This window comes from Myotis daubentonii (genome assembly GCF_963259705.1).
Source record: "Myotis daubentonii chromosome 1 unlocalized genomic scaffold, mMyoDau2.1 SUPER_1_unloc_1, whole genome shotgun sequence".
NCBI classification, from domain to species: domain Eukaryota; kingdom Metazoa; phylum Chordata; class Mammalia; order Chiroptera; family Vespertilionidae; genus Myotis; species Myotis daubentonii.
The window spans coordinates 599,488-669,865 of NW_026775446.1; the positions used below are offsets into that span (position 1 = coordinate 599,488).

Here is a 70,378-nt window from a genome sequence, read left to right on the forward strand (position 1 = left end):
TGCTGCCAACTGGGCCTGACAGCTGCCTGGAGGGAGAAGTGAGGTCTCTGGAAGTGCTTAGTCCTGCTCTGGCCCATGGCAACGTGAGGACCAAGAGGGGATGGCAGTGGCGAGTTGGTGGCGGCTGCCCAGCTGGTGGCAGGGCCTTGAGGAGGAGGTGGTTCATGAGGCAGCTCACTTTGTCATGGGACTGCAGGAGCCACAGAGAAAGTACTGCCAGGCTTGAGGGAGGAGAGTGTAGTTTTCTTTGTAGAAGTTATTGGGAGATTGAAACCACACAAGTCCCTGGAAACAGAATTCCTCCCACTCCCCCACCACCTCGCCAAAATAAACACCCTGCTCCCTCTCCTTTCCAGTCTCCATCCAAGCAGGTCTGACTTGCTGAGTGATCTTTCCAGTGCTTCTCAGGGGTCCAATCAGGAGCATAATAACCACCCCACGTCCCCTTGGTGTGTGTGTGTCATGAACATCTGTACCAGCTGCTGTGCCTCTGCTTCTGCATGGTGCCCACTCCTCTGGGTGCTGTGAGCATGAGGACAAGACCAGGACTGTCAACCTGTGGGTCCTTCTTCTACAGCTTTGGGTTAACACATATGTGGTGCCCACAGTCCAGCATTCAGGGGAGCTGCACTGTGGAGTCACTGGAGCCTCTTGTTAGATTCAGGTGACGTGGGTCAGAAGATTTGATGATAAAACTCATTATGGCCCAAGTGTGTATGAAAGAGACTCTGCCTTTTGTTCACAGGAGATAGTTGTCTCACTTTACAACAGACTTTCTCACTCAGAGACTCAGACGTCAGCGAAGAATCAGGATCTAGAGGTTCCCTGAGGGAAACTGTGACATGAAGAGGAAACCACACAGGAACCAGACCTCCAAATGCACTTGCTGCTGTGATGGGCCTTGTGTTCAGGGACCTTGAGAGCTCCCTGGTGGTCAGAGATCTTCCTGCAGGGAAGTTTGTGTCTGGGCTCACACTGACTTCCCCTCACTGTGTCTCTCACACAGTAATACATGGCCGTGTCCTCGGCTCTCAGGCTGCTCATTTGCAGATACAGCGAGTTCTTGGCGTTGTCTCTGGAGATGGTGAAGCGGCCCTTCAGAGACTCGGAGTAGTATATGGGATTACCATCACCATAACTAGTGTATGCGATCCACTCCAGCCCCTTCCCTGGAGCCTGGGGGACCCAGTTCATGTGATAGTCGCTGAAGGTGAATCCAGAGGCTGCACAAGAGAGTCTCAGAGACCCCCCCAGGCTGCACCAAGCCTCCCCCAGACTCCATCAGCTGCACCTCATACTGGACACCTGTAAACACAGAGACACAAGGTGAACTGAGAATCACTTGGAAGCACCAACAGGCACAGGCACAGGTCTCAGCACTCCCCTCTCCTGAGAATGACCTTGAGAAATGATCAGGAGGAAAACCCAGCTTGGCACCAAGTCCATGGTGGAGCCACTGGGGTCCTGTCTCAGGTGCTTGGGTTCTGGGTGTCTCCCCAACAGGCCAGTTAAGGGACCCCTTTATGAGCAGGAGGAGAGCACCATTTGCATGGAGTCTGCATATAAGGGTGCAGCTGGGACCCTGGGCTGCATGCCTGACCTTGTCATCCTAGGGGCAACCCCACATGGGAAAGGACTCAAGGATGCTGGCCACAAGGGGTCCTGTCCTGACCCCCCTCCCTCCCTCCTTTCCTGAGACCCGTCACCCTGACTCCATTCCTTTGGGGGCAGCTTCCAGGATTGGGAGTCCTCCTTCCTGGGGTTTTGATGAGGACCCAGGGGTGCTCCCCCAGAGGTTCGTGGATGGGGCTTCCTCTCACTCTCCTTCACCCGCTGTGGGCCATGCTGCCTTTCTGGGGTTTGGGAATAAGAATGTGCATTGGGTGATGCTTTTATTTTGAGACTAAAAGATTCTCTCTGTTATTTTCTACAATCAGATCCTCCACAAAACTTGAACCTCTACATGTGAGGAGGCAGGAGAGGCTGGGCTGGACGCTGTGGCCGCAGCCTCCGTCTCAAACCTGCTTCCACTCTCACAAGCACACAGCTGCCTCCCGAAAGCACACATTTCACTCAACCTCCCTGCTGTTCGTGTGCTAAAGTCCTGTTTCCCAGCCTCTCAAAACGAGAGAATTTCCATAATTTAAAAATGGATCCCATTTGGGTGGTGGGGCTGTCTGGCTGTCTGGGGTCAATGGGCGAAAAAGGAGAACATATGTGATACTTTCAACAATAAAAAATTATTAGATATAAATAAATAAATAAGTAAATAAAATGCAGTCCTAGCCCTGGCCGGTTTTGCTCAGTCGATAGAGCATACCCCTGGGAACCAAAGGGTCTAGGGTTCGATTCTGGTTAAGGGCATGTACCTGGGTTGTAGGCTCCTCCCTGACCCTCTCCGTGGTCAGTGCTTGTGCAGGAGGCACTCAATTGATGTGTTTCTCTCACATCAATGGTTCTCTCGTTCCCTCCCTCCCTTCCATTGTCTCCCTGAAAAGCAATGGAAAAATATCCTTGGGTGAGGATGAAAAAAGATATAAAAAGGAATACGTTGGCTCTTGGAAGCAAAATCCAGGGTAGAGAGTTAAGGCACCCAGTCATCCTCGGGTGCAGGTAAGCACCTCCCTTCTCAGAGGAGAGCGGCCACTTTTGTCCATCCTCCCACAGCCCCAGGTGAGGACAGACGGACACAGGAATCTGGGACTGTGGTCACTTGTTCCTCTGGGAAGGCGACTACCACCACTTGGAAAGTGCAATCACATTGGGGAGGGTGTGGGCATGTGCAGGTAAAATATCATAAAGCCTTACTTCTCTCTTCCTTTTTTATTTATTTTTATTTTTATTTTTTTAATATTTGATTGAATTTTTACAGAGAGGAAGGGAGAGGGATAGAGTTAGAAACATCGATCAGCTGCCTCCTGCACACTCCCTATTGGATATGTGCTTGCAACCAAGGTACATGCCCTTGACCAGAATCAAACCTGGGACCCTTGAGTCCACAGTCTGACGCTCTATCTACTGAGCCAAACCAGTTAGGGCTCTCTTCCTTTTTTAAAATGTGGTTTTTAAAATTGATTTTAGAGAGAGAGGAGGGGAGAGGGATAGAGAGGTAGAAACATCTAGAGAGACAAACGTGAATGGGCTGCCTCCTGCTCTTAGTCTAAAGTCATTCTGTTATGTCTGCCTGGTTGGTTTCTGTGGTTGGGCTGCTCAGACTGCCAGGTCAGCCCTGCCTACAATCCACCTGCCTTTGTGTCCCATGGACCCTGCCCGCAACCGAGACATGTGCCCTGAGCAGAAATCATCCTGTGACATTGTGGTTCCTGGGTGGATGCTGAACCTCTGAGTCACACCCCAGTTTCCTTCCCTCTCTGAGTAGCATGTACTTGAGTTAGGGTTTGCTCACTTGCTGCAGGTCTCTGACTGTGTTTGAGAGCCTGACTGATGCCAGTTCTGATAGTGTCGGTTTGTTTTTTGATGTTTTTGGGGGAGGAACAGGAGTTTAGAGCTGCCTACACCACCTTTTGCTTCTGCCCCTTCTGCTCAGTGACTGCTTTTGAACAAACAGAGAATGAGAAGGGAGAAGAGCAACCTCCCAGTAATCTACCAACAACAGAGAAAACAGAGGGGGCAGCGCCCATCCCAGGCCAGCAGAGGCGGGAGGAGGGGCCCAGGCTGAGCAGTGACTCTGGTGTTTGTAAGGAGAGCCTGTGTTTCAGGATGACGAGCTTCCTGTTCCTGAAAGACCCCAGACACACGTCCAGAAGGGGTGGCTTTGAGAGGACTTAGCTTGAAGGGCAGGCAGACAGGGTAGGGTCCATGGGAAACAAAGGCAGGTGGAGGGTAGGCAGGGCAGACTGGGCAGTCTGAGCAGCCTACCCACAGGGACCAACCAGGCAGACATAACAGAATGTTTCTGGACTCATAGCGGGAGGCCTGGGAAACGAGGAAGTGCCTGGGACAGTAAGGTGAATGCACACAAGGGAACAGGGACTTGCAGGTCCCTTGTTGTGCAAGAACAATGAGGGGCCAATCAGGTGGGCACACGGGTGGACACGGAGCAGGATGGTGCCACATAAACACCCCGAGACCACAGGCTTCAGGGACAGCCAATTAGTGGGCCCCTCCCCATGCAGGGAGCCTGAATCTGATTGTAATAAATGTTCCACGCTTTTGCTTAAATCTCTGGTCCCTGATTTCATTCTTAGACTTGGTGACCCTCAATCCCAGGAACAGAAAAAGGTGGGCTTGCTGTTCTGGTTATCAAGATTGGGTAAATCAACTCTGAAAAACATTGTCCACAGGCTTAGAGGTTCTCATGTCAACACTTCAAAGTGGTTCATTTATGCTGTGGATTTTATGCCAATTCAACCAGCAGGGGAACCTGCCAGAGTGTCACAAGGGGAGCCGGCACAGCTGGGGAAGCCTCCTTTCTTTCCTTCTCCTTTTTTATACACTTTCCTTGACTCCAGAGAGGAGGCAAGTAGAGTGATAGGATCATCAATGATGAGAATCATGGATTGGCTGCCTCCTGCCCTGGCTTCTCTGGGGATGGAGACTGCAACCCGGGCATGTGCCCTGACCAAGGAATCGAACTGTGACCTCCTGGTTCATAGGTCGATGCTCAAACTCCCAGTTATGCCTGCTGGGCTGGAAAAAGACGGGGCACTTACGTCCATGACAACCAACAGCAAACTTGTCTCATCTTCAACACCTGTGAACTCATTTGAACTCATCCCGTCCAGGTAGCAGGTTTTTAACGATTGTGTGCACTTCCCTCTCCACACGGAGAAGAAACGTGTAAGAACGTATGTTGCACATGAAGAAAAGATAACATGTTGATGTCAGAAATGTCCAAACATGTAAAGAAAGTTTTATGAGATTTTATTGGAGTCAAACATATGAGAAATGTTGGGGACCAAGACCTCAAATGATCTAGAGAATAACTGTTTGCAGCATCGTTTGTGCATTTGAAGTTAAGGAGGGAAGGTGAGGAGTGACATGGAGGTGGGAGAGAACAAGGCGGGGACTGGGTGCCAGGACAGTGAACTGGAGGTGCTCTCCTGACGGTGGTCATGCTGATGTGAAAAGTGTGTCAACCCAGATGCACAGGAACAATGGCCGGATTTGCTTATGGCAAAAATGAATGAGGCAACCTTTTAGAGCTAGGGTTCAGGATCTGAAGAAGGGGCTGACCCACAAATGAAAACACTGGACAAGAAATATGAATTTAGAAGGCATTGTGGGCTAGGGCTGTCTCTTTTGTGAAGAGCACACAGATACTCTGGCTGCTCCACTTTTTATTCAGCTTTAGATACATATCTTGTCCTCAGTAAAGTATGGGAAATAGGTAGCAGACAGACCGTCTCAAAGGTAAGTAAAGATCAGTAAGTTCCAGTAAACATTTACTTGAGGCTATCAGGTCAGGAAATTGCTTTGAGCCACCACTATCTCAGCACAGCTCCGCTAAGTCCAAGGTCCGTCGGCCTTTCATGTTCCTTGGTGCACTCTTATGACAGTATTGGGAAAGTGGTGGCTTCCTGCAACTCCCACATTTGCTTCTCTTAATAAATCTTGAAAAGTGTGTGTTATCTGTAGGACTTGAGTCCCTTTAAGACTCTTTATTCCATATCTACAGATTAGAAAAAACATATAAACATAAGAATGAGACAGACAATGGTGGTTATGCTAAGAGTCAAATGTAGGGAGATACAGTGAAAGGGCTGGAGTTCTTTCATATCCTTTTAAATTGCTGCCAGGCAGCTAAGGAACTAGTTGGAAGTAGGCTCCTTTCTGGTCCATCAGTTGTTTTTGGGTCCCCTTCCCAATCTCTGTCCCCTGTGACATGACAGCAAGGATATTGAGTTCTGGATAGTGGACTAATGATGGGCAATGACAATGCAGCTCCGACCTTCTCTGGGTTTGTCCAGGGCAGCCTGCACCATCGCACAACTGATGAATGCCAGCCTGGCAAGGCTTCTTCACCATCCCCCAGGTCATCTCTGGACTGTTTCTCCTCTGTCTCATTCTCCCCTCACTCCTTATCTTCAGCGTGTTGCTTGGGGCTACTGATATCTGTGTCTGGAGTAGACGATTGTCTGCAGCCACAGGTACAGGGTGAGGCTCTAGGTGCAAGGTCCTCATTAGTCTGGTAAGTTCCTCTCTCAGATCCATATTTCAGTATCATATTCCTTGCAGGAATTCACACCCGCTTGGAGGAGTTTTCTGGAAATACACCAGCATATCTTCAACCAAAGGTTAACAAGGGCTCGGGACCCTTTCTTAAACCAGACTCAGGATCCTTCCATTTAACCAGACCACTTTCCTTTGGCTTATTCTGACATCAGTGTAATTCCATGGGTGTCTTGCCATCAGCGTTACAAATGAAAAAATTTAAAGTAATTAAGGCCTGGTGTAGTTTACTTACAGAAGATTTCACACTATTCCCCCTTTTTCTTTTTCAAGTTGGGATTTTAGCTGCTGATGTTGGAATTCTATAATTGCCTGTCCTTGGGAATTGTATAGTATTCCTGTAATGTGCTGAAATTTCCACTTTTTACAAAATTGCTGGAAATGACATCTTGTGTATGCATGTCCTTTATCAGTTTTAATAATTTTTGGAATTGCCATTATGGCAAAAGCAGCTAGGCAATGATTAATACCTGTTTCACCATTTCCCCTGTAGATGCAGTAGTCCATAGGACCTTTGAAAAAGTGTCTACAGAGACATGCAATGCCCCCCAAGGTGTCCACAAGGAGTATAGTGTGTTATATCCATTTGCCAGATATGGTTCCTTATCAAGCATTGAAGGTTAATTCCTGTGTTAGGCCCTTGAGTCAGATGTAACATGCAAGTTGGACATTTCTTGATAATCTGTTTTTCCTGCTGTTGAGTGATTGAGAATTGTTTAGACAACATTTTGGCATGTTGATGTAAAAGCTGATGAGATTCTGTAGCCTGTTTTAAGAAAGCAACCAATTGATTAGCATATACATTTCCTTTTGTTAAAGGACAAGTTAATGTGCTGTGAGCCCTGATATCCTATCTAATGAAAGACAAAAAGGGTAATTGACCATACCTTCACTATGCTTCCCATTGGCTAATCAGGGTGATATGCAAATTAACCGCCAACCAAGATGGCGGCTGGCAGCCATGCAGCTGAAGCAAGCAGGAGGCTTGCTTGCTCCAGTGATGGAGGAAGCCAAGGTTCCTCGCCTGCTGCTGCCCGGCTCTGAGCTCCGAAAGCAATAGCTCCTAAAGCAACAAAGTTTCAATTATAGAAGGTAAATAAATCCCAGAATAAAAGAAAACAGATTAAAAGGAGAGGCTGGGAGCTTCAGTCGCTGGCCAGCCTGAAAACGGCCCTCAGCCTTTCACTCAGACTGGCCAGGAACCCCATTGGGGACCCCCATCCTGAAGGGGGTGTGACCAGCTGCAAAAAGCCATCAGCCCCTCACCCAGGCTGGCCAGGCACCCATGCGGACCCCCACCCTGATCCAGGACACTCTTCAGGGCAAACCAGCCAGCCCCTACCCATGCACCAGCCTCTATCCTATATAGTAAAAAGGTAATATGCAAACTGACCCTAACAGCAGAAAGACTGGGAATGACTGGTCACTATGACACACACTGACTACCAGGGGGCAGACGCTCAATCCAGGAGCTGGCCTCTGGTAGTCAGTGCACTCCCACATGGGGGAGTTCTGCTCAGCCACAAGCCAGGCTGCCTGCTGCCAGTACAGCGGTGGTGGTGGGAGCCTCTCCTGCCTCCTCAGCAGTGCTAAGGATGTCTGACTGCAGCTTAGGTCTGCTCCCCGCTGGCAAGTGGACATCCCCCGAGGGCTGCCGGGCTGCCAGAGGGATGTCTGATTGTCAGCTTAGGCCCAATCCCCCGGGCCGGTGGTCACCCCCACCCAGCAGGTGGTCATCCCCCAAGGGGTCCCAGACTGCGAGAGGGCACAGGCCAGGCTGAGGGACCCCCCCCCCAAGTGCACAAGTTTTTGTGCACTGGGCCTCTAGTGAGTAATATAAAATGGGTATTGTCTTTGCTGTACAATTTGCTGTACCTGTTTAAATAGTATAAATAGACTTTGGTAACTGAGCTATTTTAATAGAGCAGTTTCAATTCTATTTACCAGGCCAGCAGCATAGGCAGAATCAGAAGTCATATTAAGGAGAAACCAAGATGGCGGCATAGGTTAACGCCGGAGTTTGCTGCTTTGAACAACTACTTCAAAAGTGAAACTAAAACACGGAACGGACATCACCCAGAAACACAGGAACGCTGGCTGAGTGGAAGTCCTACAACTAGGAGGAAAGAGAAATGCATACGGACACTCAGAGGAGGCGCAGTGCTGAAGTCAAATTCTGAGGTGCGGAGTGCGTGGAGCGGGCTGGCGGCGGAGGGCGCGGTTGTTGTTTTCAATCGGGAGGGAGTCGCAGACTCTGAGCACCAGATCTGGGCGAGTCTTTAGGGACCCAGGCTCAAACGGGAGAAGTGGACTGTCTGGCTTCGGTCAGAGCGAGTGCAGCTTTCTCTCCCAGCTTTGCAGCGGGTGCTGGGACTCAGAGAGGCAGAGCCCCTGGGGACAGGACTGAGAGCCGCCATAACTGCTCTATCCGGCCCACCCTGTTGATCCTGTGCGACCCGCCCCGCCCAAGCCCTGCACAGAGGCATTTGCCGGATAGCCTCAGGCAAAGGCTAGATTAGCACCTCCCTAGAGGACAGAAGTTCTCTCACTGCTGACACAGCTGATTCTCATAGCCACTTGGCCTGGAGGTCAAACCCTCCCTGGAATTAGCTACAACAATCAAGATTTATCTATAAGACTCCAAACAAAGACCACTAGGGGGTGCACCAAGGAAGCATAACAAAATGCGGAGACAAAGAAACAGGACAAAATTGTCAATGGAAGAAATAGAGTTCAGAACCACACTTTTAAGGTCTCTCAAGAACTGTTTAGAAGCTGCCGATAAACTTAATGAGATCTACACGAAAACTAATAAGACCCTCGATCTTATATTGGGGAACCAACTAGAAATTAAGCACACACGGACTGAAATAAAGAATATTATACAGACGCCCGACAGCAGACCAGAGGAGCGCAAGAATCAAGTCAATGATTTGAAATGCGAGGAAGCAAAAAACATCCAACCGGAAAAGCAAAATGAAAAAAGAATCCAAAAATGCGAGGATAGTGTAAGGAGCCTCTGGGACAGCTTCAAGCGTACCAACATCAGAATTATAGGGGTGCCAGAAGATGAGAGAGAGCAAGATATTGAAAACCTATTTGAAGAAATAATGACAGAAAACTTCCCCCACCTGGTGAAAGAAATGGACTTACAGGTCCAAGAAGCGCGGAGAACCCCAAACAAAAGGAATCCAAAGAGGACCACACCAAGACACATCATCATTAAAATGCCAAGAGCAAAAGATAAAGAGAGAATCTTAAAAACAGCAAGAGAAAGAAACTCAGTTACCTACAAGGGAATACCCATACGACTGTCAGCTGATTTCTCAACAGAAACTTTGCAGGCCAGAAGGGAGTGGCAAGAAATATTCAAAGTGATGAATACCAAGAACCTACAACCAAGATTACTTTATCCAGCAAAGCTATCATTCAGAATTGAAGGTCAGATAAAGAGCTTCACAGATAAGGAAAAGCTAAAGGAGTTCATCACCACCAAACCAGGATTATATGAAATGCTGAAAGGTATCCTTTAAGAAGAGGAAGAGGAAGAAAAAGGTAAAGATACACATTATGAACAACAAATATGCATCTATCAACAAGTGAATCTAAGAATCAAGTGAATTAATAATCTGATGAACAGAATGAACTGTTGATTATAATAGAATCAGGGACATAGAAAGGGAATGGACTGACTATTCTTGGGGGGGAAAGGGGTGTGGGAGATGTGGGAAGAGACTGGACAAAAATCGTGCACCTATGGATGAGGACAGTGGGTGGGGAGTGAGGGCGGAGGGTGGGGCGGGAACTGGGAGGAGGGGAGTTATGGGGGGGAAAAAAAAGGAACAAATGTAATAATCTGAACAATAAAGATTTAATAAAATAAAAAATAAAAAAAAAGAAGTCATATTAAGAGGCTCTTGGAAATCCTGCAATGCAGCCTTGATAGCTTCTAATTAAATTCTTTGGACAGAAGTATGACCGGTCTGGATGACTTGTTTTGAATTCATTGTATGTTTTACCATTAGATGAACCAGCAGAAAAAAACAGTTAATGCTCCAGGAATAGCTTTATGCTTAGTATTTTTTGGTATAATAATAGGGGTGTAATATAAAAATTGTAGTAATTTGTTTTTTAGTAGGTGACAACTAAGTTCCCTTGAATATGCACTTAGTCTAATTTGCCAATTCAAATCAGTCTGAAATAACATTTCTAATTGCTTCCCAGTGAGGGGAAGGTAGATGAATTGGGGTTCTTCTCCTCTAAGCTGCCTGCAGCACTTTCTGAGTTGAGATATTTAATTGAGGAATGAGCATTCTATATGTAACCACAGTTTTACATGATTGATGCCATAGGTGGATCCACTCAATAATAGTAGGAGAGTTTTAATTTCGAAGATGACTCCAGTGGGACTATTTGCAGTAGGATTAATCTGTCCCAATAAAGGAAATTCAGGCTGTACTCCTACTACTTGGGCTGAGGAGATTCCCTGCTCAATTATTTGCAACTCTTTCCTAGCTTCATCTGTTAATGTTCGGGGTGAGGAAAGATTAGAGTCATCCCTAAGTATATTAAATAAATTTGTCATTTCTCCCATAGAGATTTTCAGATAAGGTCTTAAGCAGTTAATGTCCCCAAATAATTTTTGAAAGTCATTTAAGGTTTTAAGGCAATCTTTTCATATTTTCACATTTTGAGGCCTAATATATTGGTTTTCATTATGGTTCCGAGATATTTGAAAGGCGTTTCTTTCTATACCTTTTCTGGAGCAATCCTTAAGCCCCTTTTAGAGAGTTCCTTTTCCAATTGGGAAAATATTGCTAAAGTCTGCTCTTCCCGTGGACTAGCTAAGAGCAAATCATCCATGTAATGGATAATATAATATTGGGAATATTTGTCCCTTAAAGCTGAATAGCTTGAGCTACATATTTTTGAGATAAGGTGGGCTATTGGCCATTCCTTGAGGCAAAATTTTCCATTGATATCTTTTCATAGGCTCTATATTATTAATAGATTGCACTGAAAAGGCAAATCTCTGATTATCTTGAAGTGCCAAGGAAATGGTGAAAGAACAATCCTTAAGATCTACTACTAGAAGAGACCAATCTAGAGAAATTTGTGAGGGCGCTGGGAGTCCAGGCTGTAAAGCTCCCATGGTATGCATAGTAGCGTTAACCACTCCAAGATCATGCAACAATCGCCACTTTCCTGTCACCTTCTTAGTTATTGTAAATATGGGCCTATTCCAAGGACTATTGGGAGACGACTTGTTCCTGTAGTAATTCATGAACATGACCCAATTTCTCCTTGGTTAATGGCCACTGATCCACCCATATAAGTCTATCATCTTTCTATTGTGGAGGATCAGCATGGGGGCGAGGAGACTGAGCAGTGACCATCCCTAAAAAGGCTGATATCCTAATCCTCATCTTCCTGGGTTTCCTTTGGCTTGAATGGGTGCTTTAGTTCCCTGATTATTTTCTCCTAAGCCTTGACCAGCTTGATATCCCATCTGAGTTATTAACTGCTGTCCCTTGCTGGTAATAACACAGCTTGCAAACCTTCATCCCAGTCCCATAAGTTCATTGCAATTCCAGAGACTATGTAGGGCTGAAACCATCCTGTCTGTCCTTCTTCGTCTTGCCACTTTAACACTGCAGCACTACATTGCGTATTATCAGGAACTCCAACTCCCGTAATAGAGCCCATAGCTTCTACCATGGACCAAGTTGGAGGCAGAATTCTTTACTAATAACACTAACATCTGTTCCAGTGTCTACTAAACCCTTAAACAGTTTTCCCTCTCTTCTTAAATTGATCATAGGATGGGTTTTGCTAATTTCCTGTATCCAATAGATATCTGAGCTTCCAAATTCTTGTGTTCCTCTTTTTCTATTTATAGCTTCAACCTGCTGAATAGAAGGTAGAAGTAGGAGCTGAGCAATTCTTTGTCCTGGAGTAATTTGCATAATATGTTTGCATTCTAGTGTTACTTTGATTTCTCCCTCATAGTCTGAATCTATGACTCCAGGCAAAACAGTTTGTCCTTTCAGAGTGTTTCCACTTCTTCCTAAGACTAATCCTAATGTTCCCAGAGGCACAGGCCCCAAAATTCCTGTAGGGACAGCTTGCTGTGTCATAAGGGGAGTCAGAGTGATGGCTACTGTGCTGTTGAGATCTAGGCCTGCGCTCCCTGGAGTGGACAGAAAAAGCTCTGCTCCCTGTTCTGGTTATTAAGTTTGGCTCAAATAAACTCTTAAAAAATATTCTCCAGGGGGTGAGCTGCAGCGAGGGGGAAGGCAGCAGGAGATGAGGCTTACTTCCAGGGGACAGTCTGTTCAGGCTCACGGTCATCACCCTCTCCTTGGTTATTACATGTGGCCTCAGTTTATTCCTTATCAGAGCCTTGAGCCCCTGAACCCCGTCACTCAGTATTTGGTGGACCATCATCACACCCTTCTGTGCAATGGGTGTGGATCGTGGCTGATTCACGTGGAGAGTCCTTGTGTGCCATGGTAAGTGCAAGTCTAAAGGCATCACAGATGGTCGGGCTCAGCTACTCTGGTTTCTGCAGACGTTCCCCTTTGGGAGAGCCTCCGTCTCCATCTTGATTGCTCACAGACCAAACTGCCAAAAACCAACTTAAAGAAGGTACCCAACCTTTCCCTGCACTGACATCACCTCACTCTTATCGGGGGATGGTGTGCTTACTCCACCTTTCTGTTTCCTGGAAAGTCACGACCCTCTAGTCTAGTTATTCATTATTTCATATTCTCTGCTTGGGTTTGAGTAGCTAATAGGAAAAGGATGTATCTTTCCATTCTGCACACCAAGCTACTTGGCTGGCAGGGAACTTCTAGCTACCTTCATGAAGGCCTTGACTGTGCTGGTGCTCTCTCCCTGTCATCTGGGTTAAGCCACGTACCGAATGTTCTTGTTGGTCTGCCTGTGCACCCACCCTTTCACTGAAAGTCCTTACCTATACCACCTCCATCTTAGCTTTTAGGGTTTGCTTTTTGGTAAGGTACAATCTGTTATAGTTAATCGATGGAAATCCAACTCAGATTTTTTAGAGGTATGGTCCTCTCCAAGGGAAACAATGACAGTAGTATTAATGGTATCAGGAACAAGATGGTGCATTATGGAATGAAACGGATTAACGAATAAAATGCTCTGAATTGTCCCCCCCCCCCCAAAAAAAAAAATATCCTCCACAGGCTTAGAGGTTCTCATGTCAATGACTTCAAAGTGGCACATTTTATGTTGCGGATTTTTTTGCCGATTCAACCAGCAGGGGAATTCTTTACAGGTGGGATATCAAGCTGTTCAACCTGTTCTACGATGGACCAAGTTGGAGGCAGAATTCTTTACTAATAACACTAACATCTTGCCGTGACCGGTTTGGCTCAGGGGATAGCATGTCAGCCTGAGGACTGGGGGGTCCCGGGTTCGATTCCGGTCAAGGGCATGTACCTTGGTTGTGGGCACATCCCCAGAGGGGGGCGTGCAGGAGGCAGCTGATCGATGTTTCTCTCTCATCATCAATGTTTCTAACTCTCTATTCTTCTTCCTTCCTCTCTGTAAAAAAAAATCAATAAAATATATATTTTTTAAAAAGCACAAAAAAACACTAACATCTGCTCCAGTGTCTACTAAACAGTTTGGTTTCAGCCCTACATAGTCTCTGGAATTGCAATCAACTTATGGGACCTGGATGTTTTAGAAGGTTTATAAGCGTGTGTTATTACCAGCAAGGGAGAGCAGTTAATAACTCAGATGGGATATCAAGCTGTTCAACCTGTTCTACCATGGAGCAAGTTGGAGGCAGAATTCTTTACTAATGGAAATTCTTTATCCCTGCCAGAGTGTCACAGGGGGAAACAGCACAGCTGGGAAAGCCTTTTCTTTCCTTCTCCTTATTGATATACTTTCATTGATTCCAGAGGGGAGGCAAATGGAGTGATGAGAACATCAATGATGAGAATCATTGATCAGCTGCCTCTTGCCCCCCAACCCCTGGGGAAAAAGACTGCAACCTAGGCATGTGCCCTGACCAAGGAATCAAACTGTGGCCTCCTGGTTCATAGGTCAACCTCCCAGTCACACCTGCTTGGCAGGAAAAAGACGGGACACTTACGTCCATGACAACCAACAGCAAACTTGTCTCATCTCCAGCACCTGTGAACTCATTTGAACTCATCCTGTACAGGTAGCAGGTTTTTAATAATTGTGTGTACTTCCCTCTCCACATGGGGAAGAAACGTGTATGAACGTATGTGGTAGATGCAGAAAAGACAACATGTTGATGTAAGAAATGTGGAAACATGTAGACAATGATTTATAAGATTTTATTGGAGCCAAAGTGACGACAACTATTGGGGAGCAAGACCTCAAATGCTCTGGAGAATAACCTTTTGCAGCTGCGTTTGTGCATTTGCAGTTAAGGAGGGAAGGTGAGGAGTGACATGGAGGTGGGAGAGAGCAAGGCGGAGACTGGGTGCCAGGATAGTGAACAGGAGGTGCTCTCCTGAGGGTGGTCATGCTGATGTCAGGTGTGTTAACCCAGATGCACAGGAACAATGGACGGGGTGCTTAAGGCAAAGATGGGCCTTTTAGTAAAGAAGTCATAGGCCTGGAGCGTGCCCACCCCCCAGGACTGCCCAGGTAGGATACGTGATGAGAGCCTCCTCTGAGGTTCCTGTCAGTCACTGATTTTTGTCAGATTTAGGACAGAGCCCCCTTTTTGTTCACATATACAATCCCTAAAACTAGACCTAGGACAGGGCTTTCTGTGAGCTCTATGGCTTAGCCCCGGAGCAAAACTAATTTAAGACGGAGCAGGACATGGTATCTTTGCTCAACTCTCCACCTGCTCCTGGTGCCAGCCTGTTCCTGGTCCTGAACGCCCCCTGGTGTCCAGGACGCTCCCTGCAGTCCAGCCCTGTTGTCTCCTCAGGGAGGTTATTGTCTGAGCTCACACTGACTTTCCCTCACTGTGTGTCTCGCACAGTAATACACGGCCGTGTCCTCCGTGGTCACAGACCTCAGTTGCAGGGAGAACTGGTTCTTGGATGTGTCTTTGGAGATGGAGGTTCGGCTGTTGATGGAGGGGCTGTAGTAAGTGCTACCCTCATAGCATATGCACCCCATCCATTCCAACCCCTTCCCTGGGGGCTGGCGGATCCAGTTCCAGCAGTAACCACTGGTTGTGATGGTGAATCCAGAGACAGTGCAGGTGAGGGAGAGGGTCTGCGAGGGCTTCACCACTCCTGGGCCCGACTCCTGCAGCTGCACCTGGGACAGGACACCTGGGACAGAGAGAACACAGTGAGTCCTGGGCTCAGATGCAGGATCCCCATCTCCTCACCTCTAAGCCCCAAGTCACTCACATCTGGGAGCTGACAGCAGGAAGAGGAAGAGCCACATGGGAGTCATGTCTTGCAGGTGAGATCCTGGTCCCCCAGAAAGTATTCTCCAGAGTGAGGAGGCCCTGCATTTAAGTGGACGCCAACTGTCTGTGTGTCTGGTGGCCGTGTTGGCATTTGCATATGGGAGGTGTCTGCACATACAAAGGGCAAGAGGTGAGGGAGGTCCTGGTCTCTGGAGCTTCTCCTAGAAGGAGGTGCTGACTGTGCCCTCAGAGAACCAGACCCTCCTTAGGGTCCTGGTCACCGTGCCCAGGGACCTCTCCTTCCACACCAGGGGCTATGCTGCAGGAGGGGGTCAGGAAAAAGGATGTGGCACAATCAGTGACTCCTTAGGGATAAAATCCCAGCCTCTCCTCCCATGAATATAGATATACTAGAGACCGGATGCAGGAAATTTGTGAAAGGAGCTCGGCCCCATTACCTCTGTGGCTGCATCTGGAAGTACGTCCAGAAGGACATCCAGTCTAGTTAGTATATTTGCTTTTATTGTTTTAGATGATATAGTTATATATATAGATATAGGTATAGATATAGATATAGATATAGATATGGTGATATACATAGATAGATCTTCTTTTCTTTATCCTCACCTAAGACTATGTTCATTAATTTATAGATAAAGATGTAGATGTAGATGTATTTGTAATTGTATATAAAGGTATAGATATAAATATTGTTTTCTTTATCCTCACCCAAGGATATATTCATTCATTTTTAGAGGGAAAGCAAAGCAGAGAGATAGAAGGAGAGAAACATTGATGTGAGAGGGAAATACTGATCAGTTGCCTCCCATATATAACTCTACTGCAAATCAAATCTGCAACATTTTTATGTATTTATTTATTTATTTTTAAAAAATTTAATTGCTTTCACAGAAGAAGGGAGAGAGAGATAGAAACATCAATGATGAGAGAGAATTATTGGTTGGCTGCCTCCTGCATGCCCCACTCTGGGGATGTTTCCCGTATCCCCGACATGTGCCCTGACTGGGAATTGCACCTTGACCTCCTGGTTCATACATTGACAATCAATCTGTTAGCCATGCTGGCATGGCTGTTCCTGTACATTTAGGATTCACGGAGCTCCCTCTGTACCTGGGCTCTGGTAAGCAGGGCGTTGGCAATATCATAGGTGACCAGGCCCCAGGCCTTCACTGACTGCTCTATGACCCCAGTGGCTACAGGCTTGTCCACCATGATGCTCTGCAGCTTGCAGGCCCCTGGGAGGTTCCCTCGGCACAGGTGTGAGCTGTAGGAGGTGCTCTGAGCTCAGGGCTCAGCTGTGTCTCCACCTGAAACAGGAGGGGCCGCCACGGACTGACATCACACATGGGCACTGCATGTGGGCTCAGAGGACGGCAGAGGGAGGGCCTGGCACAGGAGATGGCCATGAGGGGATGACATGGGGCTGCATTTAAGGCAAAACATACAAGTGGGGGAAGGAGAGGGCAGACACATCCACTCAGGACACCCTATGCAGGCCCCATGGGGTGAGAGTGTGGGCGGCAGGGGACAGAGGGTGAGGATGGGGTGGTGTCTGCGGAGCTGCAGGCACAGCAGAGGTGGGTGGGACATGTCTCCCTTCAGCAGGTTCTCAGGATGCAGGTGGTTCCCCAGGGGAAGCCGGTCTGGTGTTGGGACACGTCCCCTGGGACCAGGTTCTGAGACCCACGGGGAGTAGCACCCAGCAGGGAGTCCAGCCCCCATCTGGGGCACAGGGAGAGGTAGGCACTTCCAGGATCTCAGAGGGGCAGTGCCACAGGGTCTGACCCTACACCTCCATGTGCAGCCATGTCAGTGAGAGGCAAGCAGCTAACTGCCCCCAAAGGGCTACTCCTGGGGCAGAGCGAGGGGCTGGTCACACTCAGGTGAGGTTTGGGGCCTGGACTCCGTGTTCCCCGCTCAGCACTGTTTTGAGCGTGGTGGACTTAGGTCTCAGTGAGGGGACCAGAATCCCTACAATGTTTGCCTTGTCAAACCAGAGAGCGACCATCAGGGACCTGGTGACAGGAAGGACCCAGATCAGAAGTCAAGGGGATCTGACACACAGCCACTTCCTGATTTTTTTCTGCAGAGAATCTAATTAAAGACACAAAGAAGGAAGAGGAACTGCCCCAGGGACACTAGGAGGGAAGAAAGCATTGACCCCAATAGGAAGCCTGCACAACCCTCCAGGGACAGCCTTTGGCTGGGACCCTGGGTTTGCTGGTCCTGAGCGCCCCCTTGTGTCCTGGGTGCTCCCTGCAGCCCAGCCCTGCTGTCTCCTCAGGGAGGTTAGTGTCTGGGCTCACACTCACTTCCCCTCACTGTGTCTCTTGCACAGTAATACACGGCCATGTCCTCGGCTCTCAGGCTGCTCATTTGCAGATACAGCGAGTTCTTGGCGTTGTCTCTGGAGATGGTGAAACGGCCCTTCACGGAGTTGGCGTAGTATGTGCTACCACCACTACTACTAATGCGCGAGACCCACTCCAGCCCCTTCCCTGGAGCCTGGCGGACCCAGCTCATCAGGTAGCTACTGAAGGTGAATCCAGAGGCTGCACAGGAGAGTCTCAGAGACTCCCCGGGCTGCACCAGGCCTCCCCCAGACTCCACCAGCTGCACCTCACACTGGACACCTGCAAACACAGAGACACAAGGTGGACTGAGAATCACATGGAAGCTCCAACAGGCACAGGCACAGGTCTCAGCGCTCCCCACTCCTGAGAATGACCTTGAGAAATGATCAGGAGGAAAACGCAGCTTGGCACCAAGTCCATGGTGGAGCCGCTGGGGTCCTGTCTCAGGCGCTTGGGTTCTGGGTGTCTCCCCAACATGCCGGGCAGGGGCCCCCTTTTATGAGCAGGGGGAGAGCCCCATTTGCATGGAGTCTGCATATAAGGTGCAGCTGTGACCCTGGGCTGCATGCCTAACCTTGTCATCCTAGTGGTGACCCCAGATGGGAAAGGACTCAAGGATGCTGGCCACAAGATGTCCCGTCCTGACCCCCCTCCCTCCCTCCTTTCCCGAGACCCGTCACCCCGACCCCATTCCTTTGGGGGCAGCTTCCAGGATTGAGAGTCCTCCTTCCTGGGGTTTTGATGAGGACCCAGAGGCACATGGATGGGACTTCCTCTCGCTCTCCTTTCCCCACCATGGGCCATGTCGACTTTCTGGGGTTTTGGAATAAGATTTTTCTTTGAATGATGCTTTTATTTTGAGACTGAAAAATTATCTTTTTTTTTTTTTTTTGACACAATCAGATCCTCCACAGAACTTGAAGAATGGTTTGGCTCAGGTGATAGAGTGTGTGCCTATAGACTGAATGGTCCCAGGTTGGGTTCTGGTCAAGGGCACTAGCCTTGCTTGCAGGCTCTTTCCCGGGTCGGGCCTGGTCCAGGAGGCAATCAATCCATGTATTTCTCTCATATCAATGTTCCTCTCTGTCTCTCCATCTCTCTCTCACTCTCCTTAAAAACCAATGAAAAAATATTCTCAGGTGAGGATTAATGAAAAAATTAATAATAAAAATTAAATAAATAATAACAATTAAATAATTACAAAAAATGATAAAAATGAAATATGATGGCTCTTGGAACAAAACCCTGGGTAGAGAGTTGAGGCACCGCGTCATCCTTGGGGGCAGGTGAGCACCTCCCTCTCAGAGGAGAGTGGCCCCTGTGTCCAACCTCCCACAGCCCTAGGCAGGTGAGCACAGATGGACACAGAAACCTGGGACTGTGATCACTTGTTCCTCTGGGCAAGAGGCCCCCACCCCTTGGAAAGTTCAGTCTGGGACCAGCACTGTCTCTGCCTGGTTTTCTCTAAAGCTGAGTCGGCAGCCAGCACCCGCTCTCTGAAGGGTGTGGGGTTGCTGTTCCTCACGTGGCATCTGTGAGCTGCCCTCAGTGAGGCTGCTTATCTGTGGCCTGTGACCCCATTGAAGGCCAGGAGGACTGCGTTTTGCCGCATTCTTTGAAAACCAAGCTGAGGTGAGGGGGGAACATGGAAAGCAATTCCTAAGTGCAGTCAGAGGCTTTTATAAGGAGGGAGAGGCCACACAGAGAAAAAAGGTCAGGGGGCGGGGCTTGAGAAGTGCTCTACGTGTTGACAGGCACAGTCCAATCTGATAAGGATCTTGCAAGTGGTCAGGTGACGCTCCAGTGTGCGTCATCCTAGACTTTGTCCTCCTGGTTCTAAGGTTGAAGGTCATCAAATCTGCCAGAACTGGGAACGTCAGAGTTCATACCTTGTAAAATTTGTTCCTAAAATTCTTATACAAACAGGTTGTTTACCTACAATCTTCATTCATTAGTCAGAGTCTGCATTTACAGGGACAATGTGGAAAGAATGGTGAGGTGAGTTGTAATTCCAACTGTGACATGAGTGCTGAGATGCTTCAAGGCCTTTCCACCCTTTAAAAAGGTCAAAATGGCCCTAACCAGTTTGGCTCAGTGGATAGAGTGTTGGCCTGCGAAATGAAGGTTCCCGGGTTTGATTCTGGGTCCAGGGCACATGCCCAGGTTGTGGGCTTGATCCCCAGTGAGGGACGTGCAGGAGGCAGCCGATCCATGATTCTCTCATCATGGATGTTACTAACTCTCTCCCTCTCCATTCCTCTCTGAAAAAATAAAATAAAAATAAAAAAAAACTCCCAGCTCAATGACCTGGATTGAGGCAAACACTTCCCCAATTAGGAAGGAAAGATGAATGGGGTCCTAAGGAAATGTCAGACATCTGCCTGTTGGCATTTAGGAGAAGCAAAAGAAAAAAGAAAAAAGAAAGAAGGGGTGAAAAAAAACATAATTCAAATGTCACCCTCATACTGCCCTTGGAGGAATCGAGCCCAAAGGGGACATGAGACAGAGTGTCTGCAGTGCGACACATGACAGATCTTGAGGCGTGGGCTCTTTTATTAAAAAAAAAAAAAAATATATATATATATATATATATATATATATATATATATATTATTTTAGAGAAGAAGGGAGAGAGAGAGAGAAACATCAGTGATGATAACAGAGAATCATGGACCTGCTGCCTCCTGCACGACTCCCACTGGGGATCGAGCCCACAACCCGGGCATGGGCCCTTGACCGGGAATTGAACTGGGGACTCTTCAGTTCGCAGACCGATGCTCTATCCACTGAGCAAAACCAGCACAGGCGCTAGGTCGTCTTTAAATGACTACCCACCTGGTATGTTAAAGCAAAAAAATAATAAACTATTTTAAAACAATGTGCATGCCATCTGAATGCAGCCATTGCTAATATTTTTTTTAAATGTTTTTATTGACTTAGAGAGGAAGGGAAATCGAGAGGGAGAGAAACATCCATGATGAGAGATAATCGTGGCTTTAGCGTCTAGCTCTGTGTGCATTTGGTTTTTTAATTGTGCTTAGCACTAAACAGCCCCAAACAAAGCCCAGCGATCATAAAATTCATATACCATTGCACCAGCAAGAGGAGACTGGAGGGGAGCCGGAGGGAGCCCCAGAAATCAATTTCAGGACATCCATGGTTGCATTAAAGGGAATCATGGATTGGCCGCCCCACACACGCCCCCTACTGGCGATCGAGCTATAAACCTGGGCTTTTAGTAAAAATATATTAAACAGAGAAAGTCAAAGAAAAAGACCTTAAGCCTGAAAATATTAACCCAGCCCCGGTAGACAAGGCTCGAAGACATCACTGGAAATACTTTTCATTTCAATGACCTGTTTTCTCATTGTTTGATCTCCTGAGGTTCATCAACCGATACCACCCTCTCCAAAAAAAGAATGAATGTTTGGGGAAATTCGTGCACCAGTCTGGTGCCTACCACCCTCTCCAAAAAAAAGAACGAATGTTTGGGGAAATTCATGCACCAGTCTGGTGCCTAGGCCGGCCTGCAGGGATTGACCAAAACTGGCTCTCTGACATCTCCTGAAGGGTTCCAGATTACGAGTGGACACAGGCCAGGCCAAGGCACCCTCTCGGTGACCTTTAGGTCTGGGAAGGGACACGGGAGGATGGCCAGCTGGGGAGGGACCATGGGAGAGCTCCAGGGTGTGTCCAGCCTGTCTCACTCAGTCCCGATCATCCAGACACCAGCACCAAGCAGACCTACAAGTCTGAATGTTGTCTCCTGCCGGGGTCCTGCCCCAGCGGGTCCAGGGGTCCCCAAAGTATGGACGGAGTCGGCGAAGAAGGAAGGACATGGAGACAGCGTTCAGTTGATCAGCAGCCTTGCCAGGATCTCTAGCCACAATCTCCAGCCAAGTTCTGTGTCCATGCTCTCCAGTCAGGTTCAGTGTCCAGGTTCCAGTCAGGTTCTCCTGCCAATCTCTGTAGTCAGGTTCAGTCCAGGATCCCTTGCCATGTTCTCCCGCTAGGCTCTGTCTCTAGGCTCCGAGGCCAGTCCCTCTCCAGGATCCTCCGGCATGCTCTCTCCAGCGAAGCTCTTTTGTCCCCAGAGAACGCTCTTTGTAGGTTCTGTGCCTAGGCTCTGTCTCTCTTGGTCCTGTCTTCCAAGCCCTGTGTTCTTAGTTCTGTGTTCTGAGTTCTGTCTCTTGCTGTCTCTAGATTCTGAGTTCTGAGTGTTTCTGTCTTGTTACAACTGTATTTATACCAGTTGATTCAATCCTATCAATCTCTATTACAAAGGTTAGGGCGTTTCTTATCTCCATTCCAGGGAGAAAAGATTATGTAGTTTAAGCATGATTGTTCGTAGTTAAAGGGATTAATTACCCGCCTGGCACTTAGTTGAGGGGTTTTATTCCCTCCCTAACTTCAGGGGAAAATCCCTACCTGGGGATTCAACCTTTCTCGGAGAGGTGACTTTGGTTAAAACACAGCGCCAAGAAGGTGAGCAAACATATTAAGAACCATATGCCATATATGCCAGGTCTCTTGAAACAGCAAGGATGGACCGGCTCCCGGCAGTCTCCCTGGTGGTCAATGCATGTCATATTGAGAAGTTGAGCAACCTTAGTATATCATTTGCATATTATACTTTGATTGTTTGAACAGATGACTGGTAGACTGGACACTTAGCACATTAGGCTTTTATTATATAGGATTGATTTCATACAGGAAAGGAGCGAGAAACATCAATGATGAGATAGAATCATACATCGAGTGCCTCCTGCACGCCCCCTACTGGGGATCGATCCCACAACCAGAGCATGTTCCCTTCACCAGAATCGAACCTGGAAACTTCCAAGTCCACAGTCCAACTCTCTATTCACTGAGCCAAACAAGCAAGGGCTCATTGGTTAATTCTTGTCTGTGCCCTGACCAAGAATTGTACCGTGACCTCAAGGTTCATACATCTTTCCTCAACCACTGAGAAACACCAGCTTGCCTCAAAATGCTTTTAATGATTTGAGAGAGAGGGAGAGAGACAGAGAGAGACAGAGAGACAAAGAGACAGAGTGAGAGAGAAGAGCGAGGATGAGAAGAAGAAAAATAGAAGAAGAAAAAGAAGAAGAAGAACAAGAAGAAGAAGAACAAGAAGAAAGAGAGAGAGAGAGAGAGAGAGAGAGAGAGAGAGAGAGAGAGACATCGATGTGCCCTCCCACCCAGGGGGTGGCAGAGAGAACAACAGAGCTTATTAAAATGGTGAAGACAACTATACATGTCCCACCAGCAGGCCAGCAGGACTGGGGCTCAAGTTAACAAGAGCCAGGGACCCCATCACGTGTCCTACGAGTCTTCCATCAACTCAAGGATAATTTCCTCCATGTCATCCTCCTTGATGTGGTGCACAATGCGCCAGAACCGGTACATGCAGTCCAGGTACTGGGTGCCAGGGTGGATCGTCCACATAAAAGGCATGGTGCTCGAGGTCAGCAGGCTGGTGGTGAGTGCGATATGCCCACTGGGGATGTCTTCCTGCCGCAACCGTACTTGCAGGACACCTCCTGTCTCCATGACTAGATGCAGCCACGTGCGCTGCTTCTCATCCTGGTACACCAAGTGCCCACGGATCCTCAGGTAGATGGGATGGGAGGTGAGGTGCACCTTCGATGGGAGCTCGGCCATGACCCCTCCGTGGTTCAAGGAGCAACAGCCACAGCTTCTCAGATCCTCTTGCTACTTTGGTCCTGGTATCGAAAAACAGGAGATGGGGTCTCCAAATGCATTTTACCTCGGCTTTTATCTTTATGGTTTTTATGGTTGTGTTTGTGGTTTCCTTTGGTTTATTTTGAAAATTTATATATCTCAACTTTTCTTTCTGTTTTAGCTTTAGATCTCTCTTGTAGAACAAACTGTACAAAACATACTTGAAGTATAATGTGACTCTGTGAAGGTAACATGGTCCTATAGAATTTTTAAAACATTTTTTAAATGGCAGTTGACATACAACCTTAGGTTCATTTCATGGGTACAACCCAATGATTAGACATTATATAATGGACTAAGAAATCATGCAATTAATCTCATACGTCTTTGACACCATACACAGTTATTATAATGATACTGTAGACTCAGTGCACAAAATTCATGTACTTGGGGAGGGGTCACTCTATCAGCCCTGGAGCTTCGCCCAGTCTGGGACCCCTTGAGGGATGTCCAACTGACAGCTTATGCCCGCTTTAGTGCTCCCGTGGAAGCTGCCACAAACCCCTGTGCTCTCCAGCTGTGAGCCTGGCTTTGGCTGAGCGGCACTCCCCCTGTGGGAGTTCCCTGACCACTGTTGGACAGCTCCTGACATGAGCATCTGCCCCTGGTGGTCAGTGTGTGTCATAGAACCATTTGTTCTGCCATTTGGTAGATTCGCATATTAGCCTTTTATTATATATTATATTGCATTGACTCAATACTCTACTTTACTGTGCCATAACTATTCTTTCATTTTTTTCATATAGTTTTACTGCTTTCAGAGAGGAAGAGAGAGGGAGAGAAAGAGAAAGATCAATGATGACAGAGAATCAAGGACTGGTTGCTTCCTGCATGCCCCCAAGTGGGGTCAAGACTGTATCCCGGCTTGTGGGATGTCTGGGAATCGAATTGACATCTCCTGGTTCCGAGGTTTAAGCTAAACAACTGAGCCATGCCAGCCGTGGTCTTTCATTTCTTTCTTTTCTTGGCTTTTCTTTTTTTCTTAATTCAAACTTTGTAGTTGGTTCAACTTTTCTTTTTGTCTTGACACCACCACCTTCTTTCTGATCATCTCTGAGGGAACTCACAAACCATAGAGCAACCCAACCCATGCAAATGATATGCAAATAATATGCTTTACCTTTAACAGCTGGCAGAGAAACAAAGCTAATGGCTGCGTCCAGGTGGGCTTTTTAACAGCGGTCTTGCATCTCAGGTTCTGGAGAGAGAGGCAAGACCAAAATATTCAGGGACAGACATACACGTGGGAGAGCTGACCAGGAAAACAGTATGCAAAGTGACAGGTGAAAGAGCACTTAGATTCCTGAGTTCTCATAACATCCCTTATAGAATGATCTCTCCCTTCCCCAAACCTCAGCCATGCTCTTGGCAAGAGCTTTATGGTTTTGCTGCTAAATTCACTTCAGTCCACAAAGTCCAAATTCCTTCCTCAGATCAGACTCCATCTCAATACTTCCTCCTCCTCCTCCCATCCATCTTTTTCTTGCCTGTTCTTCTTGCTCTGAAGGCAAAGCACTTTTCTTCACCCCTTTCTTCTGAAACCGGTCGCTGCTTCCCCCTGTCACCTGCAGAAGAAAGAACATGACCATGATACACCTGTTGCAAGGAGTCCATGTATCAAGAATGTGACCTGAAAAAAGAAGGTTCCCCTGACTCACACCCCAGAAACAAGTCCCGTGAGACAGAGGGTGGTGAGGAAGGAAAGAGGTTTATTCAGGTGCCGGCAACCTGAGAAGATGGGGGAAGTTTGTCCCAAAACCCATCTGCACATCTAATGCAGGCAGAGGCTTTCATAAGGAGGGAGAGGCCTAACAGAGGAAAGAGGTCAGGGGGCGGGGCTTGAGAAGTTCTCTATGTGCCTACAGGCACAGTCCAATCTTACAAGGATCTTGCAAGTGGTCAGGTGATGGTCAGTTGTGTGTCATCCTAGGTTTTGTCCTCCTGGTTCTAAGGTTGAAGGTCACCAAATCTCCCAGAACTGGGAAGGTCAGAGTTTATATCTTCTAAAATTAGTTCCTTGGATTCTTATACAAACAGCCTGTTCATCTACAAATTTCATTATTAGTCAGAGTCTGCATTTACAGGAACAATGTGGAAAAAATGGGGAGGTGAGATGTAATTCCCACTGTGACATGAATGCTGAGATGCTTCAAGCATTTCCACCCTTTGAAAATGTCAAATTGGCGCTGGCCTGTGTGGCTCAGTAGATAGAGTGTTCGCCTGTGAACTGAAGGGTCCCATGTTCGATTCCCAGTTAAGGGATCAGCCACCTCCCGCACTCCCCCTACTGGCGATTGAGCCCGCATACCCGGGCATGTGCCCTTGACCGGGAATCGAACCATGAACTCCTTGTTGATAGGTTGACGCTCAACCACTGAGCCATGCCGGCCAGGCCAGAAGTGCAATATTTTGAATATGAGAAACACACCTTAGAAACACATCCGTCATGCTCCCCAGTACTCAGACTTAAAGGTCTCAATGTGCATTTGCAAACACTTTCCTGCAAGAGGAGAATTTACTCAGCAGTCAGTGATCTCTTTAATGCAACCATGGATGCCCTGAAATTGATTTCTGGGGCTCCCTCCAGCTCCTACTCCAGCCGCTTCTGTCTGGTTCGATGGTAGATGAATTTTATGATCGCTTGGCTTTGTTTGGGGCTGTTCAGTGCTAAACACAATTAAAACCCATAGGCATCAAGAGCTAGATTCTAAAGCCATACACAGAGCCAGCTCGAGCCTTCAGGAGACGAGCCCTGGCATTCCTTGTAATTCCTCAAAGGAAAGAGATGATCAGCATAAAACACCCGTAATCCCCAAAACATTCCTTCTTTTTTTAGAGAAGGTAGTATTGGTTTATGAACTTCAGGATATCAAACAATGAGAACGCTGGTCATTGAAATGAAAACTATTTCCAGTGATGTCTTTGAGCCTTGCCTACTGGGGCTGAGCTAATATTTTCAGGCCTAAGGTCTTTTTCTTTTTCTTTCTCTGTTTAATATTTATGTACTAGAGGCCCAGTGCACGAATTCGTGAACCAGTGTGGTACCTCAGCCTGGCCTGCGGGGATAGGCGAAGGTGGCTGTCTGACATCACCCAAGGGGTCCCAGATTATGAGAGGCCACAGGCCAGGCCAAGGGACACCACTGGTCACCATTAGATCTGGGGAGAGACATGGGATGTTGGCCTGCTGGGGAGGGACCATGAAAGGGCTCCAGGGTGTTTTCAGCCCTTCTCACTCAGTCCTGATCAGCCAGGCCCCAGCAGCAAGCTAACCTACCAGTCTGAATGTCTTGTCCCTGGTGGTCAAAGCATGTCATAGTGAGCAGTCGAGCAACTTTAGTATATCATTTTCATATTATGCTTTGATCGGTTGAACAGATGACCAGTCGACTGGACAGTTAGTATATTAGGCTTTTATTATATAGGATTGATTTCATACAGGAAGGGAGAGAGAAACATCAATGATGAGAGAGAATCATACATCGGGTGCCTTATGCATGCCCCCTAATGTGGATCGAGCCCAAAACCAGAGCATGTGCCCTTGATCAGAATCGTACCGGGGACATTCCAGAGTCCACAGTCCAACCCTCTATCCACTGAGTCAAACAAGGTAGCGCTCATGGTTAAATCTTGTCTGTGCCAGGACCAGGAATTGAACCTTGATCTCCAGATTCATAGGTCATCCCTAAACCACTGAGAAACACCAGCCTGGCTCAAAATGCTTTTACTGATTTGAGAGAGAGGGAGAGAGACAGAGTGAGAGAGAAAAAATGAGACAGGGAGATATAGAAAGGAGAAGATGAAGAACAAGAACAAGAACAAGAAGTAGAACAAGAAGAAGAAGAAGATGAACAAGAACAAGAACAAGAACAATAGGAAGAATAAGAACAATAAGAGAGAGAGAGAGAGAGAGAGAGAGAGAGAGAGAGAGAGAGAGAGAGAGATCAATGTGCCCTCGCACCCAGGGGTTGGTAGATAGAACAACAGATCTTAGCAAAATGGTGAACAGAACTATACACGTCCCACCAGCAGGCCAGCAGGACTGAGGCTCAGGTTGACAAGAGCCAGGGACCCCATCACATGTCCTATGAGTCGTCCATCAGTTCAAGGATCATTTCCTCCACTCCATCCTCCTTGATGTGGTGCACAATGCGCCAGAACCGGCCCATGGAGTCCAGGTACTGGCTATCAAGGTGGAACGTCCACATCTCAGGCATGATGATCGAGGTCAGCGGGCTGGTGGTGAATGTGTTATGACCACTGGGGATGTTCATCTGGCAAAACCGTACTTGCAGGACACCTCCTGTGTCCATGACAAGATGCAGCCATGTGCGCTGGTTCTCGTCCTCATAAACCAAGGGACCACGAAAACTCAGGTAGCTGGGGTGTGAGGTGAGGTGCACGATGATTCTTGGGTTCTCGGCCATGACCCCTCCGTGGTCCAAGGAGCAACAGCCACAGCTTCTCAGAGCCTCTCGCTACTTCGGTCCTGGTATGGAATGACAGGGGATGGGGGTCTCCAAACGCATTTTACCTCAGCTTTTATCATTATGGTTTTTACGGTTGTGTTTGTGGTTGCCTTTGGTTTATTTTGCAAATTTATAAATCTCACCTTGTCTTTCTTTTCAGTTTTAGATCTCTCTTCTCAAACAAACTGTACAAAAAGTAGGTAAGGTAAAATATGACTCTATGAAGGTAACATGGTCCTATGGAATTTTAAAAACATTTTTAAGTGACAGTTAACATAGAACCTTAGGTTCATTTCAGGGGTACACCCCAATGATTATACATTATATAATGGACTAAGAAATCATGGAATTAATCCCATACCCATCTGACACCATACACAGTTATTATAATAATACTAGAGTCTCAGTGCACAAAATTTATGCACTCAGGGGGGTCGCTCAGCCAACCCTTCAGCCTTTCCCAGTCCAAGACCCCTTGAGGAATGTCCAACTGACAGTTTAGGCCCGCTTTAGTGCTGCCGTGGAGGCTCCCACCAACCCCTCTGTGCTCGGCAACTGTGAGCCTGGCTTTTGGATGAAAAGCGCTCCCCCTGTGCGAGTGCACTGACCACTGTTTGGACAGCTCTTCTCATGAGCATCTGCCCCCAGTGGTCAGTGTGTGTCATACCAACCAGTCATTCTGCTGTTTGGTCGATTTGCATATTAGCCTTTTATTATTTACAATTGCATTGACTCAATGCTCTCTACTTTACTTTGCCATGACTATTCTTTCGTATTTTATATATAGTTTTACTGATTTCAGAGAGAAAAGGAGAGGGAGAGAAAGAAAGATCAATGATGACAGAAAATCACAGATTGGTTTCCTCCTGCATGCCCCCTACTGGGGATCAAAACTGTAACCCGGGCATGTGCCATGACTAGGAGTCGAATCCACATCTCCAGGTCCTTGGTTTAAGCTAAACAACTGGGCCATGCCAGCCGGGCTCTTTTATTTTCATTTCTTTTCTTTCCTTTCCTTTTCTATTTTTCTTAATTAAAACTTTGTAGTTGGCTCAACTCTTCTTTTTGTCCTGAAACCACCACCTTCTTTCTCATTATCTCAGAGGGAACTCACAAACCATAGAACAACCCACCCCATGTAAATAATATGCTTTACCTCTTACAGCTGGCAGAGGAACAAAGCTAATGTCTGTGTCCAGGTGGGCTTTTTAACAGTGGCCTTGCTTCTCAAGTGCTGGTGAGAAAGGCAAGACCAAAATATTCAGGGACAGACAGACAGCTGGGATAGCTGATCAGGAAAACAGGAAGCAAAGTGACAGGTGAAACAGCAAGTAGGATTCCCGAGGTCTCATGACATCACTGATAGAATGATCTCTCCCTTCCCCAAACCTCAGCCATGCTCTTAGCAAGAGCTGTATAGTTTTGCTGCTAAACTCACTTCAGTCCACAAAGTCCAAATTCCTCCCTCAGATCAGACTCCATCCCCAATGCTTCCTCCTCCTCCTCCTATCCATCTTTTTCTTGCCTGTTCTTCTTCCTCTGTAGGCAAAGCACCGTTCTTCGTTCCTTTCCTCTGTGACCGGTCTCTGCTTCCCTCCGTCACCTGCAGAAGAAAGAAACTGGCCATGATACATCTGTTCCATGGAGTCCAAGTACTAGGAATGAGTCCAGAAAAACAAGGTTCCCCTGAATTACCCACCAGAAACCAGTCCCGTGATACAGGTGGTGGTCAGGAAGGAAAGAGGTTTATTCCCTTGCCGGCATCCTGAGAAGATGGAGGATGCTAGTCCCAAAACCCATCTGCACATCTCAGTGCAGGCAGAGACTTTTATAAGGAGGGAGAGGCCAAACAGAGCAAAGAGGTCAGGGGGCGGGGCTTGAGAAGTTCTCTACATGACGACAGGCACAGTCCAATCTGATAAGGATCTTGCAAGTGGTCAGGTGTTGGTCCAGTGTGCGTCATCCTAGACTTTGTCCTTCTGTTTCTAAGGTTGAAGGTCATCAAATCTTTCAGAACTGGGAATGTCAGAGTCAATACCTTGTAAAATTTGTTCCTAGGATTCTTATACAAACAGGTTGTTTACCTACAATCTTCATTATTAGTCAGAGTCTGCATTTACAGGAACAATGTGGAAAGAATGGTGAGGTGAGTTGGAAATCCCACTGTGACAGGAATGCTGTGATGCTTCGTTCTTCTTCAAGGCATTTCCACTGTTTGAAAAAGTCAAATAGTCCACGGCTGGTTTGGCTCAGTGGATAGAGTGTCAGCCTTCCTACTGAAGGCCGACGCTTTATTCACTGAGCCAAACCAGCTTAGGTGCTAGGTCCACTTTAAATGAATACCTACCTAAGTATGTTAAACCAAATAAATAATAAACCATTGTAAAATAATGTGCTTTTAATGTTAATGCAACACTTGCTTAATATTTTTTAAATGTTTTTATTGACTCAGAGAGGAAGGAAAAACGAGAGGGAGAGAAACATCCTTTATGAGAAAGAATCTCGCATTGGCCGCCTCCCACACACCTGCTACTGGGGATAGAGCCCGCACCCCCAGGCATGTGCCCTTGACCGGGAATCGAACCGTGACCTCCTGGTTGTTCTGTCAACACTCAGCCACTGAGCCATGATGGCCGGGCCGAAAGTGCAGTATTTTGAATATGAGAAATACACCTTAGAAACACATCCCTCATGCTCCCCAGTCCTCTGCCTTAAAAGTCTTCATGTTCATTTCCAAAAACTTTCCTGCAAGAGGAGAATTTAATCAGCAGTCAGTGATCTCTTTAATGCAACCATGGATGCCCTGAAATTGATTTCTGGGGCTCCCTCCAGCTCCCTATCCTGCCGCCTCTCTCTGGTGCAATGCTAGATCAATTTTATGATTGCTGGGCTAAGTTTGGGGCTGTTTAGTGCTAAACACAACTAAAAACCCAAATGCATCCAGAGCTAGATGCCAAACCATACACAGAGCCAGTTCGAGCTTTCAGGAGACGAACCCTGGCATCCCTTGTAATTCCTCAAAGGAAAGAGATGATCAGTATAAAACACTGGTAATTCTCCAAACATTCATTCTTTTTTTGGAGAAGGTAGTATCAGCTGACAAACGTTAGGAGATCAAACAATGAGAACGCTGGTCATTGAAATGAAAACTATTTCCAGTGATGTCTTCGATCCTTGTCTACTGGGGCTGGGCTAATATTTTCAGGATTAAGGTCTTTTTCCTTGTCTTTCTCTGTTTAATATATTTTTACTTGAGGCCCGGTGCACGAATTTGTGCACCAGTGTGGTGCCTAGGCCTGGACTGCGGGGATCAGCCAAAACTGGCTCTCTGAAATCCCCTGAGGGGTCCCAGATTACAAGAGGGCACAGGCCAGGCCAAGGGACCCCACTGGTGCACCATTGGATCTGGGGATGGACACTGGAGGTTGGCCAGCTGGGGAGGGACCATGGCAGGGCTCCAGGGTGTGTCCAGCATGTCTCACTCAGTCCTGATCAGCCAGACCCCTGCAGCAACCTGACCTACCAGTCTGAATGTCTTGTCCCTGGTGGTCAATGCATGTCATAGCCAGGAGTTGAGAAACCTAAGTATATCATTTGCATATTATGCTTTGATTCGTTGAACAGATGACCGGTCGACTGGACATTTAGCATATTAGGCTTTTATTATATAGGATTGATTTCGTACAGGAAGGGAGCAAGAAACATCAATGATTAGAGAGAATCATCCATCAGGTGGCTCCTGCACAACCCCTACTGGGAATCGAGCCCACAACCAGATCATGTGCCTGTGACCAGAATCGAACCTGGGGCCTTCCAGAGTCCACAGTCCAACCCCTCTATCCACTGAGCCAAACAAACTAGGGCTCATTGGTTAATTCTTGTCTGTGCCCAGACCAGGAATCAAACTTTGACATCCGGATTCATAAGTCATTCCTCAACCACTGAGAAACACCAGCTTGGCTCTAAATGGTTATATTGATTTGAGAAAGAGGGAAGAGACAGAGAGAGACAGAGAGACAGGGAGAGAGAGAGAGACATCAATGTGCCCTCGCACCCAGGGGGTTGCAGATAAAACAGCAGAACTTATTAAAAAGTTGAACAGAACTATACACATCCCACCAGCAGGTCAGCAGGACTGGGGCTCAGGTTGACAATAGCCTGGGACCCCATCACTTGTCCTACAAGTGGTCTATCAGCTCAAGCATCATTTCCTCCACTCCATTCTCCTTGATGTGGTGCACGATGCGCCAGAACCGGCACATGTGGTCCACGTACTGGCCGAAAGGGTGGAGCCTCCACATCAAAGGCATGATGCTCGGGGTGAGCCAGCTTTGGGTGATTGCGATATGCCCAATGGGGATGTCTTGCTTGCGCAACAGTACTTGCAGGACACCGCCTGTCTCCATGAAGAGATGCAGCCACGTGCACTGGTGTTCGTCCTCATACAACGAAGGCCCACGCCTCAGGCAGATGGGGTGCGAGTTGAGGTGCACCTTTGACGGGAGCTCAGCCATGACCCCTCCGTGGTGCAAGGAGCAACAGCCACAGCTTCTCAGAGCCTCTCGCTACTTCGGTCCTGGTATCGAAAGACAGGGGATCGGGTTTCCAAAAACATTTTACCTCAGCTTTTATCTTTATGGTTTTTACGGTTCTCTTTTTAGTTGCCTTTGGTTTATTTTGAAAATTTATAAATTTCAACCTTTCTTTCTTTTTTATCTTTAGATCTCTCTTCTAGAACAAGCTGTACAAAACATACTTAAGGTAAAATATGACTTTATGAAGGGAACATGGTCCTATGGATCTTTAAAAATATTTTTTAAATGACAATTGACATACAACCTTAGGTTCTTTTCAGGGGTACATCCCAATATTTAGAAATTATATAATGGACCAAGAAATCATGCAATTTATCTCATACCCCTCTGACACAATATAGAGTTATTATAATATTAAAAGAGGCTCAGTGCACAAAATTCATGCACTTGTGGGGGGTCCCTCAATCAGCCTTGTGGCCTCTTGCACTCTGGGACCCCTTGAGAGATGTCCAACTGACAGCTTAGGCCTCCTTTAGTGCTGCCATGGAGGATCCCACCGCCACCCTGTGCTCGGCAGCTGTGAGCCTGGCTTTTGGCTGAGCGGCGCTCCCCCTGTGGGAGTGCAATGACCACCGTGGGACAGCTCCTGCCATTAGAATCTGCCCCCTGTGGTCACTGCGTGTCATAGTGTCCAGTCATTCTGCCGTTTTGTCGATTTGCATATTAGCCTTTAATTATATAGGATTGACTCAAGGCTCTACTTTACTCTGCCATGACTATTCTTTCTTTTTTAATGTAGTTTTCCTGATTTCAAAGAGAAAGGGAGAGGGAGAGAAAGAAAGATCAATGATGACAGAGAATCACGGCTGGGTTGCCTCCTGCATGCCCCCTACTGGGGATCAGGGCTGTAACCCTGGCATTTGCCATGACTGTGAATCGAATCGAAATCACCTGTTTCCGAGGTTTAAGCTAAACAACTGAGCCATGCCAGACGGGCTCTTTTCTTTTCTTTCATTTCTTTTCATTTTTTTTTATTAAAACTTTGTAGTTTGATCAACTTTTCTTTGCGTCCTGACACCACCACCTTCTTTCTGATCATCTCCGACGGAACTCACAAACCATAGAACAACCCACGCCATGCAAATAATACGGAAATAATATGCTTTACCTTTAACAGCTGGCAGAGGAACAAAGCTAACGTCAGCATCCAGGTGGGCTTCTTAACAGCTGTCTTGCTTCTCAAGTTCTGGTGAGAGAGGCAAGACCAAAATATTCAGGGACAGACACCTGGAATACCTGATCAGGCATACAGGAAGCAAAGAGACAGGTGAAACAAGAAGTAGGATTCCTGAGGTCTCATAACATCACTTATAGGATGATCTCTCCCTTCCCCAAACCTCAGCCATGCTCTTGGCAAGAGCTGTATGGTTTCTCTGCTAAACTCACTTCTGTCCAAAAAGCCCAAATTCCTCATTCAGATCAGACTCCATCCCCAATACTTCCTCCTCCTCCTCCCATCCACCTCTTTCTTACCTGTTCTTCTTGTTCTGAAGGCAAAGCACCGTCCTAGCTCCTTTCGTCTGTGACCGGTCTCTGCTTCCCCCTGTCACCTGAAGAAGAAAGAACATGACCATGATACACATATTCCCAGGAGTCCTTGTACCAGGAATGTGTCCAGAAAAACAAGGTACCACTGACTCACACCGCAGAAACCAGTCCCATGAGACAGGTGGTGCTGAGGAAGGAAAGAGGTTTATTCAGGTGCCGGCAGCCTGAGATGATGGGGGAAGCTTGTCTCAAAACCCATCTGCAAATCTCAGTGCAGGCAGAGGCTTTTATAAGGAGGGAGAGGCCAAACGGGCAAAGAGGTCAGCGGGCAGGGCTTGAGAAGTTCTCTACATGCCCACAGGCACAATCCAATCTGATAAGGGTCTTGAAAGTGGTCAGGTGACAGTCCAGTGTGCATCATCCTAGACTTTGTCCTCCTTGTTCTAAGGTTGAAGGTCAGCAAATATCCCAGAACGGGGAAGGTCAGAGTTCATATCTTGTAAAATTAGTTCCTAGGATTCTTATACAAACATGCTGTTTACCTACAAGCGTCATTATTAGTCAGAGTCTGCATTTACAGGAACAATGTGGAAAGAATGGGGACGTGACTTGTGATTCCCAGGAATTACATGATTTCATGTAATTACTGACATGAATGCTGAGATGGTTCGTTCTTCTTCAAGGCATTTCCACCCTTTGAAAAAGTCAAATAGGCCCTAGCTCGTTTGGTACAGTGGATAGAGTGTTGGCCTGTGTACTGCATGGTCCTGGGTTTGATTCCCGTTCAAGGGCACATGCCCAGGTTGTGGGCTTGATACCCAGTGAGCGACTTACAGGAGGCGACCGATACATTATTCTCTCATCTTGGATGTTTCTATCTCTCTCCCTCTCCCTTCCTCTCTGAAATCATTAAAAATATATCTGGAAAAAAGAAGTGGACGCTCTATCCCCTGAGCCACACCAGCTCGGGTGCTAGGTCATCTTTAAATGACTACCCACCTGGTATATTAAATAAAAACCTAATAAACTCTTTTAATACAATGTGTATGACATCAAAATGCAACAATCGCTAATATTTTTTAAATGATTTTATTGACTCAGTGAGGAAGGGAAATCGAGAGCGAGAGATACATCCATGATGAGAGAGAATCATGGATCGGCCGCCTCCCCCATGCCCCCTAATGCCGATCGAGCCCGCAACCTGGGCATGTGCCCTTGACAGGGAAGCAAACCATGACCTCCTGGTTGATAGGTCGATGCTCAACCTCTGAGCCACTCCGGATGGGTCTGATGTGCACTATTTTGAATATGAGAAACACACCTTAGAAACACATCCCTCATGCTCCCCAGTCCCCAGTCCTCAGCCTTAAAGGTCTCAATGTGCATTTTCAAACACTTTCCTGAAAGAGGAGAATTTAATCAGCAGTCAGTGATCTTTAATGCAACCATGGATGTCCTGAAATTGATTTCTGGGGCTCCCTCTGGCTCCCCCTCCATCCTCCTCTCTCTGGTGCGATTGTAGAAGAATTTTATGATAGCTGGGATTTGTTTGGGGCTGTTTAGTGCTAAACACAATTAATACCCAAATGCACACAGAGCTAGATGATAAAGCCTCCAGTAGAAGAGCCTTGGCATCCCTCGTAAGTCCTCAAAGAAAGAGATGATCAGCATAAAATACCCATAATCCTCCAAATATTCGTTCTTTTTTTGAAGAGGGTAGTATGGGTTTACGAACCTCAGGAGATCAAACAATAAGAACTCTGGTCATTGAAATGAAAACTATTTCCAGTGATGTCTTTGAGCCTAGTCTACCGGGGCTGGGCTAATATTTTCAGGCTTAAGGTCTTTATCTTTGTCTTTCTCTGTTTAATATATATTTACTAGAGGCCAGGTGCACGAATTCGTGCACCAGTGTGGTCCCTCGGCTTGGCATGTGGGATCAGGATGAAACCAGTTCTCTGACATCCCCCAAGGGTTCCCAGATTGCAAGTGGATGCAAGCCGACGCAAGTGAACCCACCGGTGCACGATTGGGGCCAGGGTGTGATGTGGGAGTTTGGCCATCTGGAGAGGGACCTTGTGAGGCCTCTAGGGTGTGTCCCGCACACCTCCCTCAGTCTCTTTCAGCCAGAACTCATCAGCAATCTAACCTACCATTCTGACTGTCTTGCCCCTGGTGGTCAATGCATATCATAGTGAGCACTTGAGCAACCTTAGTATATTATTTGCATATTATGCTTTGATTGGTTGAACAGATGTCCAGTCGAATGGACACTTAGCATATTAGACTTTTATTATATAGGATTGATTTCATACAGGAAGGAAGCGAGAAACATCAATGATGAGAGAGAATCATACATCAGGTGCCTACTGGGATTGAGCCCACAACCAGAGCATGTGCCCTTGACCAGAATTGAAACTGGGACCTCCCAGAGTCCACAGTCCAACCCTCTCCCCACTGAGTCAAACAAGCTAGGGCTCATTGGTTCATAGGTCATCCCTCAACCACTGAGAAACACCAGCTTGACTCAAAATGCTTTTATTGATGTGAGAGAGATGGAGATAGACAGAGAGAGAGAGAGAGAGAAAGAGACAGAGAGAGAGAGAAAGGAGAAGAAGAAGAAGAAGAAGAAGAAGAAGAAGAAGAAGAAGAAGAAGAAGAAGAAGAAGAAGAACTAGAACAAGAACAACAAGAATAATAAGAACATGAAGAAAATGAGAGAGAGAGAGACATCAATACACCCTCGCACCCAGGTGGTGGCAGAAAGAACAACAGAGCTTAGTAAAAAGGTGTACAGAACTATACACATCCCACCGGAATGCCAGCAGGACTGGGGCTCAGGTGGACAAGAGCCATGGGCCCCATCACGTGTCCTATGAGTCTTCCATCAGCTCAAGGATCATTTTCTCCACTCCATTCTCCTTGACGTGGTGCACGATGCGCCAGAACCAGCCCATGAAATCCAGGTACTGGATACCAAGGTGGAGCTCCCACCACGAAGGCATGGTGCTTGAGGTCAGTGGGCTGGTGGTGAGTGTGTTATGCTCACTGGGGTAGTCGACCTGGCACAACTCTACTTGTAGGTCACCTCCTGTCTCCATGTCGAGATGCAGCCATGTGCGATGGTTGTCATCCTCATACAGTGAGGGCCCACAGATATCCAGGTTGATGGGGTGCTAGGTGAGGTGCACCTTCGACTTGAGAAGGCCATGACCCCTCCGTGGTCCAAGAAGCAACAGCCACAGCTTCTCAGAGCCTCTCGCTACTTTGGTCCTGGAAGCGAAAGACAGGGGATGGTGTCTCCAAACTCATTTTACCTCGCTTTTATCTTTATGGTTTTACGGCTTTTGGCTGAGCGGTGCTCCCCCTGTGGGAGCACACTGACCACTGGTGAACAGCTCCTGCATGTGCATCTGCCCCCAGTGGTCAGTGTGTGTCATTGGGACCAGTTGTTCTGCCATTTGATCGATTTACATATTAGCCTTTTATTATACTGATTGACTCAATGCTCTACTTTACTGTGCCGTGAATATTCTTTCATTTTTATTCATATAGTTTTACTGATTTCAGAGAGGAAGGGAGAGGGAGAAAAGAGAAAGATCAATAATGACAGATAATCCTTTACATTTCTTTTCTTTTCTATTCTTTTCTTTTCCTTTTTTCTTAGTTATAACTTTGTAGTTTGTTCCACTTTTCTTTTTATCGTGAGAACACCACCTCATTTCTGATCATCTCAGAGGAAACTCACAAACCATAGAACAACCCACCCCATGCAAATAATATGCAAATAATATGCTTTAACTTTAACAGCCGGCAGAGGGACAAAGCTAATGTCAGCGTCCAGGTGGGCTTCTTAACAGATGTCTTGCTTCTCAGGTGCTGGTGAGAGAGGCAAGACCAAATTATTCAGGGACAGACAGAAACCTGGGATAGCTGATCGGGCAAACAGGAAGCAAAGTGACAGGCGAAAGAGCATGTATGACTCCTGAAGTCTCATAACGTCACTTATAGAATGATCTCTCCCTTCCCCAAACCTCAGCCATGCTCTTGGCAAGAGCTGTATGGTTTTGCTGCTAAAGTCACTGCAGTACACAAAGTCCAAATTCCTCACTCAGATCAGACTCCATTCCCAATCCTTCCTCCACCTCCTCCCATCCATCTTTTTCTTACCTGTTCTTCTTGCTCTGAAGGCAAAGCACTGTTCATCGCTCCTTTCCTCTGTGACTGGTCTCTGCTTACCCTGTAACCTGTAGAAGAAAGAATATGACCATGATACACATATTCCCAGGAATCCATGTACCAGGAATGAGTCCAGAAAAACAAGGTACCCCTGACTCACACCCCAGAAACCAGTTCCGGAGACATGTGGTCGTCAGGATAGAAAGAGGTTTATTCAGGTGCCGGCAACATGACAAGATGGGGGAAGCTCATTCCAAAACTCATCTGCATATCTCAGTGCAGGCAGAGGCTTTTATAAGGAAGGAGAGGCCAAAGAGAGCAAAGAGGTCAGGGGGCGGGGCTGGAGAAGTTCTCTCCGTGACAAAGGCACAGTCCAATTTGATAAGGATCTTGCAAGTGGTAAGGTGATTGTCCATTGTGCGTCATCCTAGGTTTTGTCCTCTCCTAGAATAAACTGTACTAAACGTACTGAATGTAAAATATGATTCTATGAAGGTAACATGGAACTATGGAATTTTAAAACATTTTTTAAATGACAGTTGACATAGAACGTTAGGTTCATTTCAGGGGTACACCCCAATGAGTAGACATTATATAATGGACTAAGAAATCATGTAATTAATCTCCTACCCGTCTGACACCATACACAGTTATAATATTATTGCTAGAGGCTCAGTGCACAAAATTTATGCAATCAGGGAGGGTCCCTCAGCCAAACCTGCAGCCTCTCCCAGTCCGGGACCCCTTGAGGGATGTCCAACTGACGGCTTCGGCTTGCGTTAGTGCTGCCGTGGAGGATGACACCTACCCCTGTGCTCGGCAGCTGTGAGCCCGGGTTTTGCTGAGCGGTTCTCCCCCTGTGGGAGCACACTCACCACTGGTGTACAGCTCCTTCCATGAGCATCTGCCCCCGGTTGTCAGTGTGTGTCATAGCGACCAGTTGTTCTGCCATTTGGTCTTTTTGCATATTAGCCTTTTTATATATATATATAGGATTGCATTGACTCAGTGCTAAACTTTACTGTGCCATGATTATTGTTCCGTTTTTTTCATATAGTTTTACTAATTTCAGAGAGGAAGGGAGAGGGAGAGAAGGAGAAAGATCAATGATGACAGAGAATCAAGGATTGGTAGCCTCCTGTATGCCCCCAACTGGGGATCAAGACTGTAATCCAGCATGTGACATGACTGGGAATCCAATAGACATCTCCTGGTTCTGAGGTTTAAGCTAAACAATTGAGCTATGATGGCCAGGCAATTTATTTCTTTTCTCTTATTTTCTTTTCTTTTTTTCTTAATTAAAACTTTGTAGTTGGTTCAACTTTTCTTTTTGTCCTGACACCACCACCTTCTTTCTGATCATCTCAGAGGGAACTCACAAACCATAGAACAACCCACCCCGTGCAAATAATATGCTTTCTCTTTAACAGCTGGCAGAACAAAGCTAATGTCAGCGTCCAGGTGGGCTTCTTAAGAGCGGACTTATTTCTCAAGTGCTGGTAAGAGAGGCAAGACCAAAGTATTCAGGGACAGGCAAATACCTGGGATAGCTGATCGGGCAAACAGGAATCAACAGAGAGGTGAAACAGCAAGTAGAATTCCTGAGGTCTCATGACATCACTTATAGAATGATCTCTCCCTTCTGCAAACCTCAGCCATGCTCTTGGCAAGAGCTGTATGGTTTTGCTGCTAAACTCACTGCAGTCCATAAAGTCCAAATTCCTCCCTCAGATCAGACTCCATCCTCAATACTTCCTCCTCCTCCTCCCATCCGTCTTTTTCTTACCTGTTCTACTTGCTCTGAAGGCAAAGCACCATTCTTCGTTCCTTTACTCTGTACTAGTCTCTGCTTCCCCCTGTCACCTGCACAAGAAAGAACATGACCATTATACACATATTCCCAGGAGTCCATGTACCAGGAATGTTGCCAGAATAACAAGGTACCACTGACTCACACCCCAGAAACCAGTCCCAGGAAACAGGTGGTCGTCAGGAAGGAAAGAGGTTTATTCAGGTGCCGGGAACCTGAGAAGATGAGGGAAGCTAGTCCCAAAACTCATCTGCACATCTCAGTACAGGCTGAGCCTTTAAAAGGAGGCAGAGACCAAACAGAGCAAAGAGGTCAGGGGGCGGGGCATGAGAGGTTCTCTACGTGCCAACAGGCACAGTTGAATCTGATAAGGATCTTACAAGTGGTCAGGTGACGGTCCAGTGTGCATCATCCTAGACTTTGTCCTCCTGGTTCTAAGGTTGAAGGTCAGCAAATCTCCCAGAACTGGGAAGGTCACAGTTCATACCTTATAAAATTTGTTCCTAGGATTCTTATACAAACTGGTTGTTTACCTACAAGCGTCATTATTAGTCAGAGTCTGCATTTACAGGAACAATGTGGAAAAAAGGGTGAGGTGAGTTGTAATTCCAATGAATTACATGAATCATGTAATTACTGTGACATGAATACTGAGATGCTTACTTCTTCTTCAAGGCATTTGCGACCTTTGAAAAATCAAACTGGCTCTGGTTGGTTTGGCTCAGTGGATAGAGTGTCAGCCTGCGAACTGAAGGGTCCCGGGTTTGATTCTCGGTCAAGGGCACATGCCCAGGATGTGGGCTTGATCCCCAGTGAGGGACTTGCAGGAGGCAGCTGATCCATGATTCTCTTATCAAGGATCTTTCTAACTCTCTCCCTCTCCCTTCCTCTCTGAAATCAATAAAATTATATTTGAAAAAAAAGGCGGACGTTCTATCCACTGAACCAAACCACCTCGGGTGCTACATAGTCTTTAAATGACTACACACCTGGTATGTTAAACCAAAAAATAATAAACTCTTTTAAAATAATGCATTTAATCTGAATGCAACACTTGCGTAATATTTTTTAAATGTTTTTATTGACTCAGAGAGGGAGCGAAACACACATTATAAGAGAGAATCACTGATCGTCCACCTCCCACACGCCCCCTACTTGGGATCGGACCTCACCCAGGCATGTGCCCTTGCCCGGGAATCGTACCATGACCTCCTTCTTGATAGGTTGACGCTCAACGATTGACCAACGTTGGCCGAACTAGAAGTGCAATATTTTGAATATGAGAAACACACCTTAGAAACGCATCCTTCACGCTCCCCAGTCCTCAGCCTTAAAGGTCTCAATGTGCATTTGCAAACACTTTCCTGCAAGATGAGAATTTACTCAGCAGTCAGTGATCTCTTTAATGCAACCATGGATGCCCTGAAATTGATTTCTGAGGCTCCCCCCGGCTACCCCTCCAGCCACAATCTCTGGTGCGATCTAGATGAATTTTATGATCGCTAAGCTTTGTTTGGGGTTGTTTAGTGCTAAAAACAATTCAAAACCAGAATGCATCCCGAGCTAGATGCTAAAGCCGTACACAGAGTAGGCTCGAGCCTTCAGGAGATAAGCCCTGGCATCCCTCATAATACCTCAAAGGAAAGAGATGATCAGCATCAAACACCCATAATCCCCCAAACATTCCTTCTTTTTGTGGAGACTCTAGTATCAGTTGACGAACCTCAGGAGTTCAAACTATGAGAACGCTGGTCAATGAAACAAAAACTATTTCCAGTGATGTCTTCGAGCCTTGTCTACCGGGCTGGGCTAATATTTTCAGGCTTAGGTCTTTTTCTTTGTCTTTAACTATTTAATATATTTTTACTAGAGGCCCAGTACACAAATTCGTGCACCAGTGTGGTTCCTCAGACACGCCTGTGGGGATAGGCCGAAACTGGCTCTCTGACTTCCCCAGTGGATTCCCAATTTACGAGAGGGCACAGGCCATACCAAGGCACCACACCAGTGCCCCATTAGGTCTGCGGAGGGACACGGGAGGTTGACCAGCGGGGGAGGGATCATGTGAGGGGTCTTGGGTGTGTAAAGCACGTCTCATTCAGTCCCGTTCAGCCAGACTCCAGCAGCAAGCTGACCTACCAGTCTGAAAGCATTGTCCCTGGTGGTCAATGCATGTCATAGTGAGCAGTTGAGCAACCTTAGTATGTCATTTGCATATTATGCTTTGATTGTTTGAAGAGATGACCGGTCGACTGGACACTTAGCATATTAGGCTTTTATTATATAGGATTGATTTGATACAGTAATGGAGAGAGAAACATCAATGATGAGAGAGAATCATACATCGGGTGCCTCCTGCATGCACCCTACTGGGTATCGAGCCCACAATCAGAGCAAGTGCCCTTGACCAGAATTGTACCTGGGACCTTTCAGAGTCCACAATCCAAGCCTCTATCCACTGAGCAAAACAAGCTAGGACTCATTGGTTAATTCTTGTATGTGCCCTGACCAGGTATTGAACCGTGACTTCCGGGTTCATAGGTCGTCCCTCAACAACTGAGAAACATTAGCTTGGCTCAAAATGCTTTTATTGATTTGAGAGAGAGAGGGAGAGACAGAGAGAGAAAGAGAGACAGAGAGACAGAGGGAAAGGAGGAGGAGGAGGAAGTGGAACAGTAGGAGGAGGAAGAGGAAGAAGAGGAGGAGGAGGAGGAGAAGAAGAAAGAAAAGAAGAAGAAGAAGAAGAAGAAGAAGAAGAAGAAGAAGAAGAAGAAGAAGAAGAAGAAGAAGAAGAAGAAGAAGAAGAAGAAGAAGAAGAAGACTGGGTCTCAGGTTGACAGAGCCATGGACCCCATCACACGTCTTGCGAGTCTTCCATCAGCTCAAGTATCATTTCCTCCACGCCATTATCCTTGACATGGTGCACGATGCGCCAGAACCAGTACATGTGGTCCATGTACGGGCCTCCAAGTTTGAGCATCCACGTCAAAGGCATGCTGCTCGAGGTCAGTGGGCTGGTGGTGAGTGAGATATGCCCACTGGGGATGTCTTCCTGTCGCAACCGTACTTGCAGGACACCTCCTGTCTCCATGACAAGATGCAGCCACGTACGCTGGTCCTCGTCCCCATACACCGAGTGCCCACATATCCTCAGGCAGATGGGGTGCGAGTTGAGGTGCACCTTCGACGGGAGCTCGGCCATGACCCCTCCGTGGTCCCAGGAGCAACAGCCACAGCTTATCTTAGCCTCTGGCTACTTCGGTCCTGGCATCGAAAGACAGGGGATCAGGTCTCCAAATGCATTTTACCTCGGCTTTTATCTTTATGGTTTTTACCGTTGTGTTGGTGGTTGCCTTTGGGTTATTTTGCCAATTTATGAAACTCAACTTTTCTTTCTTTTATTTTTAGATCTCTCTTCTCGACAACCTGTACAAAACATACTTAATGTAAAATATGACTCTATGAAGGTAACATGGGCCTATGTAATTTTAAAAACATTTTTTAAATGAGTTAACATAGAACATTAGGTTCATTTCAGGGGTACACCCCTATGAAAAGACATTATATAATGGACTAAGAAAGCATGCAATTAATCTCATACCCATCTGACAACGTACACCGTTGTTATAATATTACTAGAGGCTCAGTGAACAAAATTCATGCACTTAAGAGGGTCCCTCAGCCAACCCTGCCACCTCTTCCAGTCTAGGACCCCTTGAGGGATGTCAAACTGAAGGCTTAGGCCTGCTTTAGTGCTGCCATGGGGGCTCCCAGTACCCCCCTGTGCTCAACAGCTGTGAGCCTGGCTTTTGGCTGAGCGGTGCTCCTCTTTTGGGAGCTCACTGACCACCAGTGGACAGCTCCTGCCATGAGTATCTGCCCCCGGTGGTCAGTGCATGTCATTAGGACCAGTCTTTCTGCCGTTTTTCGATTTGCATATTAGCCTTTTATTGTATTGGATTGACTCAAGGCTCTACTTTCCTGTGCCGTGAATATTCTTTCTTTTTTTATATAGTTTTACTGATTTCAGAGAGAAAGGAAGAGGGAGAGAAAGAGAAGGATCAATGATGACAGAGAATCTAGGATTGGTTTCCTCCTGCATGTCCCCTACTGGGTATCAAGACTGTAACCCAGGCATGTTTCATGACTGGGAATCAAATGACATCTCCTGGTTCCTAGGCTTAAGCTAAACAACTGAGACATGGCAGCCGGGCTCTTTATTACTTTTCTATTCTTTTCTTTTCTTAATTAAAGTTTGTAGTTGGTTCAACTTCTCTTTTTGTCCTGACAGCAACACCTTCTTTCTGTTCATCTCAAAGGGAACTCACAAACCATAGAACAACCAAACCCATGAAAATAATATGCTTTACCTTTAACAGCTGGCAGAGGAACAAACCTTATGTCTGCATCCTGGTGGGCTTCTTAACAGCCGTCTTGCTTCTCAAGTGCTGATGAGAGAGGCAAGACCAAAATATTCAGGGACAGACAGACACCTGGGATAGCTGATTGGGAAAACCGGAACCAAGTGACAGGTGAAACAGCAACTCGGATTCCTGAGGTCTCATTACATCACTTATAGAATGATCTCTCCCTTCCCCAAACCTCAGCCATGCTCTTGGCAAGAGCTGTATGGTTTTGCTGCTAAACTCACTTCAGTCCACAAAGTACAAATTCCTCCCTCAGATCAGACTCCATCCCCAATCCGTCCTCCTCCTCCTCCCATCCATCTTTTTCTTACCTGTTCTTCTTATTCTGAAGGCAAAGCACTGTTCTTCGCTCTTTCCTCTGTGACCAGTCTCTGCTTCCCCCTCTCACCTGCAGAACAAAGAATATGACAATGATACACATATTCCCAGGAGTCCATGTACCCGGAATGTGTCTAGAAAAACAAGGTTACCCTGACTCACACCCCAGAAACCAGTCCCGAAGACAGATGGTCGTTGGGAAGGAAAGAGGTTTATTCAGGTGCCAGCAACATGACAAGATGGGGGAAGCTCGTTCCAAAACGCATCTGCACATCTCAGTGCAGGCAGAGGCTTATATAAGGAAGGAAAGGCCAAACAGAGCAAAAAGGTCAGGGGACAGGGCTGGAGAAGTTCTCTACGTGCCAAAAGGCACAGTCCAATCTGATAATGATCTTGCAAGTGGTCAGATGACGGTCCGTTGTGCGTCATCCTAGCTTTTGTCCTCCTGGTTCTAAGGTTGAAGGTCATCAAATCTCCCAGAACTGGGAAGGTCAGAGTTTATATCTTCTAAAATTAGTTCCAAGATTCTTATACAAACATGCTGTTTACCTACAAGGTTCATTATGAGTCATAGTCTGTATTTACAGAAACAATGTGGAATGAATGGGGAGGTGAGTTGTAATTCCCACTGTGACATGAATGCTGAGATGCTTCAAGGCGTTTCCACCCTTTGAAAAAGTCAAATTGGCCCTGGCGGGTTTGGCTCTGTGGATAGATTGTCGACCTTCAACCTGAATGGTCCTGGGTTCAATTCCCAGTCAAGGGCATATGCCCAGGTTGTGGGCTTAATCCCCAGGGTGGGACGTGCCTGAGGCAGCCGATCCATGATTCTCTCATCATGGATGTTTCTAACTCCTTCCCTCTCCTTTCCTCTCTGAAATCAATAAAACTATATTTGAAAAAAAAGAAAAAGATCAAATTGCCTCCCCAATATTCACAACCTGAAACGCAGTGCATAGAAATACCCAGAATCAGGCAAATGTCTAAGTTCCTTGGAAAGAATAAAAGTGCCCGTCTACAACACGCTCATTTGAAATCCCCAGCGGGGACAGGAATTTTTCATGGAGGGTGGGGTTGCAAATTCTTTTCATTTTCGGACATCTGATCAACCCAATTGCAATGGAAGTTCTGATGTAAGCCTGCCAACACGCAAAGTGTGAGATATCAAACAGCTGGGTAAGCCCACCCGTAAATTCTTAAATATTCCTCATTCATCAGCCCACACTTGACATCTATCCATAGCCTCTCATCCGAAGAATCATGCGGGCTTAGAAGTGTGAATATCATGGAGAAATGCATCCAATAAACCTCAACACACAGCCTTCTCCCTACTCTTAAAAAAGACAGATAGTATTCAATGACAGACACAGGCATCCTTGACTATAAAGTTCAAAAAAAAATTTAATGTACTCATTTCAGGAGAGACTCGTTGACTCATTTCCAAGTAATTTTCAGCATAATCCTGTTAACCCTTGCCTGAACTTAAGGTCTTTGTATTTGTGTTTGAATGAATCCCAACCATAGGTTATAACAACATGTATGTATCTTTATAACAAGAAAGAACAAGTAGAGCAATAACTATCTATACTAATAAAGGGTAATATGCTAATTAGACAGGATGTCTTCCAGACGACCTTCTGGATGTCCTTCCTGACAAAGGTGACCCCAGGAGAAGCCACCCGGAGTCCCAGGTGCCGGAAACCAGATGGGGCAAAGCTGACACTGGTCCCAGATGCCTTTTTTCCAGCCGGAGCAGGGAAGCCTGGGTCCTGGGTGCAGGGGCAGAGGCAGAGGCAATTAGGGGTGATCAGGCCAGCAGGAGAGCAGATAGAGGCGATCGGGCCAACAGGCGAGCAGTTAGAGGCATCAGGTAACAGGGGAGAAGTTAGGTGTGATCAGTCAGGCAGAGGAACAATTAGGGGTGATCAGACCTACAGGCAGAGGGGTTAGGGGCAATCAGGCAGGCAGGCGAGTGGTTAGGAGCCAGCAGTCCTGGATTGGGAGAGGGAAGTCCCAGATTGGAGAGGGGATGAGGGACACCCCCCTTCCCATGCACGAGTTTCATGCACCGGGCCTCTAGTAATTAAATGATTGACTAGGGTGGATTTTCTTCTCTTCTAGACTCCATCATGTCAGTCTGCTTTTTAAAAAAGTATGTGCTATTTGTACAAAGCCCAAAGCGGTAGTTGGACATTATATATGACTTCCTACATATACTTCCACATAATAGATGTTTAAATATCAAATGCCAACTGAGTGCATGGGTTTTTAATACTTTGGGACACTGCTCAAAAGCCGGAGAACATATATGCGTAACCCATAGACGCAGTCAAAACTGTGGAGATGGCCACAGGAAATGGGGAGGGGAGGACATGGTGGAGGAGGGATAAGAGAGTGAAAATGGGGACATTAGTAGTAATGACAACAATAAAAACAAAGTAAAAAAAAATATGATTCCCAGCTGTTGTGGTTGAGTGGTTGAGCGTCGACCTATGAACCAGGAGGTCACAGGTTCGATTCCCGGTCAGGCACATGCCAGGGTTGCAGCCTCGATCTCCAGTATGGGGCGTGCAGGACACAGTCAATCCATGGTTATCTCTCATCATTGATGTTTCTCTTTCTCTCTCCTTCTCACTTCCTTTCTGAAATCAGTAAACACATATTTATTAAAAACACACACATAAAAACATATCTTATTCTGAAGGGCAGTAGAGAAAACGATGCTTTCATTTCTTTGAAGACATGGGGGGGAGGGATTGTGTGATAATCTGAAAATATCCATAACCCTCCTTTAAAAAGGCTGGTGATGGGTCAGACCCCAAAAACCCAACAAGGATGTGAAATCCACTTCAAATGCATAAAAATTACCAGTAAAAACAAACAAACAAAAAACAAAACAAATGTAAACTTTTGGGGGAAGGTGAGAAAAGGAAATTTCTAGGGTTTGTGGGACATGAAACTCCACACACAATGCGAACAAATCAGTTCTATGAGCAGAAAAGTTATGGGAGACAAATTATACAGACAATTAACACGACTTCCCCTTTCTTTGAAATTGCGGGCATTTTTCTAATGGAAATGGAAGCTCCCTCGGAGGTCACTAATCGCCAACGTGATGAAATATATATACTGTGGGCAGTCTCTGTATTTGCAGAATCTGAGCTTAAATTCCTGTTCATATTCTTGGAAGAATAACGAGAGGTTTTAGGAACTGGTTCACAATTTCATTGAACATGAAAATAGAAGACTTGGTGTGTTCTTTGAATATATTTTTATGAGAGGCCCGGTGCATGAATTTGTGCACCAGTGGGGTCCCTCGGCCTGGCAGGGGAATCGGGGTGGAACCAGCTCTCTGACGTCCCCCTAGGGGTCCTGGATTGGGAGATGGCGCAGGCCACGCCTAGGGACCCCACTGTTGCAAGATCGGGGTCGGAGTAGTATGTGGGAGGTTGGCTAGTTCGGGAGGGACCATAGGAGGGCTCCAGGGCATGTCCAGCCCATCTCACACAGTCCCAATCAGCCATATCCCAGCAGCAAGCTGACCTACAAGTCTGAATGTCTTGTCCCTGGTGGTCAATGCATGTCATAGTGAGCAGTTGAGCAACCTTAACATATCATTTGCATATTATGGTTTGATTGGTTGAACAGACGACCAGTCAACTGGGCACTTAGCATGTTAGGCTTTTATTATATAGGATTTATTTCATACAGGAAGGGAGCGAGAAACATCAATGATGAGAGAGAATCATACATCGGCTGCCTGTTGCACACCCCCTACTGGGGATCGAGCCCACAACCAGAGCATGTGCCCTTTAACAGAATTGAACCTGGGACCTTCCAGAGTCCACAGTCCAACCCTCTATCCACTGAGCAAAACAAGCTAGGGCTAATTGGTCAATTCTTGTGTGTGCCCTGACCAGGAATCAAACCGTGACCTCCAGGTTCATAGGTCGTCCCTCAACAACTGAGAAACATTAGCTTGGCTCAAAATGCTTTTAATGATTTGAGAGAGAGACAGAGAGACAGAGAGAGACAGAGAGACAAAGAGACAGAGAGAGAGAGAAAGGAGGAGGATGAGAAGAAGAAGAAGAAGAAGAAGAAGAAGAAGAAGAAGAAGAAGAAGAAGAAGAAGAAGAAGAAGAAGAAGAAGAAGAAGAAGAAGAAGAAGGAGAAGAAGGAGAAGAAGGAGAAGAAGGAGAAGAAGGAGAAGAAGGAGGAGAAGGAGAAGGAGAAGGAGAAGGAGAAGGAGAAGGAGAAGGAGAAGGAGGAGGAGGAGGAGAAGGAGAACAAGAAGGAGAAGGAGAAGGAGAAGGAGGAGAAGAAAGAGAAGAAGAAGAACAAAGAGAAACAGAGAGAGAGAGAGAGAGAGAGAGAGAGAGAGAGAGAGAGAGAGAGAGAGACATCAATGTGCCCTCACACCCAGTGGGTAGAATATAGAGCAGCAGAGCTTATTAAAAAGGTGAACGGAACTATTCACCTCCCAATAGCAGGCCATCAGGACTGGGGCTCAGGATGACATGAGCCAGGGACCCCATCACATGTGCTACGAGTTGACTATCAGCTCAAGGATCATTTCCTCCACTCCATCCTCCTTGATGTGGTGCACGATGCGCCAGAACCTGCACATAGAGTCCACGTACTGGCTATCAGCGTAGAGCATCCACATAAAAGGCATGGTGCTCGAGGTCAGGGGACTGGTGGTGAGTGCGAAATACCCACTGGGGATGTCTTCCTGGCGTAACCGTACCTGCAGGACACCTTCTGTCTCCATGATGAGGTGCAACCATGTGCGATGGTTATTGTCTTCGTACACCGAGGGCCCGTGGTTCCTCAGGAAGAAGGGGTGGGAGGTGAGGTGCACCTTCGACGGGAACTCGGCCATGACACATCCGTGATCCAAGGAGCAACAGCAACAGCTTCTCAGAGCCTCTCGCTACTTCGGTCCTGGCATCGAAAGACAGGGGATCCGGTCTCCAAACGGTTTTTTCCTCGGCTTTTATCTTTATGGTTTTTAAGGCTGTTTGTGGTTGCCTTTGGTTTATGTTGCAAATTTATAAATCTCAACTTTTTTTTTTTTTGGTTTAGATCTCTCTTTTCGAACAACCTGTACAAAACCTACTTGAAATAAAATATGACTCTATGAAGGTAACATGGTCCTATAGAATTTGTAAAACATTTTTTAAATGACAGTTGACATACAACCTTACTTTCATTTCAGGGGTACACCCCAATGATTAGACATTATATATTGGACTAAGAAATCATGCAATTAATCTCATACCCATCTGACACCATCCACAGTAATAATATTACTAGAGCCTCAGTGCACAAAAAATCTATGCACTCTGGGGGGTCCCTCAGCCAACCCTGCAGGCTCTCCCATTCTGGGAGCCCTTGAGAGATGTCCAACTGACAGCTTAGGCCTGCTTTAGTGCTGCCGTAGAGGTTCCCACCACCACCCTGTGCTCAGCAGCTGTGAGCCTGGCTTTTGGCTGAGTGGCGCTCCCCCTGTGGGAGTGCACTGACCACTGGTGGACAGCTCCTTCCAGGAGAATCTCCCCTCGGTGTTCAGTGCATGTCATAAGAACCAGTAGTTGTGCCATTTGGTCGATATGCATATTAGCATTTTATTATATAGGAATGACTCAATGCTCTAGTTTACTGTGCCATGATTATTCTTTCGTTATTTTTCATATAGTTTTACTGATTTCTGAGAGGAAGGGTGAGGGTAAAAAAGAAAGATCAATGATGACAGAGAATAACAGATTGGTTGCCTCCTGCATGCCCCCTACTGGGAATCAAGACTGTAACCCGGGCATGTACCATGACTGCGAAACGCATCGTCATCTCCTGGTTCCTAGGTTTAAGGTAAACAACTGAGCCATGCAAGCCGGGTTCTTTTATTTTCATTTCTTTTCTTTTCTATTCTTTTCTTTTTTTTCTTTTCTTTTTTTCTTAATTAAAACTTTGTAGTGGGTTCAATATTTCTTTTTGTCCTGACTACACTACCTTCATTCTGATCATCTTAGAGGGAAATCACAAACGATAGAACAACCCAACCCATGCAAGTAATCTGAAAATAATATGCTTTACCTTTAACAGCTGGCAGAGGAAGAAAGCTAACCTTAGAGTCCAAGTGGGCTTCTTAACAGTGGTCTTGCTTCTCAAGTGCTGGTGAGAGAGGCAAGACAAAATATTCAGGGACAGACAGATACCTGGGGTAGCTGATCAGGCAAACAGGAAGCATAGAGGCAGGAGAAACAGCCAGTAGGATTCCTGAGGTCTCATGACATCACTTATAGAATGATCCCTCCCATACCCAAAACTCAGCCATGCTCTTGGCAAGAGCTGTATGGTTTTGCTGCTAAACTTACTGCAGTCCACAAAGTCCAAACTCTTCCCTCAGATCAGACTCCATCCCCAATCCTTCCTCCTCCTCCTCCCATCCATCTTCTTCTTACCTTTTCTTCTTGCTCTGAAGGCAAAGCACCGTTCTTTGCTCCGTTCCTCTGTGACCAGTCTCTGCTTCCCCCTGTCACCTGCAGAAGAAAGAACATGAACATGATACACATATTGCCAGGAGTCCATGTACCATGAATGTGTCCAGAAAAACAAGGTACCACTCACTCACACCCCAGAAACCAGTTCCGGGAGACAGGTGTTCCTCAGGAAGAAAAGAGGTTTATTCAGGTGCCGGCAACGTGAGTAGATTGGGGAAGCTAGTCCCAACACCCATCTGCATATCTCAGTGCAGTCAGAGCCTTTTATAAGGAGTGAGAGGCCAAACAAAGCAAAGAGGTCAGGGGGCCGGTCTTGAGAAGGTCTCTATGTGCCAACAGGCACAGTCCAATCTGATTAGGATCTTGCAACTGGTCATGTGACGGTCCAGTGTGCGTCATCCTAGCCATTGTCCTCCTGGTTCTAAGGTTGAAGGTCAACAAATCTCCCAGAACTGGGAAGGTCAGAGTTCATATCTTCTAAAATTAGTTCCTAGGATTCTTATCCAAACATGCTGTTTACCTACAAGCTTCATTATTAGTCAGAGTCAGCACTTACAGGAACAATGTGGAAAGAATGCTGAGGTGAGTTGTAATTCCCACTGTGACATGAATGCTGAGATGCTTCAAGGCGTTTCCACCCTTTCTAAAAGTCAAATTGGCCCTGGACGGTTTTGCTTAGTGGATAGAGTGTCGGCCTTCGACCTGAAGGGTCCTGGGTTCAATTCCTTTCAAGGGCACATGCTTAGGTTGTGGGTTTGATCCCCAGTGATGTATGTACAGGCGACAGCCGATCTATGATTCTCTCATCATGGATGTTTCTAACTCTCTCCCTCTCCATTCCACTCTGAAAAAAAAATTAAATAAAAACAACTCCCAGCTGAATGACCTGAACTGAGGCAAACTCTTCCACAATTAGTAAGGAAAGATTAACGGGGTCCTAAGGAAATGTCAGACATCTGCCTGTTGGCATTGAGGAGAAGAAAAATACAAAGAAAAAAGGGGAGAAAAAGAACATAATTCAAATGAAATCCTCATACTTCCCTCGTAGGAATGGAGCCCAAAGGGGTCATGAGACAGAGTGTCTACAGTGCAAGACATGACAGATCCCGAGGCGCGGGCTCTTTTATAAGAAAATATTTTTTTTATTTATTTTAGAGAGGAAGGGAGAGAGAGATAGAAACATCAGTAATGATGAGAGAGATTATGGACCTGCTGCCTCCTGCACCTCCCCTACTGGGGATGGAGCCCACAACCAGAGGATGTGCCCTTGACCAGAATCGAACCTCGGACCTTCCAGAGTCCACAGTCCAACCCTCTATCCCCTGGGCCAAACAAGCTAGGGCTCATTAGTAAATTCTTGTCTGTGCCCTGACCAGGAAGGGAACCGTGACCTCTGGGTTCATAGGTCATCCCTCAACCACTGAGAAACACCAGCTTGACAAAAAATGGTTTTATTGATTTGAGAGAGAGGGGGAGAGACAGAGAGACAAAGAGACAGAGAGAGAGAAAGAGAAGAAGAAAAACAACAACAAGAACAAGAAGGAAGAGAGAGAGAGAGAGAGAGAGAGAGAGAGAGAGAGAGAGAGAGAGATGTTCCCTCACACCCAGGGGGTGGCAGATAGAACAACAGAGCTTAGTAAAAAGTGAACAGAACTCTACACGTCCCACCAGTGGGCCAACAGGACTTGGGCTCAGGTTGACAAGAGCAAGGGACCCCATCATCTGTCCTGTGAGTTTTCCATCAGCTCAAGGATCATTTCCTCCACTCGATTCTCCTTGATGTGGTGCACGATGCACCAGAACCAGCACATGTGATCCACGTACTGGCCTCCAGGGTGGAGCGTCCACATTAAAGGCATGATGCTCGAGGTGAGCCAGCTTTGGGTGATTGTGATATGCCCAATGGGGATGTCTTCCTGGCGCAACCGTACTTGCAAGACACCTCCTGTCTCCCTGAAGAGATGCAACCACATGCGCCGGTCCTCGTCCTCATACACCGAAGGCTCACACCTCAGGCAGATGGGGTGTGAGGTGACGTGCACCTTTGACGGGAGCTCGGCCATGACCCCTCCGTGGTCCAAGAAGCAACAGCCACAGCTTCTCACAGCCTCTCACTACTTCGGTCCTAGAATTGAAAGACAGGGGATGGGGTCTCCAAACGCATTTTACCTCGCTTATATCTTTATGGGTTTTTTGGTTGTGTTTGTGGTTGCCTTTGGTTCAAATTTATAAATCTCAACTTTTCTTTCTTTTTTAGCTTTAGATCTCTCTTCTAGAAGAAACTGTACTAAACTTAATGTAAAATATGACACTATTAAGGTAACATGGTCCTATAGAATTTTAAAAACATTTTTTCAATGACAGTTGACATAGAACATTAGGTTCATTTCAGGGGTACAAGCCAATGATTACACCAGGGGTGGGCAAACTTTTTGACTCGAGGGCCACAATGGGTTCTTAAACTGGACCGGAGGGCCGGAACAAAAGCATGGATGGAGTGTTTGTGTGAACTAATATAAATTCAAAGTAAACATCATTACATAAAAGGGTACGGTCTTTTTTTTTTTTAGTTTTATTCATTTCAAACGGGCCAGATCTGGCCCACAGGCTGTAGTTTGCCCACGGCTGGATTAGACATTATATAATGGACTAAGAAATGCAATTAATCTCATACCCGTCTGAGACCATACACAGTTATAATATTACTAGAGGCTCAGTGCATAAAAATCTGTGCACTCTGGGGTGTCCCTCAGCCAATTGTGCGGCCTCTCCCAGTCAGGCCCCCTTGAGGGATGTCCAACTGATGGCTTAGGCCCACTTTAATGCTGCCGTGGATGCTCCCAGCAACCCCTGTGCTCAGCAGCTGTGAGCCTGGCTTTTGGCTGAGCTGCGCTCCCCCTGTGGGAGTGCACTGACCACCAGTGGACAGCTCCTGCCATGAGTATCTGCCCCCGGTGGTCAGTGCGTGTAATTGCATCAAGTAGTTCTGCCGTTTTGTTGATTTGCATATTAGCCTTTAATAATATAGGACTGACTCAATGCTATAATTTACTGTGCCATGACTATTCTTTCTTTTTTTATATAGTTTTCCTGATTTCAGAGAGAAAGGGAGAGGGAGAGAAAGAAAGATCAATGATGACGGAGAATCTTGGATTGGTTGCCTCCTGCATGCCCCTTACTGGGGATCAAGACTGTAACCCCGGCATGTGCTATGACTATATGACTGTGAATTGAATCGACATCACCTGGTTCCTAGGTTTAAGCTAAACAACTGAGACATGCCAGCCGGGCTCTTTTTCATTCTTTTCTTTTCTTTTCTTTTTTTTTGTTTTCTTTTCTTTTTTTCTTAATTAAAACTTTGTAGTTTGTTCAACTTTTCTTTTTGTCCTGACACCACCACCTTCTTTCTGATCATCTCAGAGGGAACTCACAAACCATAGAACAAGCCACCCCATGGAAATAATATGCAAATAATATGCTTTACCTTTAACAGGTGGCAGAGGAACAAAGCTAACGTCTGTGTCAAGCTGGGCTTCGTCTTTTTTTTTCTTTTTTTTTATTGCTTAAAGTATTACAAAGGGTATTACATATGTGTCCATTTTTTTCCCCCGCCCTAGACAGTCCCCTAGCCTCCCCTATCCCCCGGTGTCTTATGTCCATTGGTTATCAAGCTGGGCTTCTTAACAGCCATCTTGCTTCTCAAGTGCTGGTAAGAGAGGCAAGACCAAAATATTCAGGGACAGACAGATACCTGGGATAGATGACCAGGCAAACAGTAATCAAAGTGTCAGGTGAAAGAGCACATAGAATTCCTGAGGTCTCATGACATCACTTATAGAATGATCTCTCCTTTCCCCAAACCTCAGCCATGCTCTTGGCAAGAGCTGTATGGTTTTGCTGCTAAACTCACTTCAGTCCACAAAGTACAAATTCCTCCCTCAGATCAGACTCCATACCCAATGCTTCCTCCTCCTCCTCCCATCCATCATTTTCTTACCTGTTCTTCTTGCTCTGAAGGCAAAGCACAGTTCTTCGCTCCTTTCCTCTGTGACCAGTCTCTGCTTCCCTGTCACTTGCAGAAGAAAGAAAATGGCCTTGTCGAAACCGGTTTGGCTCAGTGGATAGAGCGTCGGCCTGCGGACTGAAGGGTCCCAGGTTCGATTCCGGTCAAGGGCATGTACCTGGGTTGTGGGCATATCCCCAGTGGGAGATGTGCAAGAGGCAGCTGATCGATGTTTCTCACTCATCGATGTTTCTAACTCTCTATCTCTCTCCCTTCCTCTCTGTAAAAAATCAATAAAATACATATATATATATATATATATATATATATATATATATATATATATATATATCCTATCTAATAAAACAGAAAAATGGTAATTGGCGTACGAGGATACCCTTTTCATTGGCTAATCAGGGTTATATGCAAATTAACTGCCAACTATGATTGGCAGTTAACTGCCAACAAGATGGCGGTTAATTTGCATATGTAGGCACAATGCAGGGAGGTGAAAGGGAAAGCAGGAAGAAGCCCCCTGCCACTGACAGTGATCAGAAACCCAGGGGGGAGCTAAGAGCTGGGGGGCAGGGCAAAGGCGGCCCTGGGGCCGCCTTTGCCCTGCCCCCGAGCCATGATTGGAGAATCAGGCGCCTTTGCCGCCCTGGCCAGTGATAGCAGGAAGTAGGGAGGGGTGGAGCCAGCGATGGGAGCTGGGCACGGTCGAGGCTGGCAGTCCTGGGAACTAGGGGTCCCTTGCCTGGGCCTAAAGCGAAGCCCACGATTGCGGGGCCGCTGCAGCTGCGGGTCTCCACTGCCCAGCCGGACGCCTCAGCCAGTGGCATTAGGCCTGGGCAGGGGCGGAGCCTGCAACCGCAGGGAGCTGGGGGTCCCCTGCCCAGGCCTGACACCTCTGCCAGAGGCCTCAGGCCTGGTCAAGGGGCTGATCCGGTGATTGGTGATCGGAGGGTGATGAGGGTCAACTCCTCTGGCCGAGGCATCAGGCCTGGGCAGGGGGCTGAGCCGGGGATTGGGAGGATATGATGGTCCCCTTGCCCAGGCCTGAAGCCTGGGTCAGAGGCGTCAGGCTTGGGCGGGGGGTGGAGCAAGCGATCAGAGGGAGATGAGGGTCCCCTGCCCAGGCATGATTCCTGGGCCAGAGGCCTCAGGCCTGGGCGGGGGCCAGAGCCAGTGATCAGGGGAAGATGGGGGTCCCCTGTCCAAGCCTGACACCTCTGGTGGAGGCGTCAGGCCTGGGCAAGGGGCCGATCAGGCGATCGGAGGGTGATTGGGGTCTACGCCTGAGGGCTCCCAGTATGTGAGAGGGGGCAGGCTGGGCTGAGGGACACTCCCCTCCCCACACACACCCAGTGCACGAATTTCGTGCACCGGGCCCCTAGTATATATATAAAAAGAAAATGGCCATGACAAACAGGTTCCAGGGATTCCTATTACTAGGAATGTGTTCAGAAAAACAAGGTTCCACTAACTCACACCCCAGAATCTAGTCCCATGAGACAGGTGGTGGTGAGGAAGGAAAGAGGTTTATTCAGGTGCTGGCAACCTGAGAAGATGGGGGAAGCTTGTCCCAAAACCCAGCTGCACATCTCAGTGAAGGCAGAGGCTTTCATAAGGAGGGAGAGGCCAAACAGAACAAAGAGGTCAGGGGGTGGGGCTTGAGAAGTTCTCTACGTGCGACAGGCACAGTACAATCTGATAAGGATGTTGCAAGTGGTCAGTTGATCATCCAGTGAACGTCATCCTAGACTTTGTCCTCCTGGTTCTAAGGTTGAAGGTCAGCAAATGTACCAGAACTGGGAAGGTCAGAGTTCATGTCTTCTAAAATTAGTTCCTAGGATTCTTGTACAAACATGCTGTTTATCTACAAGCTTCATTATTAGTCAATGTCAGCATTTACAGGAGCAATTTGGAAAGAATGGTGAGGTGAGTTGTAATTCCCACTGTGACATGAATGCTGAGATTCTTCGTTTTTCTTCAAGGCATCTCCACCCTTTGAAAAAGTCAAATTGGGGCTAGCCTGTTTGGCTCAGTGGATAGAGTTCGGCCTTCGAAATGAAGGGTCCCGGGTTTGATTCCCGTTCAAGGGCACATGCCCAAGTTGAGGGCTTGATCCCCAGTGAGGGACGTGCGGGAGGCAGCTGATCCATGATTCCCTCATCATGGATTTTTCTAACTCTCTCCCTCTCCATTCCACTCTGAAAAAAAAATTAAATAAAAACAACTCCCAGCTGAATGACCTGAACTGAGGCAAACTCTTCCACAATTAGTAAGGAAAGATTAACGGGGTCCTAAGGAAATGTCAGGCATCTGCCTGTTGGCATTTAGGAGAAGCAAAGTAAAACGAAAAAAGAAAAAATTGGAGAAAAAAAAAGAACATAGTTCAAATGTTACCCTCATACGGCCCTCGAAGGAATCGAGTCCAAAGCGGTCACGAGACAGAGTGTCTGCAGTGCGACACATGACAGATTTCGAAGCGTCGGCTCTTTCATAAAAACATCTATATATATTTTTTATTGATTGAAGAGAGGAAGGGAGAGAGAGATAGAAACATCAGTGATGATGAGAGAGAATCATGGACCGGCTGCCTTCTGCACGTCCCCCACTGGGGATAGAGCACTCAACCCGGGCATATGCCCTTGACTGGAATCGAACTCAGGACGCTTCTGTCCACAGGCCGACACTCTATCCACTAAGCCTAACCAGCACAGGTGCTAGGTAGACTTTTAATGACTAACTACCTGGTATGTTAAACCAAAAAAATAATAAACTATTTTAAAACAATATGCAAGATAGCTGAATGCAACAATTGCTAATATTTTTTTAAATGATTTTATTGACTCAGAGCGGCAGGGAAATCGAGAGGGAGAGAAACATCCATGATTAGAGAGATTCATGGTTTTAGCATCTAGCTCTGTGTGCATTTGGGTTTTTAATTGTGTTTAGCACTAAACAGCCCCAAAGAAAGCCCAGCTTTCATAATATTCATCTACCATTGAAACAGCGAGAGGAGGTTGGAGGGGGATCGAAGGGAGCCCCACAAATCATTTTCAGGGCATCCATGGTTGCAATAAAGAGAATCAGGGATCGGCCGCCTCCCCCACACCCCCTACTGCAAATGAACCTGAAACCTGGGACTCTAGTAAAAATATATTAAACACAGAAAGAAAAAGAAAAAAAAACCATAAACCTAAACATATTGGCCCCGCTCTGGTAGACAAGGCTAGAAGACATCCCTAGAAATAGTTTTCATTTCAATGACCAGCGTTTTCATTATTTGATCTCCTGAGGATCGTCCACTGATACTACCCTCTCCAAAAAAAGAACAAATGTTTGAGGGAATTCGTGCACTAGTGTGGTGCCTTGACCTGGCCTGCGGGGATTACCCGAAACTGTCTCTCTGACATCCCCGAGGGGTCCCAGATTACAAGAGGGCATAGGCCAGGCCATGGCACCAAACCAGTGCCCCATTAGGTCTGGGGATTGACACTGGAGGTAGGCCAGCTGGGGAGAGACCACGGGAAGGCTCCAGGGTGTGTCCAGCATGTCTCACTCAGTCCCAATCAGCCAGACCCCAGCAGCAAACTGACCTACCAGTCTGAAAGTCTTGTCCCTGGTGGTCAATGCATGTCATAGCGAGCAGTTGAGCAATCTTAGTATATCATTTGCATGTTATGATTTGATTGGTTGAACAAATGACCGGTCGACTGGACACTTAGCATATTAGGCTTTTATTGTATAGGATTGATTTCATACAGGAAGGCAGCGAGAAACATCATTGATGAGACAGAATCATACATCAGGTGCCTCCTCTACGCCGCATACTGGGGATGGAGCGCACAACCTGAGCATATGCCCTTGACCAGAATCAAACCTGGGACTTTCCACAGTCCACAGTCCAAACCTCTATCCACTGAGCCAAAAGAGCTAGGACTTATTGGTTAATTCTTGTCTGTGCCCTGACCAGGAACCGAACCGTGACCTCCAGCTTCATAGTTTGTCCCTCAACCAGTGAGAAACCCCAGCTTGGCTCAAAATGATTTTATTGATTTGAGAGAGTCTGAGAGAGCCAGAGAGACAAAAAGATTGAGAGAGATAGAGACAAAGTAGAAGAAAAGTAGTAGTAGTAGTAGAAGAAGAAGAAGAACAAGAACAACAAGAAGAAGAATGAGAGAGAGAGAGACAGAGAGAGATCAATGTACCCTCACATGCCGGGGTCCAACCCCAGCGGGTCCAGGGGTTCCCCAAAGGTGTGGACGGAGTCGGCGAAGAAGGAATGTCACGGAGACAGCGTTCAGTTGATCAGCAGCCTAGCCAGGATCTCCAGCCCGGATCTCCAGAGAGGTTCTGTTTCGGATCTCCAGCGAGGTTCTGTAGCCATGTTCCCTCGCTAGGTTCTCCAGCCAGGTTCTGTCCAGGCTCTCCAGTCAGGTTCAGTGTCCAGGTTCCAGTCAGGTTCTCCTGCCAATCTCTGTAGTCAGGTTCAGTCCAGGATCCCTTGCCATGTTCTCCCGCTAGGCTCTGTCTCTAGGCTCCGAGGCCAGTCCCGGTCCAGGTTCCTCTGGCATGCTCTCGCCAGTGAAGTTCTTCTGTCTCTAGGCTCCGTGTAGGTTCTGTCTTCTGAATTCTGTCTCCTGAGTTCTGAGTCTTTCTGTCTTGTTACAACTGTATTTATACCAGTTGATTCAATCCTATCAATCTCTATTACAAAGGTTAGGGCGTTTCTTATCTCCATTCCAGGGAGAAAAGATTATGTAGTTTAAGCATGATTGTTCGTAGTTAAAGGGATTAATTACCCGCCTGGCACTTAGTTGAGGGGTTTTATTCCCTCCCTAACTTCAGGGGAAAATCCCTACCTGGGGATTCAACCTTTCTCGGAGAGGTGACTTTGGTTAAAACACAGCGCCAAGAAGGTGAGCAAACATATTAAGAACCGTATGCTATATATGGCAGGTCCCTTAAAACAGCAAGGATGGACCGGCTCCCGGCAAATTCCCCCTTTTTTATTTTTTAAAAGCAGGCATTAAAAAGAAAAACCTGAAATGCTCTCTTGTATCCATTTTAAGAGTAGGATTGGCGCTTTCTGCTATTACCTGAGTCCTGATCTATCACCCCAGGGAGAGCTTGCCAATCCTGCACTTTCCCAGGGTGGAAAGGCTGCAGTGGGGTTAAGGATAAGGCTCCTTGGGCCTACCTTCTCCCATGCCTCTACATTTACCTTTCCGGCACCTTTCCTTCCTCAGAAAAGCATGGACGTATTTCTTGTATAAAATGTTCCATCTGACTGGGAGTAACCTTAACTCCTCTGCTAGCAAACATATGTGTTAAAAGATCAATACGGAGTCTTTTTTCTTTAGACTCAGTATGGCACATCTTCTTAATCTAAAGAGCAATACAGAGTCTTCTTTCTTTGGACTCAGTATGGCACATCTTCTCAATCTAAGAATCAATACAGAGTCTTCTTTCTTTGGACTCAGTATGGCACATCTTCTCAATCTAAGTTCTGTACTATCCACCTTCTTACCCTACTTATCCTCTGTAGGGGGGTCTGTAGCACCCTGGTGGAGTCCTATCCGTCCTGAGCGTGGGGGTTCTCAATGGGGGGGGGGGCTTACCTATGGGAATCCTGTTCCAGGGGTTCCCAAAGGTGTGGACGGAGTCGGCGAAGACTATCCACCCTTTTCCTATGGTGGAGTCCTATCCGTCCCGAGTGCGGGGCGCTTACCTAGGGGAATCCTGTTCCAGGGGTTCCCAAAGGTGTGGACGGAGTCTGCGAAGACTATCCACCTTCTTCCTACGGTGGAGTCCGATCCGTCCCGAGTGCGGGGAGCTTATCTAGGGGTCCCTGTTCAGGCGCCAGATGCCGGGGTCCAGCCCCAGCAGGTCCAGGGGTCCCCAAAGGTGTGGACGGAGTCGGCGAAGAAGGAATGACACGGAGACAGCGTTCAGTTGATCAGCAGCCTAGCCAGGATCTCCAGCCAAGTTCTGGTCTTGATCTCCAGAGAGGCTCTGCTTCGGATCTCCAGCGAGGTTCTGTAGCCATGTTCCTCGCTAGGTTCTCCAGCCAGGTTCTGTCCAAGCTCTCCAGTCAGGTTCAGTGTCCAGGTTCCAGTCAGGTTCTCCTGCCAATCTCTGTAGTCAGGTTCAGTCCAGGATCCCTTGCCATGTTCTCCCGCTAGGCTCTGTCTCTAGGCTCCGAGGCCAGTCCCTCTCCAGGATCCTCCGGCATGCTCTCTCCAGCGAAGTTCTTCTGTCTCTAGGCTCCGTATAGGTTCTGTCTTCTTGATTCTGTTCTAAGTTCTGAGTGTTTCTGTCTTGTTACAACTGTATTTATACCAGTTGATTCAATCCTATCAATCTCTATTACCAAGGTTAGGGCGTTTCTTATCTCCATTCCAGGGAGAAAAGATTATGTAGTTTAAGCATGATTGTTCGTAGTTAAAGGGATTAATTACCCGCCTGGCACTTAGTTGAGGGGTTTTATTCCCTCCCTAACTTCAGGGGAAAATCCCTACCTGGGGATTCAACCTTTCTCGGAGAGGTGACTTTGGTTAAAACACAGCGCCAAGAAGGTGAGCAAACATATTAAGAAAAGTATGCCATATATGCCAGGTCCCTTGAAACAGCAAGGATGGACCGGCTCCCGGCACTCACACAGAGGGGGTGGCAGGTAGAACAATAGAACTTATGAAAAAGGTGAACAGAACTATACACGTTCCACCAGTGCGCCAGCAAGACTGGGGCTCAGGTTGACAAGAGCCAGGGACCCATCACATGTCTTAAGAGTCGTCCATCAGCTCAAGGATCATTTCCTCCATGACATCCTTCTTCACGTGGTGCACCATGCGCCAGAATCGGTCCATGGAGTCCAGGTACATGCTGTGAAGGTGGAGCGCCCACCACGAAGGCATGGTGCTCGAGGTCAGTGGGCTGGTGGGGAGTCCGTTTTGCTCACTGGGGTAGTCAACCTGGCACAACTGTACTTGAAGGTGACCTCCTGTGTCCGTGAAGAGAGGCAGCCATGTGTGCTGGTTCTCGTCCTCATAAACCATGGTCCCACGAATACTCAGGAGGCTGGGGTGCGAGGTGAGGTGCACAATCGATGGGAGCTCAGCCATGACCCCTCCGTGGTCCAAGGAGCAACAGCCACAGCGTCTAAGAGCCTCTCGCTACTTCGGTCCTGGTATCGAAAGACAGGGGATAGGGTCTCCAAACGCATTTTACCTCAGCTTTTATCTTTATGGTTTTTACGGTTGTGTTTGTGGTTGCCTTTGGTTTATTTTGAAAATTTATAAATCTCACCTTGTCTTTCTTTTCAGTTTTAGATCTCTCTTCTCGAACAAACTGTACAAAAAGTAGGTAAGGTAAAATATGACTCTATGAAGGTAACATGGTCCTATGGAATTTTAAAAACATTTTTAAGTGAGAGTTAATATAGAACCTTAGGTTCATTTCAGGGGTACACCCCAATGATTAGAAATTATATAATGGACTAAGAAATCATGCAATTAATCTCATACCCATCTGACACCACACACAGTTATTATAATAGTACTGCAGTCTCAGTGCACAAAATTTATGCACTCAGGGGGGTCGCTCAGCCAACCCTTCAGCCTCTCCCAGTCCAAGACCCCTTGAGGGATGTCCAGCTGACAGTTTAGGCCTTCTGTAGTGCTGCCATGGAGGCTCCCACCTACCCTCTGTGCTCGGGACCTGAGAGCCTGGCTTTTGGATGAATGATGCTCCCCCTGTGGGAGTGCACTGACCACCAGTGGACAGCTCTTCTCATGAGCATCTGCTCCCAGTGGTCAGTGCGTGTCATAGCAACCAGTCATTCTGCTGTTTGGTCGATTTGCATATTAGTCATTTATTATATATGATTGCATAGACTCAATGTTCTACTTTACTGTGCCATGACTATTCTTTCGTTTTTTTCATATAGTTTTGCTGATTTCAGAGAGAAAGAGAGAGGGAGAGAAAGAAAGATCAATGATGACAGAGAATCACGTATTGGTTGACTCCTGCATGCCCCCTACTGGGGATCAAGACTGTAACCCAGCAAGTGCCATGACTGGGAATCAAATCCACATCTCCTGGTTCCTAGGTTTAAGCTAAAAACTGAGCCATGCCAGCCGGGCTCTTTTCTTTCCTTTTCTTTTCTTTTCTTTTCTTATCTTCTCATATCTTTTCTTTTCTTTCTTTTCTTTTTTTCTTTTCTTTTCTTTTCTCTTCTTTTCTTTTCTTTTCTTTCTTTCCTTTCCTTTCCTTTCCTTTCCTTTCCTTTCCTTTCCTTTCCTTTCCTTTCCTTTCCTTTCCTTTCCTTTCCTTTCCTTTCCTTTCCTTTCCTTTCCTTTCCTTTCCTTTCCTTTCCTTTCCTTTCCTTTCCTTTCCTTTCCTTTCCTATTTCTTAATTAAAACTTTGTACTTGTTTCAATTTTTCTTTTTGTCCTGACAACACAACCTTCTTACTGATCATCTCAGAGGAAACTCAAAAACCATAGAACCACCCAAATCATGCAAATAATATGCAAATAATATGCAAATAATATGCTTTACCCTTAACAACTGGCAGAGGAACAAAGCTAATGTCAGCGTCCTGGTGGGCTTCTTAACTGCGGTCGTGCTTCTCAAGTGCTGTTGAGAGAGGCAAGACCAAAATATTCACAGACAGGTTCCCTGAAGGGACAAACAGGAAGCAAATGACAGCTGAAAAAGCAAATAGGATTCCTGAGGTCTCATAACATCACTTGTAGAATGATCTCTCCCTTCCCCAAACCTCAGCCAAGCTCTTGGCAAGAGCTGTATGGTTTTGCTGCTAAACTCACTTCAGTCCACAAAGCCCAAATTCCTCCATCAGATCAGACTCCATCCCCAATAATTCCTGCTCCTCCTCCCATCCATCTTTTCCTTACCTGTTCTTCTTGCACTGAAGGCAAATCACCATTCGTAACTCCTTTCCTCTGTGACCAGTCTCTGCTTTCCCCTGTCACCTGCCGAAGAAAGAACATGACCATGATACCCATATTGCCAGGAGTCCATGTAACAGGAATGTGTCCAGACAACACAAGGTTCCCCTGACTCACACCCCAGAAACCAGTTCCGTGAGACAGGTGGTGGTGAGGAAGGAAAGAGGTTTACTCAGGTGCCGGCTACTTGAGAAGATGGAGGATACTCGTCCCAAAACCCATCTGCCCATCTCAGTGCAGGCAAAGGCTTTTATAATGAGGGAGAGGCCAAACAGTGCAAAGAGGTCAGGGGGCGGGACTTGAGTAGTTCTCCTTGTGCTGATAGGCACAGTCCAATCTGATAAGGATCTTGCAAGTGGTCAGGTGATGGTCCGTTGTGTGTCATCCTAGCTTTTGTCCTCCTGGTTCTAAGGTTGAAGGTCAACAAATCTCCCAGAACTGGGAAGGTCAGAGTTCATATCTTCTAAAATTAGTTCCTAGGATTCTTATACAAACATGCTGTTTATCTACAAACTGCATTATTAGTCAGAGTCAGCACTTACAGGAACAATGTGGAAAGAATGCTGAGGTGAGTTGTAATTCCCACTGTGACATGAATGCTGAGATGCTTCAAGGCGTTTCGACCCTTTGAAAATATCAAATTGGCCCTGGCCTGTTTGGTTCAGTAGATAGAGTTCGGCCTGCAAACTGAAGGGTCCCGGTTTCGATTTCTGGTCAAGGGCACTTGCCAAGGTTGTGGGCTTGATCCCCATTGAGGGACATTCAGGAGGCAGCCAATCCATGATTCTCTCATCATGTACATTTCTAACTCTCTCCCTCTGCCTTCCTCTCTGAAATCAATGAATATATCTTTGAAAAAAAAGGCCAACGCTCTATCCACTGAGCCAAAACAGCTCGGGTGTGAGGTAGTCTTTAAATGACTACCCACATGGTACGTTAATTCAAAAAAATAATAATCCGTTTTAAAACAATGTGCATTTAATCTGAATGCAACAATTGCTAATATTTTTAAAAATGTTTTTATTGACTCAGAGAGGAAGAAAAATCGAGAGGGAGAGAAACATTCATGATGAGAGATAATGACTGATCGGCCGCTTCCCACATGCCCCCTACTGGGGATCTAGCCCGAAACCTGGGCATGTCCTCTTTACTGGGAAATGAACCATGACCTCCTGTTTGATAGGTCAGTGGTCAACCACTGAGCCACGCCGACTGGGCCGGAAGTGCAATATTTTGAATATGAGAAAGACACCTTAGAAACACATCCCTCATGCTCCCCAGTCCTCAGCCTTACAGGTCTCAATTTGCATTTTTACACACTTTCCTGGAAGAGGAGAATTTAATAAGCAGTCAGTGATCTCTTTAATACGACAATGGATGCCCTGAAATTGATTTCTGGGACTCCCTCCAGCTCTCTCTCCAGCCACCTCTCTTTGGTCGGATGCTAGATGAATTTTATGATCGCTGGGCTTTGTTTAGGGCTCTTTAGTGCTAAACACAATTAGAAACCCAAATGCACACATAACTAGATGCTAAAGCCACACACAGAGCTGGTTCGAGCATTCAGGAGACGAGCCCTTGCATCCCTCGTAATTCCTCAAAGGAAAGAGATGATCAGCATAAAACATCGGTAATCCCCAGAACATTCTTTATTTTTTTGGAGAGGGTAGTATCGTTTCACGAACCTCAGGAGATCAAACAATGAGAACGCTAGTCATTGAAATGAAAACTATTTCCAGTAATATCTTCGAGCCTTGTCTACCGGGGCTGTGCTAATATTTTGAAGCTTACAATCTTTTTGTTTGTCTTTCGCTGTTCAATATATTTTTACTTGAGGCCCGGTGCACAAATTCGTGCACCAGTGTGCTGCCTAGGCCTGGCCTTCGGGGATCGGCCAAAACTGGCTCTCTGACATCCCCCGAGGGTTCCAGATTATGAGAGGGCACAGGCCAGGCCAAGGGACCCCACTGGTGCCCCATTTGGTTTGGGGAGGGCCACGGGAGGTTGGCCAGCTGGGGAGGGACCATGGAAGGGCTCCAGGGTATGTCCAGCATGTCTCACTCAGTCCTGATAAGCCATACCCCAGCTGCAAGCTGACCTACCAGTCTGAATGTCTTGTCCCTGGTGGTCAATGCATGTCATAGTGAGCAGTTGATCAACCTTAGTATATCATTTGCATATTATGCTTTAATTGGTTGAACAGATGACCGGTCGATTGGACAAATAGCATTATTAGGCTTTTATTACATAGGAATATTTTCATGCAGGAAGGGAGCGGGAAACATCAATGATGAGAGAGAATCATACATGAGGTGCCTCCTACATGCCCCCTACTGGGGATAAAGCCCACAACCAGAGCATGTGCCCTTGACCAGAATCAAACCTGGGCCTTCCAGAGTCCACAGTCCAACTCTATCCACTGAGCCAAACAAGCTAGGGATTATTGGTCAATTCTTGTCTGTGCGCTGACCAGGAATCAAATTGTGACCTCCAGGTTCATAGGTTGTCCCTCAACCACTGATAAACACCAGATTGGCTCAAATTGCTTTTACTGATTTGAGAGAGAGAGAGTGAGACAGAGAGAGAAAGAAAGACAGAGAGAAAGAGAGAGAGAGACATCAACATGCCCTCACATCCAGGGGGTGGCAGATAAAACAACAGAGTTTAGTAAATAGGGGAACAGAATGATACAGGTCCACTGGCAGGCCAGCATGACTGGGGCTCAGGTTGACAAGAGCCAGGGACCCCATTACATGTCCTCTGAGTCGTCCATCAGCTCAAGGATCATGTCCTCCATGTCATCATCCTTGACGTGGTACACGATGCACCATAACCGGCCCATGGAGTCAAGGTACTGCCTCCCAAGGTGGAGCGTCCACACCAATGGCATGGTAGTTGAAGTCAGCAGACTGGTGGTGAGTGAGACATGCCCACTGTGGATGTTTACCTGGCACAACCATACTTTCAGGTCACTTCGTGTGTCCACGACGAGATGCAATCATGTGTGCTGGTTCTCTTCCTCCTACACCGAGGGCCCACATCTCATCAGATAGTTGGGGTGCGATGTAATTATTATAATATTAATAGAGGCCCAGTGCACAAAATTTATGCACTCAGGGGGGTCCCTCAGCCAACCATGCGGCCTCTACCAGTCCGGGACCACTTGAGGGATGTCCAACTGACTGATTAGGCCCGTTTTAGTGCTGCCATGGAGGCTCCCAGACACCCGTGTGGTCTGCAGCTGTGAGCCTGGCTTTTGGCTGAGTGGCGCTGCCCCTGTGGGAGTGCACTGAAGACCAGTGGACAGCTCCAGACATGATCATCTGCCCACGGTGATCAGTGTGTGTCATTGAGACCAGTTGTTCTGCCATTTGGTCGATTTGCATTTTAGCCTTTTATTATATATGATTCCATTGACTCAATGCTCTACTTTACTGTGCCATGACAATTCTTTCATTTTTTTCATATAGATTTACTGATTTCTGAGAGGAAGGGAGAGGGAGAGAAAGAGAAAGATCAAAGATGACAGAGAATCACGGATTAGTTGCCTCCTGCATGCCCCCTACTGGGGATCAAGACTGTAACCTGGGCATGTGCCCAGACCGGGAATCCAACCGAGATCTCCTGGTTCCTCGGTTTAAGCTAAACAACTGAGCAATGCCAGCCTGGCTCTTTTTTCTTTTCTTTTCTTTTCTTTTCTTTTCTTTTCTTTTCTTTTCTTTTCTTTTCTTTTCTTTTCTTTTCTTTTCTTTTCTTTTCTTTTCTTTTCTTTTCTTTCCTTTTCTTTTCTTTTCTTTTCTTTTCTTTTCTTTTCTTTTCTTTTCTTTTCTTTTCTTTTCTTTCCTTTTCTTTTCTATTCTTTTCTTTTTTTCTTAATTAATACTTTGTTGTTGGTTCAACTTTTCTTTTTGTCCTGACACCTTCCCTCTGCTCATCGCAGAGGGAACTCACAAACCATAGAAAAACACATCCCATGCAAATGATATGCAAATGAAATACTTTACATTTAATAGCTAGCAGAAGAACAAAGCTAACGTCTGCATGCAGGTGGGCTTCTTAACAGCGGTCTTGCTTCTCAGGAGCTGGTGAGGGAGAGAAGACCAGAATATTCAGAGGCAGACAGATACCTGGGATAGCTGATCAAGCAAACAGGAATCAAAGTGTCAGGTGAGAGAACACATAGGATTCCTGAGGTCTCATGACATCACTGGTAGAATTTTCTCTTCCTTCCCCAAACCTCAGCCATGCTCCTGGCAAGAGCTGTATGATCTTACTGCTAAACTCACTTCAGTCCACAAAGTCCAAATTCCTCCTTCAGATCAGACTACATCCCCAATCCTTCCTTCTCCTCCCATCCACCTTTTTCTTTCCTGTTCTTCTTGCTCTGAAGGCAAAGCACCGTTCTTCCCTCCTTTCCTCTGTGAGCAGTCTCAGATTCCCCCAGGTAACCTGCAAAAGAAGAAAATGGCCAAAATACACCTGTTCCAAGGAGTCCATGTATCAGAAATGTGTCCAGACAAAACAGGGTTCCCCTGATTCATATTCCAGAAACCAGTCCTGTGAGACAGGTGGTGATGAGGAAGGAAAGAGGTTTATTCAGGTGCTGCCAACCTGAGAAGATGGGGAAACTCGTCCCAAAACCCATCTGCACATCTCAGTGCAGGCAGAGGCTTTTATAAGGAGGGAGAGGCCAAACAGAGCAAAGAGGTCACGGGCGGGGCTTGAGAAGTTCTCTACGTGCCGACAGGCACAGTCCAATCTGATAAGGATCTTGCAAGTGGTCAGCTGATGGTCCATTGTGCATCATCCTAGACTTTGTCCTTCTGGTTCTAAGGTTGAAGGTCAGCGAATCTCCCAGAACTGGGAAGGTCAGAGTTCATATCTTCTAAAATTAGTTCCTAGGATTTTTATACAAACAGGCTGTTTATCTACAAGCTTCATTATTAGTCAGAGTCTGCATTTACAGGATTAATGTGGAAAGAATGGGGAGATGAGTTGTAATTCCCATGAATTACATGAATTCATGTAATTACTGTGACATGAATGCTGAGATACTTCGTTCTTCTTCAAGTCTTTTCCACTCTTTGAGAACATCAAATAGGCACTAGGCAGTTTAGCTCAGTGGATAGAGTGTCGGCCTTTGAACTGAAGCGTCCAGGGTTTGATTCCTGGTCAAGGGCACTTGCCCAGGTTGTGGGCTTAATAACCAGGGAGGGACTTGCAGGAGTTGGCTGATCCATGATTGTCTCATCATGGATATTTCTAACTCTCTCCCTCTCCCTTCCTCTTTGAATCAATAAAAATATATTTGAATAAAAAGGCCGACACTCTATCCACTGATCAAAACCACCTTGTGTGCTAGGTCGTCTTTAAATGACTACATACCTGGTGTGTAAAACCAAAAAAAAATAATAAATTATTTTAAAGCAATGTGCATTTAATCTGAATGCAACCCATGCTTAAAATTTTTAAATGTTTTTATTGACTCAGAGAGGAAGGAAAAGCGAGAGGAGAGAAATATCCATGATGAGAGAGAATCATGGATCAGCCGCCTCCCACACACCCACTACTGGGGATCGAGCCCGAACCCGGGCTTGTGCCCTTGACCAGGAATAGAACCATGACCTCCTGGTTGATACCTCAACACTCAGCCACTGAAACATGCCAGCTGGTCAGGACGTGCAATATTTTGAATATGAGAAACACACCTTAGAAACACATCCCTCACACTCCACAGTCCTCAGCTTTATAGGTCTCAATTTCCATTTGCAAGCATTTTCTTGCAAGAGGAGAATTTATTTTTTTAAAAAAATATATTTTATTGATTTTTTAAAGAGTGGAAGGGAGAGGGAGAGAGCGTTCGAAACATCGATGAGAGAGAAACATTGATCAGCTGCCTCCTGCACATT

The 70,378-nt window shown here is 46.6% G+C and overlaps 6 protein-coding genes, 1 pseudogene and 1 gene segment (V, D, J or C); all 8 read right to left on the reverse strand.

The window, feature by feature from the left end:
- Positions 1–996: 996 nt before the first annotated feature.
- LOC132225742 (immunoglobulin heavy variable 3-48-like) lies at positions 997–1,483 on the reverse strand (annotated as a pseudogene).
- Positions 1,484–17,917: 16,434 nt separating this feature from the next.
- Positions 17,918–18,416, reverse strand: LOC132225729 (immunoglobulin heavy variable 3-23-like; the record flags this gene model as incomplete). The annotated part of the segment is given in 2 exon segments: positions 17,918–18,234; positions 18,330–18,416. Coding segments are annotated over 2 exon segments (363 nt in total), but the record flags the coding sequence as incomplete, so codon positions are not given.
- Positions 18,417–23,280: 4,864 nt separating this feature from the next.
- LOC132225710 (T-cell leukemia/lymphoma protein 1A-like) lies at positions 23,281–23,619 on the reverse strand. The gene has a single exon (XM_059680715.1). The coding sequence runs from the start codon at positions 23,617–23,619 to the stop codon at positions 23,281–23,283; it is 339 nt and encodes a 112-aa protein (XP_059536698.1).
- A 4,165-nt stretch (positions 23,620–27,784) lies between these two features.
- On the reverse strand, positions 27,785–28,126 carry LOC132225711 (protein p13 MTCP-1-like). Its single transcript, XM_059680716.1, has one exon. It carries the CDS (start codon positions 28,124–28,126, stop codon positions 27,785–27,787), a length of 342 nt encoding a protein of 113 aa, XP_059536699.1.
- Positions 28,127–37,124: 8,998 nt separating this feature from the next.
- LOC132225713 (protein p13 MTCP-1-like) lies at positions 37,125–38,457 on the reverse strand. The gene is made up of 2 exons (XM_059680717.1): positions 38,422–38,457; positions 37,125–37,427 (listed from the first exon to the last, which is right to left on the reverse strand). The coding sequence occupies exons 1-2, from the start codon at positions 38,455–38,457 to the stop codon at positions 37,125–37,127; spliced, it is 339 nt and encodes a 112-aa protein (XP_059536700.1).
- Positions 38,458–43,094: 4,637 nt separating this feature from the next.
- LOC132225714 (T-cell leukemia/lymphoma protein 1A-like) lies at positions 43,095–43,442 on the reverse strand. Its single transcript, XM_059680718.1, has one exon. It carries the CDS (start codon positions 43,440–43,442, stop codon positions 43,095–43,097), a length of 348 nt encoding a protein of 115 aa, XP_059536701.1.
- A 6,086-nt stretch (positions 43,443–49,528) lies between these two features.
- LOC132225715 (T-cell leukemia/lymphoma protein 1A-like) lies at positions 49,529–49,867 on the reverse strand. Its single transcript, XM_059680719.1, has one exon. The coding sequence runs from the start codon at positions 49,865–49,867 to the stop codon at positions 49,529–49,531; it is 339 nt and encodes a 112-aa protein (XP_059536702.1).
- A 3,336-nt stretch (positions 49,868–53,203) lies between these two features.
- LOC132225716 (T-cell leukemia/lymphoma protein 1A-like) lies at positions 53,204–53,548 on the reverse strand. Its single transcript, XM_059680720.1, has one exon. It carries the CDS (start codon positions 53,546–53,548, stop codon positions 53,204–53,206), a length of 345 nt encoding a protein of 114 aa, XP_059536703.1.
- Positions 53,549–70,378: the final 16,830 nt, after the last annotated feature.

What these genes read in the sequence shown, in the direction of transcription:
- LOC132225710 (XM_059680715.1), bottom strand. Translation starts at nt 23,619, where the DNA reads ATGGCCGAGCTCCCATCGAAGGTGCACCTCACCTCCCATCCCATCTAC.
- LOC132225711 (XM_059680716.1), bottom strand. Translation starts at nt 28,126, where the DNA reads ATGGCCGAGAACCCAAGAATCATCGTGCACCTCACCTCACACCCCAGC.
- LOC132225713 (XM_059680717.1), bottom strand. Translation starts at nt 38,457, where the DNA reads ATGAACAGTGCTTTGCCTTCAGAGCAAGAAGAACAG. An exon ending in CTTCAGAGCAAGAAGAACAG is followed by an intron (nt 37,428 to 38,421) that starts GTAAGAAAAAGA and finishes CACCTCACCTAG; the next exon opens with CACCCCATCAACCTGGATAT.
- LOC132225714 (XM_059680718.1), bottom strand. Translation starts at nt 43,442, where the DNA reads ATGGCCGAGCTCCCGTCGAAGGTGCACCTCAACTCGCACCCCATCTGC.
- LOC132225715 (XM_059680719.1), bottom strand. Translation starts at nt 49,867, where the DNA reads ATGGCCGAGTTCCCGTCGAAGGTGCACCTCACCTCCCACCCCTTCTTC.
- LOC132225716 (XM_059680720.1), bottom strand. Translation starts at nt 53,548, where the DNA reads ATGGCCGAGCTCCCGTCAAAGGTGCACGTCACCTCACACCCCATCTGC.